The sequence below is a fragment of the Moschus berezovskii genome, chromosome 22 (assembly GCF_049115385.1).
Source record: "Moschus berezovskii isolate FMDL1 chromosome 22, NW_MosBer_1.0, whole genome shotgun sequence".
Lineage (NCBI taxonomy): Eukaryota > Metazoa > Chordata > Mammalia > Artiodactyla > Moschidae > Moschus > Moschus berezovskii.
The window spans coordinates 36,958,825-37,020,000 of NC_142481.1; the positions used below are offsets into that span (position 1 = coordinate 36,958,825).

The 61,176-nt window shown below is 46.3% G+C and overlaps 2 protein-coding genes across 4 annotated transcripts; both read left to right on the top strand.

Annotated features, from left to right (window-relative positions):
- Positions 1-10,665: 10,665 nt before the first annotated feature.
- Positions 10,666-35,168, top strand: GOT2 (glutamic-oxaloacetic transaminase 2). The gene is made up of 10 exons (XM_055412625.2): positions 10,666-10,870; positions 22,781-22,937; positions 25,066-25,194; positions 27,583-27,642; positions 28,171-28,332; positions 28,696-28,800; positions 29,862-30,012; positions 30,250-30,415; positions 33,994-34,144; positions 34,752-35,168. Exons 1-10 carry the CDS (start codon positions 10,782-10,784, stop codon positions 34,872-34,874), a joined length of 1,293 nt encoding a protein of 430 aa, XP_055268600.1. The 5' UTR covers positions 10,666-10,781; the 3' UTR covers positions 34,875-35,168.
- Positions 35,169-40,981: 5,813 nt separating this feature from the next.
- SLC38A7 (solute carrier family 38 member 7) lies at positions 40,982-60,715 on the top strand. Of its 3 annotated transcripts, none has more exons than XM_055412628.2 (11): positions 40,982-41,036; positions 42,776-43,200; positions 43,948-44,146; positions 44,363-44,507; positions 45,365-45,463; positions 46,901-46,958; positions 47,167-47,281; positions 48,600-48,747; positions 49,294-49,493; positions 50,335-50,389; positions 52,651-60,715. In XM_055412628.2, exons 2-11 carry the CDS (start codon positions 42,931-42,933, stop codon positions 52,835-52,837), a joined length of 1,476 nt encoding a protein of 491 aa, XP_055268603.1. In that variant the 5' UTR covers positions 40,982-41,036; positions 42,776-42,930; the 3' UTR covers positions 52,838-60,715. The 3 variants fall into 3 exon arrangements, with proteins under 3 accessions (XP_055268603.1, XP_088686179.1, XP_055268601.1); XM_088830053.1 differs by having other exon boundaries at positions 52,416-52,656; XM_055412626.2 differs by lacking the exon at positions 40,982-41,036 and adding an exon at positions 41,058-41,686.
- Positions 60,716-61,176: the final 461 nt, after the last annotated feature.

The window sequence follows — 61,176 nt, forward strand, 5'->3', positions numbered from 1 at the left end:
GGCCCACAAGGAAGTCCCAGTTCAACTTAGTTTTGATAAAGAGCTTTCTGCTATGATCACAAGGCACTCATATACCGCCCTGCGCTATGCTTAGTTACTCAGTTGTGTCTGACTCTGCGATGCCGTGAACCCCACCAGGCCCCTCTGTCCATGGGAATTCTCCAGGCAAGAATACTGGAGTGAGTAGCCTATCCCTTCTCCAGGGAATCTTCCCGACCCAGGAATCAAACCGGGGTCTCCTGCATTGCAGGCGGATTCTTTACCGAATGAGCTACCAAGGAAGCCCCAGTACCTATTTTCAGGAGAGTATACAAAGGTGGCCATTTGTATCTTGACCTTCGCCTAGGTCATTCATTCATTCAGTCATTTTCCTAGTGCTTTCACTAGCCCAAGTTCAAATACTTTGCAAGATATGAAGCTTCGATTTCCTTATCCTTGTTAGGAGACAAGTCTGACCAGATTTCTCACTTGATGCATGATCTGGGTCTTCTATGTAAGGTATGTTTGAATGGAAAACAGCCTTGGAAGCTAGAGACACATATTTCATGAGATGTTTGGAGATTATCTCTCTGGAGATAGGGCAAGGTAGTAAAGATAAACTTTTTCCTCCTCTCTCCCTCAGTGGAAACCTGCTTACATTCCAGGGGAATAACTGATCTCTCACCATTGGAAAGGATCACAGGTTTCCTAATCTGAGGGCTCCTGTCCTATGGGGCACCCCTCTGCATGAACAGGTAACCTCTAGCCTCATCACCTTTCCCCACAGAGCGTGAAGCAGGCAGAAAATGTGCCCTGGCAGGTGAGTACTAAATCCTCCTTGTCTCTGACCCAGAGGTCTCATGTCTGCTCTAAGTATATAAAAAGTCTAACAGGTTAACTCATAAGTTTACAAGAAAGGTAAAAATCTCAGAGTTTTCTCAATTTCTGACTTAAGATTTTATAAAATGAATAAGAGTCAACCCTTTAGGATTTTCATCAAGACCATATGAAATAATGCATACAAACATAAGCTATTATGTGTCAGTCACTTTGTCTTAATATGGCCTTCCCAGGTGGCTCAATGGTAAAGAATCCGCCTGGCAAGCAGGAGACGCGCGTTCGATCTGAGAGCAGCTTGACTTTGTCTGACTATCTGTGTCTTGTTCTCTGATGTCTTCCAGCCTTGACAAGTGCTGTTCTTTAATCCTGCTAACATCCTTCCTTTTCTGCTTAGTAAACTTGTACTCATTCTTCAAATTCAGGTCAGTGTTTCCTCCTCCAGATGTTTTATTTTTCCATATTTTTTATTGAAGTATAGTTGATTTACAACATTAATATTAGCTTCAGGATAAGGAAATGCAAACCACTCCAGTATTCTTGCCTGGAGAAGTCCATGGACAAACCTGGCAGGCTACAGTCTGTGGGGTTGCAAAGAACTGGACCTTATTGAGTAACTAATGCTCACTCACTGAGGTGTACAGCATAGTGATTCAGTATTTTTAAATGCTATAGTCCACATAAAGTTATTACAAAACAATAATAACATGGGGCTTATTCCCCATGCTGTACAATACAGCCTTTTCACTTATACATGATAGTTTGTATCTCTTTGTGGTGTTGGAGAAGACTCTTGAGAGTCCCTTATACTGCAAGGAGATCCAACCAGTCCATTCTAAAGGAGATCAATCCTGGATGTTCATTGGAACGACTGATGCTAAAGCTGAAACTGCAATACTTTGGCCACCTCATGCGACGAGTTGACTCACTGGAAAAGACTCTGATGCTGGGAAAGGTTGGGGGCGGGAGGAGAAGGGGACGACGAGATGGCTGGATGGCATCACCGACTCTGTGGACAGGAGTTTGAGTGTACTCCGGGAGTTGGTGATGGACAGGGAGGCCTGGCGTGCTGTGATTCATGGGGTCGCGGAGAGTCGGACACGACTGAGCGACTGAACTGAACTAGACTGAACCTACCTTTCACCCCTATTCCCCTCTCTCTTCACTCTCCTCACTGGTAAACACTAGCTTGTTCTCTATATCTCTGAATCTGTTTCTGTTTTGTTATATGCATTTGCTTGTTTCAGATTCCACATGTAAGTGATAACGTAGAGTATTTGCCTTTCTCTGATTTATTTAAGCATAATACCCTCTAGGCCCATCCACACTGCTGCAAATGGCAGAATTTCATCTTTTTATGACTAAGTAATATTCTATTATATACATATGTGTGTGTGCTCAGTCATGTCCAACTCTTTATATATATATATATATATATATATATATATGTCCATTATATTTTCTTTATTCACTCATCAGTTGGTGGGCACTTAGGATCCTTCCATATCTGAGCTATTGTCAATAATGTTGCTATGAACATTGCGGTGCATCTATCTTTTCAGATTAGTGCTTTTGTTTTCTTCAGATATATACCAACAGTAGAGTTGGTGGCTCATATGTTAAAGTTTTAGTTTTTTGAGGAACCTCTATTCTGTTTTCTATAATGGCTGCACCAATTTACAACCCCACCAATAGTGTACTAGGCTTTCCTTTTCTCCACATCTTGACCAACACTTGTTATTTTGCAGACTTTTTAATGATAGTCATTCCGACAGGTGTGAGGTGATATCTCACCGTTGTTTTGGTTTGCATTTCTCTGATGATTTGAAGCTCCAATACATTGGCCACTTGATGTGAAGAACTGACTCATTAGAAAAGACACTGATGCTGGGAAAGATTGAGGGCAGGAGAAGGGGACGAGAGAGAATGAGATGGCTGGATGGCATCACCAGCTCGATGGACATGAGTTTGGGCAAGCTCTGGGAGTTGGTGATGGACAGGGAAACCTGGCGTGCTGCAGTCCATGGGGTCACACAGAGTTGAATGTGACTGAGCGACTGAACTGAACTGATGATTAGTGATATTGGGCCCTTTCTCATGTGCCTGTTGGCCATCTGTAAGTCTTCTTTGGAAAATCCAGGTGGTTTTACTTGACATCACAGGTTGGATGTCTCTGTTCTGCACTTCTCTGGCCAGCAGCATCTGTATTTACATTTATCACCACACTTGCTGCTGCTGCTGCTGCTAAGTCGCTTCAGTCATGTCTGACTCTGCGCAACCCCATAGACGGAAGCCCACCAGGCTCCCCTGTCCCTGGGATTCTTCAGGCAAGAACACTGGAGTGGGTTCCCATTTCCTTCTCCAATGCATGAAAGTGAAAAGGGAAAGTGAAGTCACTCAGTCATGTCCGACTCTTACGACCCCAAGGACTGCAGCCCACCAGGCTCTTCCACCCATAGGATTTTCCAGGCAAGAGTACTGGAGTGGGTTGCCATTGCCTACTCCGATCACACTTAAGGAACCCCAAATCAGTTCTGCCCTTCAAAATGCTCAGTCTTATGGCAGATGCTGCATCTTCCTTTATAATTGCCCTTTTTTGCAATGTCCCCCTAGGGTGATGATATGTTTTAGAAGGATACTGCTGGCTGTCTTAAGGAGAATATCCTAAGGGGCAAGACTGGAGTCCAACAGTCTAGTGAGGGGCTTCTGGGGTGACCCAAGAGAGGGCTATGATGTGACCACGTGGATGAGAGGCAGGTGCCTTCTACTTCCTGTGATAATGAGAGCTGGGCCTGACCCCCAACTCAGCCCCTCCCATGCTATAGACTTTGGGCTCCAACTTCCTTCCAACTTATTGTGAGGAATAAATGAGGGAATAATTTAGTAGGTGTTTATTAGTATATTCTGGGGGTCAGCTGGGGAGTGTGGGAGGTAATAGAGAGCTGGATCAGGGATGACTTGGATTTCTGGAAATGGGTGAAGTCAGAAATGACTCAACATTGAGCATGTCAAGTCTTGATGGGAGGGCTTATTTGGGATGTGTAGATGGAATAGGTTCAGGCTTTCACATCTCAACCTGAATCCTGGTCCTCACCACCATGGGTAGGGCAGGGTGGATCCACCAGAGGCAGTCAGAGGAACAGGACTGTTTGGGAAAAACAACAGGCCAACTATGTGACAGGCTAGGCCCTATTAAAGGTGCTCTATGTGGCCCTGGGTGAGTCACCTTCTCCATGTCACCCCTCCTGGTTCCCCATTCAGAAGCAACCCCTCTAGACTCTGGGCTCCGAGAACCACCACGTGACAGGCAGTTACATACAGTTACCCCACAGCCCCAGCACAGACAGGCATACACAGGACACGCGAGGCCACGTGTGCTGCTCCCTCTCCGTGAAGGTGACCGGCATGAGCCCAGCGCCAGTCCAGAACCCAGAGCTAGTCATGATTCTAGCTGACAGGGGAGCTGGGGCCCTTCAGGTGAAGTGTCTCGAGTGTGAAGCAGAACAAAGGGAAACCAAGACACACCCAAGGCGCGTACACAGGAAGCCACAGTTGGACACCTTTAATAAAGGGTTTTCAAAAATCATTTATTGAAATCCTTATAGTTATCAGGTAAAAACGGGAGGTGTGCTTTTCCAAAGTGACTTCACATGAACAGGAAAGTGTTTGGAGACATTCTGCGAGCAAGGGGGAGAGGTTTCCAGATGGTCCACCAGCCAAAGACCCCCAATACGTTCTGTGGGGACTCTGGAAATGCCCTCCAACCCTGAGGAGGGGCAGAGCCACCAGAAACTCCTCCTCCAGCCTCCTTCTGGCAAGAGTGCCTGCACCCAGGCCTCCCCCCAAGCTTCTTCCAGGGCTGCACCTTTTCCTGGGGCAGGCTGGGCACGGAGGACAAGGCTTGAGCAGATACAGAAGGCCCCGGTCCATCCAGAGAAAGGGCTGCTTCTTCAGATGAGGTGGCCTTCAGCAGTACCACCCCCTCCCCACCCAAGGCCACAAAGACAGCCCAGCATCCCCTGCCCTGGCTCAGGGGTGAGGACCAGGAGGCCACAGGGCTTCTCGATGAATGGGTCTGGAAGCCAGTCCATGTCCACCTGCCACCTCTCCCATACCCACACACAAATGGGGCATACCCAGACGTCGGCACAGAGCACACACTGCTCACTGACTTCCACGTGTACACACAAATGAATGACACAACAAGGTCACACTCAGATGCAGTCATCCCAAGTGCACATGAACACTCTCCGAAGATGCCAAAGAGGCACATTCCTATACACACACACGTGCGTGAGTGCACACACACACACCCCCCACATACAAGTGGGCCCCTCATAAGTACTCTCTCCTTTAACAGTTTATATAATATCCATGTGGTAGCTGCTGGGGGTGGCTGCTCAGATCCCCTGCTCCCTTTCCACTGAAGCATTCCCTTGCCAGGCTAGGTCATGCAGCAGGACAAGGGACTGCGGGGAGGTCAGTGCACAGCTATAAAAGCCAGACCCCTCACCCCAGTGTAGGACCACTCTTCAGGGCCATTATAGCTTCAGAGCCTTTGTTCTTGCTGAACAGGCCTGCTTCTGTCATTCCCCCAAGTGGCGATGGTGAGAGTTCTCCCCTTAGAGTACAAGTCTGTGCAAAGGTCTCTCCTTCCTTAAGGGCCTTCAGTCCCCTGACGTGGAGGAGACTACACCGTTTCTTCCTGCTGCCTGAGGCTGACCCGCAGCACCAATCCACAGCCTGGGCCTGGAACAGAAGCCTGGAGATGGTTCCTGGACAGGCCACCAAGGAGCTGACTCCAGGTCAGGAAGAGATCAGGGGATCCTCACAGTCATCTGCAGCTGGTGCTGAAATTGGTAAAAGGATCGACCCTTCATCTGTGCTTTTGTTCCCAGTCTCAAGCCCCAGTTGGCCAGGTGACCCGAGGCAATACTTTGTTCCTTTGACCTCAGATTCTCCATATATACAGTGGGAAGTCTGGAGTCGGGACACAGGCTTCCACTGACATCTATAAAGCGCTGCATGGCATGGTCTAGATTTACGCTGCTCCAAATGTGGTCCCCTGGCCAGCAGCACTGGCCTAGCCAGGGAGCTTATAAGAAGAGCAGAATTACCCACCGCACTAAGGCCTGCTGAATCAGACCCTGCATTTTCACAAGACCCCTGGGTGGTTCCGATGCACATCACAGCGTGAGAAGCAGTGTCGTGAAGGAGCTCTGAAAGCCCTTTCAGTTCTAGATTCTATGATCTACAACTTCACCTGCATTGGGATGGAGAGTGTGGGCCTTTGGGTTGAGAGGGGTTATTGATTTGCCAGCGAAGTTTTGTCTTTGTTGCTCTCTCATGACTATAGGCAGCTGGAACTCCAACAGAATTCCTGGCTGTGTGGTAAGAGTAATTTTTAAAATAATGATACAATGATGAGGGTTGAGTACAGTGAAAAATTTCTTTGACTCAGGATCTCCTCACTATTAGACATTCCTGCCCCCTTTCACCCAGGAGAATCCAATAAATATTTGTATCTACCTGGAGCCCAGGGGGCTGACTTTTCTGAGCTCAGAAAAGTTTCTGGAAACACTTCCTCTGAGTCTGCCTGAGGGTGACCAGGAAATGGGAGAAAGGCTCCAGACGCCATGTAACAGAGCATGATATTATCAATAGTCATTTCCAACTGCTGGAATCCAGAGCCTGTGAATGCCTGAATCCAAACGTCACCCAGACTGCCTGGACCAAAGGCTTACATGTGGTCTGTTAAAACTGATTTAAAGGGAATGGGAACTCCCTGGAAGTCCAATGGTTAAGACACCATGTTTATACTGCCAAGGGCCCAGGTTCAATCCCTGGTCAGGGAACTAAGATCCCAAAGCCACACAGTATAGCCAGAGGGGGGAAAAAAAAAACTGATGAACTTGACATATATATATATGAGTGCTTACTTGGAAGTTTATACGTAAAATAAAGAGAATATAAGTAAAGTACAGATACACGGTTGACTTGAGGGCAGAGGAGGCTGCCAGAGGCTCTCTGATTGCAATGGCAGATGGATGGATTAAAGAATTCAGTCAGTTCAGTTCAGTCGCTCAGTCGTGTCCGACTCTCCGCGACCCATGAATCACAGCACGCCAGGCCTCCCTGTCCATCACCAACTCCCGGAGGTCACTCAGTCGTGTCCAGATCTTTGCTACCCCATGGACTGCAGCACACCAGGCTTTCCTGTACATCACCAACTTGAGCTTGCTCAAACTCATGTCCATCGAGTTAGTGATGCCATTCAACCAACTCATCCTCTGTCGTCCCCGTCTCCTCCTGCCTTCAATCTTTCCCAGAATTAGCAGATGAGGACCAAAATCTGAAATGCAGGATTCAGGAGTCCAGGTCATTAATAGTAGGGAGTTGGAGGTAAGAGGGTGAAAAAAACCCAAAAAACCAGGAAACGGCCAGAAGAGGTGATCAATCAGAAGAGGGAAGACAACTTGCCACTGTCTTCTGAAGATAAGAGTCAGAAGGTGGAGAGCCACCCTGATGATGGTTGAGAAGAAAGACAGGAACCGGTGGGGGCAGCAGGGACAAGTTAGACAGTAAGGTGGAACACTGGCCATGTTTTCTCCTTCCTTCCTCCCCAACATGCAAACCATCATACATCCTACAAAGTTCAGATCAAATGCTGTCTCCTCCATGAAGGTTTCCCTGATTTCCACAGCTGGCACTGAGTCCTCCCGCCTGGGCCCTCCCCGGCTCTCTCGCCTCCAACTCATCTTTGCCACATTCTGCCTCATTCTATTATAGCTCCCTTAAAAGGCAACTGGTTGAGAATTCCCTGGCATCCCGGTGGTTAGGACTCCATGCTTTCACTGCCAAGAGCTGGGGTCAGGGAACTAAGGTCCCAAAAACCACCTGTCAAAAAAAAAAGGTAATACTGTGTATCCTTTGTACTAGATTGTGTGTGTGTGTGTGTGTGTGCACCTCTTCCTTTAGACTCCTGCTTAGAATGGAGACGTGATGGCTGAAGCTGTGACTGCCTCCTTGGACCACTGGGTAAGGGCCACACCTTACGGAGGGTGGAGGCACGAGCTGGGTTGCTGAGGGCTGTGGGGGGCAGAAATGCCATACTATCCCTGGACTGCCTATCTCCAGATTTTTAAGTTAGAGAAATACATTTTATCTTGATTAAGCCTGTTATTTTGGGTCTCTGTTACGTGCAGATAACCCTAATTTTAACTGATAAACTGGGAATTATTTGAGACTCCTTTTCTACTTCTACCTGCATTTTAGTCACCAAACACTTTTGATTCTTCCTCCTTGATAAGTCCAGATCTGTAACCTTTGCTCCATCATTGCTACTTTTACTTGAACTCAGACAATTGAGAATTTCTTGCCTGGATTATTGTCAGCCTTCTTTTGACCTTGCCTCCCTGCTCCTTGAACTTCCCTGGTGGCTCAGCGGTAAAGAATCTACCTGCCAACGGAGAAGATGCAAGTTCATAGCTCAGGAAGATCCCCTGGAGAAGGAAATGGCAACCCACTCCAGTATTCTTGCCTGGAGAATCTCATGGATTCTTATAGACAGAGAGGAGCCTGGCAGGCTACACTCCATGGGATCGCAAAGAGTTGGACACGACTCAGTGACTAAGTAACAACAACAACCCTACCCCTAACAACTGTCCTTTCCAATTCACCTTTCATACCAGTAACTCAAATTTGCTTTCTTATGAGAAAGCAAAATGTATTTATTACAGAAATCCACACCCAGAATGGTGATAATTGGTAACATTTTCTGTAATTTTTTATGACGCAAATATGACAAAGTTGTCTTATTCTCTCCACAAGGGCAAACACCCTCTCGTGTTCTCCTGATCCTGAACTGAACTGCATCTTTGGTGCATTCTTTCAAACTTTTACATATGTATGAGTGAATGTATGCTATGGTTTTGTGTATTTTCAAATTTTTATCTAGGGACTTCCCTGGTAGTCCAGTGGTTAAGAAGACTGAGTCAGTGGTTAAGACTCAGTCTTCCAACACAGGAGCTGTAGATTTGATCCCTGGTTAGGGAACTAAGATCCTGCATGCTGCAGGGCGCAGCCAAAGCAATAAACAAGTAAATACGATCACTTCTTTAAAAAATAATAAATAAAATAAAATCTTATCTAAACGGCTCCATATTACACCAATAGTTCTGTAATTTGCTTTTTTATGTTCTTGAGGTCATACATGTTGATACCTGTAAACTGAGCTCATTCATGTCAGCAGTCTGTAATTCTTCACTGTGTGACTGTAACAGCACATGCGTCTAATTGATAGGCAACTAGGTTGTTGCCTGTGTCTTACTTTTACCAATAACGTTTCACTGACATCCTCAAATATACACAAGGTCTCTAGGATCTGTCCTGGGAAGAATAACTGCTGGGCTCCAGGGACAATGAATGTTATGTGCTGAAACGTATCCTGCAAAACAGGTAGCTTGAAGTTCCAACCCACGTACCTGGGAATGTGATTTACTAGCAAAGGAGGTCTTTGCAGATGTAATCAAGCCATTAACGTGAAGCCCTTATGGTGGTCCCTAACCCCATATGACTGGCATCTGCGTAAGAAGTGAAGAGACACACAGGGAGAGAATACCACATGCAGATGGAGGCAGGGGTTAGAGCAATCTGTCAGTAAGCCAAGGCACTAGCAAGGATTGCTAGCAACTGCCAGAAGCTAGGAGAAAGGCATGGAACAGATCCCATCTCAGAGACTCCAGAAGGAATGAACCCTGCCTTGATTTTGGAATTCTAGCCACTTAAAACTGTGAAGAATACGCTTCTGTTGCTTTAAACCATCCAGTTTGTAGTAATTTGTTACAGCAGTTGTTAGGATACAAATGCAGACGGGGAATGGAAATCATGGCCTGTGAGGGCAAAGGCTGAGGTCAGAGAGTGAGCAGATGAGTCTGAGGCAGTAAGTTGGGGCTGCACTAGGAAGAGCCTAGACTGTGACACTAGGTAGGCAACTAGACTTACTCATTTACACACTGTCATGCCATAGAAGATAAACTAAGTCGGCAAGAGACACAGTTCTACTTGGGTTTTAGAGAAGAGGGTCACAGAAACAGCCATTCGGAATTACCTGGCCGTCCAGTGGTTAGGATTCTGTGATTTCACTGCCAAGGGCCAGGGTTCAATCCCTGGTGGGGGAACCAAGATCCCATAAACTGTGCAGCATGTCCCCAAAAAAGAGAAACAGCCACTGTTTAGAATGGACTTGTTTGAATCTTTCCACGTCTGGAGTCTCAAATTTATCTGCTTTTTCCTTTAAGAATGATTAATTCCCTTCCACACAGAACTGCAAGGATTTGACAAACACAAGGTTATCATTAATAACCACCAGTCGTTTCTAGTTTACTAAACCAGACCCTGTTTTTAGACCTAATCGGCTAATCTCGCCTAATCCTCAGAAGTGTCCCAGGAGATAACGCATGTTATCTTCTCCATAACAGAGATTAGAAACCACTCAGGAACAAGATGAGGTGAACTGCATCTACGGAAATATCCGGCTGAAGATTTAGGAACGGCCACTTAGGTAACTGGCTCTATAGTCTTAGGCAAATTACTTCACCTACGTCAGCCTACCTTTTCCCATCTTTTAAAGTGGCATGATAGCAGCTACCCCTTCGGTCGGGTCCGTCGTCGTTAAATGAATGAAGTGTGTCGAGCTCTGTAAACTGCGATAAACTGCTGTCTTTTCCGGGACCAAGTGGCGCCGACCCTGGGCCCGCCACCCAAGGCTGCACAGAAAGCGAGCCGCTCCGCTCCGACCGCCAGGGTGCGCTGTGACGCGGCTCGGGGCCTGGCGGGAGGCCGCTCTAGCCTCTCCCGGGGAAGTCGCTGCCCTTACCTTCAGCAGGACCTCGCGCCTCTAGGTCCGCGCCCGCTGGCATCTCCGCTCAGTCCTCCAGCTACCCACTGCCTGCCTGCCGCCCACCATGGCCCTGCTGCACTCTGGCCGCGTCCTGTCCGGAGTCGCCGCGGCTTTCCACCCAGGCCTCGCTGCCGCGGCTTCTGCCAGAGCCAGGTAAGCAGGGGGAAAAGGAGCCGGGGCGACGGGCCTGCCCAGCCGAGCTGCCGGCGCCCCAGGACATCTAACCCGCCTTGCAGGCACACGCGGGCACCCTCACACACCAACTTTCTCCGCTCCCCTCTCGGATTCACAGGGGGCTGATGGTTGAGCGTCCACATCTCACAATGACCCTTTGGGTCCTGCATCCCACCGCTCCCGTGTTCCCAGGACTGTCGGAGAACATGCCAACGTGTGCTCCTGGGTTAGGAAGTATGTCCCTCTCCGGCTCCCGGACTCCATTCGCGCTTGGGGGCGGGGGTGGGATCCCGACTCGCCGTTTCTGCTCAGTGGGGGGTGGGAGCGAGGGCCGAGCACCCGGGCTGCGGAGCGGAGCAGGCCGCGTGCGGATTGGCTGCAGCGGCGGCACTGCCTCGCGCCTATTGGCTGCGGCGCCGGGGGCGCGTGTGCCCTTGACCCGGCCGCCCCGGGGGGCCGGCGGGGCTCACCCGTCGTGGTCTGCTTGGGCCGCGGCAGGCTCGGACAGACTGCCGCTGACTGCCGTTTGTGTGTTGGGGCAAGGAAGCTCAAGGGAGGAAGCTTCTTGGGCTCTGGCTTTCGGGCCCGGCTTTCCTCTCTGCATCCTGTGACCTTGGCTCGCGGCATCCTCCCGCCAGTCCTCCTGAGTCACCAGTGACCCCTCCCCCAGCCCTTTGGCCCTTGGATGGAAGAGTCCGGGTATAGTGACTACCCCCTCCCGCCTTTTATCCCTCAGGAGGTCTGGCTGTAGGAAAGTTCCCTTTCTTCCCCTCCCGCTCGCTCTGCTTTTTGATCTAGTGAATATTTCTTCATCCCAGTTTCACAGAGCCAGGCACTAGACCTGTGCTAGATAGATAGTGCAGTAAACAAACAAGCCCGAGGGAGGGGACGGTGCCACTCAAAAATTCCAAATATGTCATTTCAAACTGTGTGATGTGTTGCAGAGAAAAGGTTGCAGAGCGTGAAACGAGTCAGTAATCCCTTCCTAGTGGAGAGACCTAAGCCAGGCTGTTGAATTCACTCAAGAAGCCGATTTGGGACAGTGCCCTTAATAACTCCCTAATCAGGAACCGAGTCTCCAAAACCACCGCAATCGGATATTAACTCTAAAGAACGGAGCCTTGACCTCTCGGCCGCGTCTTGGCCTGTTCGTTTGAATGCATGCAAGAAGCCTCTAAGCCGGCGGGACACTTTGTCCTTTCCAAGCCCTGTACAGGTTTGCCCAGGCTTTCACTTTCTTCTCTCCCTGATTTGGTTCCTTCTTGGCCCACTGTCAAGCTGTGCTCTTTAAGGCAGCCTATCTTGTGGGCCAGAGTTGGGGGGGGCTTATCATTTATGCAGCGAATTTGGAGAACAGAAAGTAGTGCCTAAAATTATAGCCAAGTAACAGCCTGTTTCACCATTGTAAATCTTGTTCTCTGGATTTGACTGAGTGCCCTCAGCTCTACTTACAAAGTGCTTAGTGAAAATCCTGTGGCTCTGACCTTTTAGTCATTCTTTCACTTTGACAGCCTGATTCTTTTGTGTCTTTTACCCATTAGAATGTGAATTCCATGAGAGCAGAGACTGTACCTACTACATTTACTGTTGTCTCAGCATTTAGAACGTTGGCTGGCATGCCTTTCAAATGAAATATTTTAACTTTAAAGTTTGATTTTTAAATTAATGCAACAGAGACAAATACAACATTTTAGCATTGTATCTTAGTTCAAAGTCTAAACATAGGGGAACCAGAGTGGTGCAAAATGTATACCAAAAAAGTCTTAAAGTATGTGAGCACCTGCAGTTGAGGTTGTTCAGGTTTAACATTGATGCATGATTGACTGATAGAAACAGGTGCCAGGCCTGGCTATGACTGTTAACTGTTCAGACAACAAGAAAGTAAGAACCTCCTTTCCTGCCACTGTGGATGTGATCTTTACCTAAAGCCAAATGGTAAAGTTGGAAAACATTTATAAAAAATAAACTCAACTGGTTGAAGTTTCTTTTCTTTTTTTTTTTTTTAACAGCTCATTCTAATACAGTGAAACCTTGGCAGTTGGTATTCTGAAGAACTGGGTATTTATCCTATGAAATACTTAATTTTCACATTTGAGTCATTTAAATGAGCTAAGTCCAAGTGTTTCATGTAGTTGCATTTTTTATCCAGAAAGCACTAAACGTTTCCGTTCCGTTCCGTTCCGTCGCTCAGTCGTGTCCGACTCTATGCGACCCCGTGGACTGTAGCCTACCAGGCTTCTCCGTCCATGGGATTCTCCAGGGAAGAATACTGGAGTGGGTTACCGTTTCCTTCTCCAGGGGATCTTCCCGACCCAGGGATCGAACCCGGGTCTCCCGCATTGGAGGCAGAAGCTTTAACCTCTGAGCCACCACTAAACGTTTACCCTTTCCTTACTGTGCTGTAAAAACACAGTAACATGAAATGAGACAAAGTCACAGGACAGTGAAGAAAGGGAAATGCTAATGTATTTTATAGATAGCTGTCCTTATTTAATTCTGATTGTTTAATTTGTAGTGGAATAACTGAAAGATTATCAGGAGACCCTTTAAAAAGGCCATGCACAGTAGTGGTCAGTAGCCAGTAAGAAGATCATAGTTGTAGTATCGTCTTTGCTGTTTTTAGTTCTATGATCATAAGCAAGTTAATTAACTTCTCTTATTTTAAATTAAGAATGTGAGGGAAAGCATTTTAAAAACTATGAAGCACTAGGTAGGCCTGCAGAAAAATTGCAGGGTTTTTGAGTTGGAGATGCTTATCTGCATACTTTGCACCTAACATCTTTTGGTTGGCTGGTCAATATTGCTCAATGGCTGAAGCTTTGCACTTTTGTCCAAAGTGCATAGATAAGAGTGCTTTGTAGGTCACAAGTTATCAGCATCAATTTTGTCCCTGGAGCACTCTTGGTTCCCACTCAGTTCAGTTCAGTTCAGTCACTCAGTCGTGTCCGACTCTTTGTGACCCCATGAATCACAGCACGCCAGGCCTCCCTGTCCATCACCAAATCCCAGAGTTCACTCAAACTCATGTCCATCAAGTTGGTGATGCCATCCAGCCATCTCATTCTGTCGTCCCCGTCTCCTCCCACCCCCAATCCCTCCTAGCATCAGACTCTTTTCCATTGAGTCAACTCGTCGCATGAGGTGGCCAAAGTATTGGAGTTTCATCTTCAGCATCAGTCCTTCCAATGAACACCCAGGATTGATCTCCTCTAAAATGGACTTGTTGGATCTCCTTGCAGTCCAAGGGACTCTCAAGAGTCTTCTCCAACACCACAGTTCAAAAGCATCAATTCTTCGGTGATCAGCTTTCTTCACAGTCCAACTCTCACATCAATACATGACCACGGGAAAAACCATAGCCTTGACTAGATGGACCTTGGTTGGCAAAGTAATGTCTCTGCTTTTTAATATGCTATCTAGGTTGGTCATAACTTTCCTTCCAAGGAGTAAGCGTCTTTTAATTTCATGGCTGCAATTGTTTCCCACTAGTACTCTCTTAAAAACAGAGTTCTTTCAGTGTAGGTATAATCTTTACCCCTTTAAGCAATAGAATAACAAAGAGCATAAAGGACTCAAACATCCTTACTGATGTAGAACTAAATCAAATGAAATATCCCTGCTCCTTTATTTAGATTAAGATTTAATATTTTGAAATTCTTTTAGAATTCTTAAAAGATACCACTGTCAGTCACTTCTCTGCCAGAAGACCCAAGGTTGTGATTTCTGAAGAAATTTCTCTACCAGATAAACTTTTTAAAGAACTTGACAAATACGTGCATTTCATACCCTTTAGTAAAAAGGGTGCCTTCTCCTTGTGGTTTAGGAGCAGTGGCTCTGTCATTGTTGATGGAAGGCCTTGGAAATAGAACTGTGTTTTTAAAAAGTGAAAATTGCTTACTGAAAGTTCTATGTCCTTAGGCATTCAGGGCACTCCTTGCACTCATCATTTACTGATAGTGATACAGATGGGCAGAGGACTGCACGTTTTCAGTGTCTGCATCGTGGGTAGGATATAATGAAAGCTTTTGCCAGGCACAGTTCAGAAACTGCTTCGGGATATCTGTTTCTTACTATTGCTTAGGTACTGAAACAACCTAGTAGCCTAGAACAATGAAAAAGAATGAGAAGGAATTTGAGTCCTGGCAGGAGCACTAGAGGCAACCCACTCCAGTGTTCTTGCCTGGAGAATCCCAGGGACGGGGGAGCCTGGTGGGCTGCCGTCTATGGGGTCTCACAGAGTCGGACACGACTGAAGTGACTTAGCAGCAGCAGGAGCACTAGTAAGGAAGAAGATTGATGATATCTCCTAAGACTCCAGAAAAAAACTGAGTAGTAATCATTGAAAAGCAAGAAAGGCCTGCATTTGGTCATAAAGTTATAACTTACGCTCCTTGAATTTTTTGCATACTTGCCTCACCAGTCTCTATACTAGTGGCAAGATGATTAAAAAAAAAAATGTAGTAGTAATTACTTAGTAACAGTGATACCAGCTAACTTAAAGCACTCACTGTGTACCAGACCCTGTTTTAGAGTGTTTTACATTTAATAACTCCTTTCATCCTTATAACAACCCTCTGAGATAGGTACTGTTGTGCCCCCACTTTACAAGTAAGGAAAGTTGAGGCTTAGAGAAGTTAATTGATTTGCCAGTGCTCACACAGCTGGTAGGTGACTAAGCATTGGAAACCATGCTGTTTGCCCAGTCCTGACATTGCCTAGGGCAAGCTGTTAAAAGAAGTAAAAGCCTGGAAAATCTGAAAATGGAATAATCCACCCTTTGACAAGAGAGAATTAGCTGTACACACCAATTACCATTCCAGAGACCGAGACAGTTTTCAACTTGTCAGGAGAGCTTAAATTTACCTCTGCAGCCATGTCTGAACAGCCATCCCATGTGCCTTGTGGAGGAGAGAGGTATATTAGTGCTGACTGGCCACAAGTTCAACAAGAGAACAATTGTTGGGAAAGAAATTCTAATGAAATAATAATTCATCAGGCCTTCAGCGTGGATAGTGTGCTGTGTTGTGCTGTGCTGAAACATTTGATCAGTTAGGACTGGATAAATGATTACTAGAAAAAGGTGGGCTATTTCACCAAAGTCATTAGGAACCTTGCTTCCCTAGCGTCCAGTTTCTATTGCAACACCCTAGGCTCGCTCTTATCCTTAGCCTCTGCTTGCTGCTGCTGCTAAGTCACTTCAGTCATGTCCGACTCTCTGTGACCCCATAGACGGCAGCCCACCAGGCTCCCCCGTCCCTGGGATTCTCCAGGCAAGAACACTGGAGTGGGTTGCCATTTCCTCCTCCAATGTGTGCAAGTGAAAAGTGAAAGTGAAGTCGCTCAGTCATGTCTGACTCTTAGCGACCCCATGGACTGCAGCCTACCAGGCTCCTCCATCCATGGGATTTTCTAGGCAAGAGTACTGGAGTGGCTTGCCATTGCCTTCTCTGAGCCTCTGCTTAGAACGTCTTTTTCCTCCTTTCATCTGTAGCATTTAGCTCTCAGGTCACCTCCTCCTGGAAGCCTTCCTAAACCTGTACTTCACTCCCCTTCCCAGGCTATCAGGCCCTTTCCTCAGGGCCCCCATAAATAATAATCTATGCCCTCAGCCTGTCTTCATCACTGTTCATTATCCCCCTCACCTCCACCCCCCAGCCTACATTGTCTATAACTCCCTACTGGTCACTCGACTGGGCTAATCTGGTGGTGAGGGGTTGTGTTTTATTCTTTTATTTATACCCAGCTCTTAGCACACAATAGGTTCTCAACAACTGACTTAGAGGTCATAAAGACTTTGTTTTCTATAATATGAAACTATAAAAAAAAACCTTTTCATTCATTACCCCTGAAGGAAAAGGAAGAATAATCTTTTTCTCAGAACAGTAATTTACAATAAGGTAAAAACCTCAGTTTTATCCACTAATGCATCCATGCTGCCAGGTTTTTTTGGGGGTAAAAAAGATAGTGCTTTTCAGGGGTCGATCACAAAGATAGTTTTTGGTAAAAGAAAGCCTGAAAGTTTTATGTTTTCTGTAGCTAGGATTCAATTTTGGGAAGATCAAATGAAAGTGTTGTTAGATGTTATTAATATTTGGTCCCTTGATTAAGATTAACGAAGGATTGTGAGTGCCTGAGAAATAATCATTGCTTACCTATTTGATCAAAACAACAACAAAATAATATAAACATATAACATGATTGTAAAGAACCTGGCTCTTCAAATGTGCAGAACATCAAATTAAAAAAGAACAACTTTGAGTTGGAAAATGGAAAAAAAAAACTCATTGTACCTTAAATTATTTTGTTCACTGAATTGCTAGCCAAAATTAAGATTAATCTACTAAATTTGTTCTAATTTATCCTTAAATAATCAAAGACATGAGAGTCAACATAAAGCATAGAGAAGTATCCTGCTTTCTAAAACACAGAATCTCTAACATCTAGACAGATTACACGAAAGGTAAAAAGTAACCTTTCATATTATTGGTAAAATCACCAAGAATGATTGAGCAAAACCTTGTCAAAATGGCAACACATTTTGTAGCTTCTTTTCAGACTCAGTTATTATAAATCAAAATTCACTTTCTAAGATTTGTCAGGTAACACCACTTGCGGCGTCTCAGTTCACTGACAAGGGATTGAACCAGGCCACGGCGATGAAAGCCCAGAATCCTACCCATGAGGCTACCATAGAACTCAGCTCCCCTAAGGTGTGTCTTACATGTTCTTTCACAAACTGACACTTTAGTATAGTCTCTCAGTTTCATTTCTGATACAATAAATCTTGGTAGGTATATGCCATTTAAATAAAGGCTCAAAGGCTCTTTTGGATCCTCAGTAAATTTTAGGAGAATAAAGGGATACAAAGACCAAAATGTTTGAGAGCAACTGCTTTAGGACAACACTTTTTTCCCTTGAAAAACAAAAACTTGCACATTTATTTCTGTGTCACTGTTGATCAGAGTATAGTCTCAGCCACTCAATAATTATAATCTTAACCAAAGTAACTTACATTTCACAGATAAAACAGGGGAGGGAGTTGATGTCAGTCCTACACAAGCATTTAATTAGGCTTCGTAATCAGCATTTCAGTATTTTGTCATACTTAGAAATTATCTCCATATCAATGATTAATTACTCTGTTAACTCATTATAATATGAATCCAAGATTTTAAGTTATTCAAAGATCTGAGAAATTGTCTTCAAGTTGAGTATTCCAAAATTTACAATTCTCCCAAAAACTCTCCGAAACCCAGAACCCTAGTCTAATCATGAGAAGAACATCAAACAAGTTCCAAAAGAGGGGCATCCTACAGAGTATCCCAAACCAGTTCCCCCAAACAGTCAACGTCATCAAAACAAGGTATGTCTGATACTGTCGCAACTAAGAGGAGCCTAGGGAGACATGACACCTAAGTGTAATGTGGTGTCCTGGAACAGATACAGAACATTGAGTAAAAACTAAAAAGTCTGAATAAATTGTAGACTTAATGTAGCAATCATTGGTTCTTTCATTGTAATAAGTGTACCTTACTAATATAAAATGTTAAGAGGAAACTGTTGTGGGGTGTGTATACAGGAGTTCTGTACTATCTATTCAATTTTCTCTAAATATAAACTGTTCTAAAAAATAAAGTCTGTTAATAAAAAGTACAAGTATATTATTACTGGGAACTTTTCCTGGTGGTCCAGTGGTTAAGACTCCCTGCTCCCAAAGCAGGGTGCTGGGTTTGATCCCTGGTCAGGGAACTAGATAGAGCCCACATGCTGCAACTAAGATCCCCCATGCCATAATGAAGATAAAAGATCCCATGTGCCACAGCAGAGTGCCAGTGCAGCCAAATAAGTAAAATAAAATTTAAAAAATTAAAAAATATATTATTATTGTTAAAATTTTAAATTTATCAAAATAAAAATTGGTTGAACACAAATTTACATTTTCCATAATTTCGGACATTTAGGAGTGGTGTTGGGCTTCCTAGGTGACTCAGTGGTAAAGAATTCACCTGCTATTGCAGGAGACATGAGATTCAGCTTTTTTTTTTTTAATTGAAGGATAATTGCTTTACAGAATTTTTCGGTTTTCTGTCATATATCAACAAGAATCAGCCGTTTATTTTCAGGACAGCAGTGGAGAAATGGACACAGAGAACAGACCTATGGACAAAGTGGGAGGAGAGGAGGGAGAAGGGGAGATGTATGGAGAGAGTAACATAGAAATTTACGATACCATGTGTAAAACAGAGAGCCAATGGGAATTTGCTGTATGACTCAGGGTGCTCAAACAGGGGCTCTGCGACAGGCTGAAGGGTGGGGTGGGGAGGGAGATGCGGCTCTCTGATCCCTGGGTTTGGGAAGATCCCCTGGAGAAGAAAATGGCAACCTACTCCAGTATTCTTGCCTGGAGAATCCCATGGACAGAGGAGCCTGGTGGGCTACAGTCCATGCAGGATCACAAAAAGCTGGACACAACTGAGCATGCACGCATAGGAGTGCTGTTAGCTTCTTTTATCAAGTGAACTAGTGTAAATTTAGAAAAAAACAAACCCACATAGAATAAAATGTATGTATTATATTAACATGAATAAATAAAATATATAGCTGGGTTTTTTAATCAAATTTAGTCTTATTTATCAAGGATTTAATTTATATGAACTTGAATTTCTAAAATGTTTCTGAGCTGTTGAAGAAAAGAAAAATTGAGTCTAGCACATTTTGAGCAGAAAATGTTACAGAAAATTCAGTTTCTGTAACAATTAGAACAGAGCACCTTTACTTTGAGGTTTTTATAATCTATTTTATCAGAGATAGATTAATCTAATCAGTGTTTTCCATCTCTTGCCAGAGATGGAAAACATTTAACATTCAGACACTCAGAGATATAACAAACAAACAAAAAAAGACTTTCTGAATTATCCATGGAGACCTTATATCTCTTAAGATCTGTAACTTCAGACTTTCCTGGTGGTCTGGTGGGGACACGGGTTTGATCCTTGCTCTGGGAACTAAGAGCCTTCATGCCAAAAAGAAAAAACTATAACTTCAGTTACAAGTGAGGAGTAAAAACACCCAATTTCAAGTCTTATTTAAAAAAAAGAAAAGGTGCAGGGAACTTCCCTGGTGGGCCAGTGGATAAGAATCCACCTGCCAATGCAGGGGACACGGGCTTGATCCCTGGTCTGAGAGGATTCTGCATGCCACAAAGCAGCTGGGCCCGCATTCAAGAGCCCACACATTGCAACTACTGAGTCCAGGAGCTGCAGCTGTTAAAGCCCGAATGCCTAGAGCCTGTGCTCTGCAACTAGAGAAAGCCCACACATAGCAACAAAGACTCAGCACAAGCAAAAAAAAAAAAAATATGCAGGGACTTACCTGGTGGTTAGTGGCTAGGACTCCACACTCTCAATGCAGAGGGGCCAGATCCGATCCTGAGTCTGGGAACTAGATCCCGCATGCCACAAGTAAAGATCCTACATGCCACAACAAAGATGGAAGATCCCATGTGCCACAGCTACAACGTGGTGCAGCCACATAAGTAAACAAATAAAGATGCAAAACAACAAACCAAAGTGTCTGTCATCTCGCCCAGTGTAGAATAGAGCTCTACTATCCATTTCCAGAAATCACTAATGGTCAAAGCATAATACCACATCCACAGTCTGTGTTGCCGACAGGGACTAGCTTACTGACCATAAAGGAACCAGAACCCCCAAATCAGTAGGGAGTGGGGAACAAGCTAGAGAAACAGCTATTTAGGTGCATTTCCCTCTTGGGATTCACTCTGGGAGTGCACTCCCCCAGCAAGGCAGTTCACCAGACCTCACCAGGTAAATCCACTGGGCAGTAGTGATGGATGACCCCACATACTGAAGGGATAAGGTTTTTCTTTTAATTCTTATTTTTATACAACTTTTCAAAGGGTACTTTTCATTTGCAGTTATAACAAAATATTGACTATATTCCGTGTGTTGTACAATACATGCTTGAGCCTGTCTTAATACCCAATAGTTTGTACCCCCACTCCCCCTGCACCCCTATATTGCCCCTGCACACTCTCCACTGGTGACCACTAGTTTGCTTTCTGTATTTGTGGGTCTGCTTCTTTTTTGATAGGTTCACTAGCTTTGTTGTATTTTTTAGATTCCACATGTGATATACAGTATTTGTCTTTCTCTTAATATAATGTCCTCCCAAGTCAATCCACATTGCTGCAAGTGGCAAGATTTCATTTAAAGGATATTTTTTAAGGTAAAATCATGACTCATACAAATATAAAATACTGAACATTGTTAAACATTTTAACTCAATAAGTAATAAGGAAATCAGTGCAGTGTTCAGTTCAGTTCAGTTCAGTCGCTCAGTCGTGTCCGACTCTCTGCGACCCCATGAATCACAGCACACCACGCCTCCCTGTCCATCACCAACTCCCGGAGTACACTCAAACTCATGTCCACAGAGTCGGTGATGCCATCCAGCCATCTCATTCTCTGTCGTCCCCTTCTCCTCCCGCCCCCAACCTTTGCCAGCATCAGACTCTTTTCCAGTGAGTCAACTCGTCGCATGAGGTGGCCAAAGTACTGCAGTTTCAGCTTTAGCATCAGTCCTTCCAATGAACACCCAGGATTGATCTCCTTTAGAATGGACTGGTTGGATCTCCTTGCAGTACAAGCGACTCTCAAGAGTCTTCTCCAGCACCACAGTTCAAAAGCATCAATTCTTCGGCGATCAGCTTTCTTCACAGTCCAACTCTCACATCCATACATGACCACGGGAAAAACCATAGCCTTGACTAGACGGACCTTTGTTGGCAAAGTAATGTCTCTGCTTTTTAATATACTATCAAGGTTGGTCATAACTTTCCTTCCAAGGAGTAAGCGTCTTTTAATTTCATGGCTGCAATCAGCATCTGCAGTGATTTTGGAGCCCAAAAAAACAAAGTCTGACACTGTTTCCACTGTTTTTCCATCTATTTCCCATGAAGTGATGGGACCAGATGCCATGATCTTTGTTTTCTGAATGTTGAGCTTCAAGCCAACCTTTTCACTCTCCTCTTTCACTTTCATCAAGAGGCTTTTGAGTTCCTCTTCACTTTCTGCCATAAGGGTGGTGTCATCTGCATATATGCAGTGTTACAACCGGTTCTAAATACCTGGCAATTCTTCGTCATCTCCACCACTACTGCCCCAACCTGGTTCAAGCCTTCCTCTTTCTCTTGCTGGGCACAGATTTTTCAGTGATCCTGCTGCATTTCTTCTCCCTCTCTGCATTCAGTACCCCATCTTGTGACCAGACAAGCTATAAAAATCTGTTCACATCACTGTTCTTACCTGATCACCATCTGCCCTCCAAAAAAAATACTTAAATGATTTTGTGTATTTTCCCTGCATCCAAAGTAGAGCCCAGGAATCTGTATTTTAGCAGGCTTTCCAAATGATGCCCTTAACAAGCTGTGAAACAGGCTAAAAAGCAATCCCCTTGGTTGGGTGCATTACATAACAACTTTACATTGGCCTTGCTTCCTTCTCTTGTCTCATTTACCACTCAGCTTCTTACTGCCAAAGTACTTGCGATATCCTTTGCCTGGGAATTCAGGTCAGGTTTGGACTGCGTTGAAAGCGTGTACATCCACCCGGTCCTTCCCAGGATGATTCACGTGTCCCTGCCTTTTGCTTCTCACAGCATCTGTGTTGATATTATTGGCCTTCTCCACTCTTCAGCAACTGCTGTGACGTCTTAGGTATTATTGTATTATATTGGTGTCTATTGCTATAACTGTATGCATAGTAGACACGCAGACATTTCTTGAAATGGATTTTTGGCAGATCCAAGTTGTCTCTGGCCATGGAAAAGCTAGGTACTGTGACTGATGTCTTATTTTTCCCATTTCAGCTCCTGGTGGGCTCATGTGGAGATGGGGCCCCCAGATCCCATCCTGGGAGTAACAGAAGCCTTTAAAAGAGATACCAACAGCAAAAAGATGAACCTGGGAGTTGGTGCCTACCGGGATGATAATGGAAAGCCTTACGTGCTTCCAAGTGTCCGGAAAGTAAGCTTACTAGACATCTGTTTGATGGGGATAAATAACTGAAGGGCCCTCCTAAAGACAGACTCCTGGATTGTGAGTCAGGAGACCTGGGTTCTGGTTCTGATACTTACTACCTGAATCACATGTGTTATCTGGGGTAGTCTCCTTAGCTGTAAAAGTGAGAGGTTGGAACTATATGATCTTGTCCAAGACTGAACTTCTATGATTATCTGTAAAACAGGCAGAGTATAATGATGGTTGAATGGCATCACCGACCTGATGGACACGAATTTAAGCAAGCTCCAAGAGTTGATAGTGGACAGGGAAGACTGGCATGCTGTAGTCCACAGGGTCACAAAGAGTCAGACATGACTGAGTGACTGAACTGAACTGACTATAATGATTAATCCTAAGGATGCACAAAAGGACCAAGAATTTAAACATTGTCTCTTGGTGATAGGAATAGCCCGTTGTGGATGAGGGTTACCATTGTTATTTTCCATTTCTCCCATTTTGATTGCCTTAATAAGACGCAACTACCTAGGCATGCTCTGGCCTTTCATCCTATTGAACTATTAAATAATTTTATTTTGTTATATTTTTATTTAGTAGTCTTTTTGCTGGTTATCACAACTCTAAATAATGTAACTAATTTCCTTCTAACAGCTTTTTAAAAGAAAATATTTCCTTCCCATCTGCACCTCCTCTGATGAAATATCAGTGTGCTGCTGTGTCACTTCCAAACATGGGGTAGTGATGTGTTGTTCCTACAAACAGCAGAACTAGGCATCCTGAGTGGAAGTTACAGAAGCGTAATTTTGGGTGACAGTAAAGAACCGCATTTGAGCTTCAGTAGGCTGGCTCAGGTCCTTGTGAGCCGCAGAAGTAACAGAGCAGGGGCTGAATGAACCACCAAAAGAAGAAATTTCTGAGTGTGTAGGAGTACAGATTAGGTATCATCTCTCTAAGCAGGAAAAAAGGACTTAAGAAATAGCTGTGATGAGAAGACTCACAAAAACTGCCCGCTCCTGGGTCTCAAGGTCATGCAGGGGTTACTTTTGTTCTCAGTAAGTCAGTTTAAAGTATTTGGCGTGAGGCTTCCCTGGTGGTCCAGTGGATGAGAATCCACCTGCCAGTGCAGGGGTCATGGGTTCAATCCCTGGTCAAGAAGATCCCACATGCCTTGGCGCAACTAAGCTCATGTGCCACCACTACTGATCCCATGCTGTAGAGCCCATGCTCCAAAACAAGAGAAACCACTGCAGTAAGAAGCCTGTGTACCACAACTAGAAAAAGCCCATGCACAGCAATGAAGAGAAATAAAAAATTAATTAATTTTTTAAAGACCTGGATTAAAAGAAGAAAGATTATCTGCCCGAACAGGTTTTTTAAAAATAAAATTTAATTTAAAAAATTAAGTATTTAGCATGTGTTAGCTATTGAAAGAAGCTGAAACACTACTGCACACTTTTGTACATTGCCTCCTAACTCTTTACCTGAGTCATACGAGGTGTAGAAACAACTGTTGAGCAAACTGAGATTCAAGGAGGTTAATAAATCACCCAGAGTCACACAGCTAGTAAGGGTCAGCCAGGCCTCTGACTCCAAAGCATGAAGATATATGACTATAACTGTCAGCCTTGCGACCCCATGGGCTATAGCCCACCAGGCTCCTCTGTCCATGGGGATTCTCCAGGCAAGAATACTGGAATGGGTTGCCATGCCCTCCTCCAGGGGATCTTCCCAATCCAGGGGTCGAACCCAGGTCTCCCACATTGCAGGCAGATTCTTAACCATCTGAGCTACCAGGAGGCCCTCTTAGATTGGCATATACCTTGAAATACTCCTTTATGTATTCAATTTGATTTTATCATCTTATATCTGTTTTAAGTGTTGCTCTTAAACCTTGCTCTTGTGCATCCCGAGAATGCCATTTTTTGTTAAACCAAGAGATATCGTATACCTACCCATTCACATAAAACCTAACTTTAAAAAGTAATAAAATATGATTTAAAAATATAAAATTTCTGTGCTATTTATAAAATATGTTCTAATTACCCTTCTTCTTGGACAATATCTCCAAATTTTTTAAAAGAGGCTTTACTTTATTTCTAAAATTCAACTCAGAAAACATTTTTTCCTTATCTAGGCGGAGGCCCAGATTGCTGCAAAAAATTTGGATAAAGAATACCTGCCCATTGCGGGGCTGGCTGAATTTTGTAAGGCATCTGCAGAACTAGCCCTGGGTGAGAACAATGAAGTGCTGAAAAGTGGCCGGGTAAGTAGCACAGACTCTGGCATCATACAGGGTCTGTTTTTAAATTTAACAGATTAAAGAAATTTGAAATAATTTAAACAAGAAAAGCTGCATCACTTGTGTGTGATGATTGTTTGGAGGTGGCCACATGATGACTAATATCTCTTCCTTTAGATAGTAGATTAGCACTCATTCAGTAAAAGATTTCCTGTAATACTAATTCCCAAAATGGAGTAGGAATATGAAAATGTTGTGATCTAACTGAAGATTTGCCGCTGCTTTTGCTATTAGTCTGTGTGAGCTTATGTTCATTTTACGCTTAATGGCTTTTAAGAGTGCCAAACTATGCAGAGTTTTAAGGCCTGAAGTTAGCCCTCTCACCCTCATGCCCCCACGCTTCCAGCTTAGATACAGGAAACAGGCAGAAAACAAGCCACAGGAGGACTGCCGGGGCCAGGACAAGTCTGGCAGTCCTCTGCCGCCTCTTCACAGCCAGCTTGCACGTAGAAAGAGAGCAGACCATACTCACTTCTGAGTGTCTCCCTCCTCTCAGGGCAGAGAGCATCACTATAGCCATGAGAGGATGGATGCACAAGTCCAGACTCCTAGATGTCGCCTCCCTCCAGTTCCCTGGGGGGCCCTCTTTCTATGGAAGAAAAACAGATGACAAACATGTTTGTATACACCCACAGAGAAAGCACAAGCCACTTCATGCACATGGGATACAGCCAGCCAGCCTGACATGTGGGCTCAGGTGCATTACAGTTTACTTGCCTTTGAAGCAAATATATTTTTTAAATAGATACATTTGTGTGTTTAAATATTTACTTTTCTGGGTAAGTCTGGGGGAAAACACACAAAGTAGCAAAGAAAAATGTGTTAGCACACACAAAAAATGTGTTAGTAAACTAATACTTCTTCATTCCCCAGGCCAGAATAAATGGTTTATTCACAAGACTGGTCTAAGTCAGTACATCAGTTCATTAACTCCAAGAGAAGCATACACTCAACCCCAGGGTCATGTAGTATTGATTGTAAGTCATGGACAAAATATGGTCTGATGGCTTTCTGTCAACCAACCACCTGTTGAAGTAAAGTGAAGTCGCTTAGTCATGTCTGACTCTTGTGACCCCATGGACTGTAGCCTACCAGGCTCCTCCGTCCATGGGATCTTCCAGACAAGAGTACTGGAGTGGGTTGCCATTTCCTTCTCCAAGGGATCTTCCCGACCCAGAAATTGAACCTAGGTCTTCCACATTGCAGGCAGACACTTTACCGTCTGAGCCACCAGGGAAGATCCAACCACCTGTTTACCCATCATTAAAATGTCTATATTTTTCTGTAATTTTTGCTTAGTCTGTGTTCCTCGAGCGAATTACAGCTGAGTTTAAGACTGGCCTATCTTAAAATTAACAGTTTAAATAAAGTAACATCAGTTTCTCTTTTATAAATTGCCATGCCTTTGTCAGTCTCATTATCAGATCTACAGTTAGGTTTTTATTTCCATCATGCCGAAGTTTGCACAGGCAAACTTTGTTTACGAAAGAGTACGTTAGTAGGGGTTCCCACCATTTAATGCGCCGCCTCCCAGTCCAGAAGGTAGACTTATGTTTTGTAGAGCATAGTACTTTGTGGTGCCTTCAAGCAAACAAACAAAAAAACCCTACTGTAGTTTCTTCCTCATCCCCTAAATTTGACCAATTTGAAGATTTACTGAGACCATTTTCCTGTTACCCAAAAGATATTTTCAGATTATGAAAACTCATAGGCTATGATTCATGTAATAATGTTATTCTAACATACTTGTTGACTTTTTAAGATGACTTGTTTTTTCATGTTCAGGGAGTCATTCAATTTCATCTAAGTCTAGAATAATATTTTGATGTAGTGGCTGTTGGTCATGTCTTTTTTTCTCTATATAAATCACTCCTTTTTCATATCTGGTTGAGGCGGGAGTTGTGTCCTGAAAATTTCTACGACAACACAGTATGACACTGACAATTTTCAGGCCAGGCCATAAGGAATTAGCTTCCACATCAGCAAAGGTGCTGGAAGGTGAAGAGCCAGCTCTTTTGAGAACCTTTAAGGAGAGTCTTGCCTGGAGAATCCCAGGGGCAGGGGAGCCTGGTGGGCTGCCGTCTGTGGGGTCGCACAGAGTCGGACATGACTGAAGCGACTTAGCAGCAGCAGCAGCAAGGAGAGTCCATCTGTCTCTTAGAAAATGGAATGAAAACAATAGTACTGTTCTCCTGTTTCCAAATCTTCATTTGGAAGGGTGTCCTCGGCTTCTGAAGAAGGAGGGGTACTGACCGTACAGTGCCTCTCTGTGGGCTTGAGCTCGGGTTGGGTAGGTCGTGGGCCCGTGGAGAGAGTGCTGCGCCTCACTGACCACTCACCTCTCTCCTTCAGTATGTCACCGTGCAGACCATTTCTGGGACCGGGGCCTTAAGGATTGGAGCCAGTTTTCTGGTGAGTCTGGAAACTCCTTCAGGAAAGAGCTGTAAGACTGTCTGTAAGTTAGGGATGATGGGGTTCCCAACTGCTTATGTGTTTGACTTCTGACCTGGAAGTAGATTCCTCTTTCCACAAGGCTGGAAGATTTCCTGTTCCCTGATAAATGAAGTTTGAGGAGGGGAGGAATGGAAGTACTTAGAAGAAACAATAATGAAGAGATTATTATAAAGTACAACTTACTGAGCACATACTGTAACTAGGAGCTTTTCTATTTTAATGTGTTTTATCTTTCTGAGGGAGACTTAGTAAATGGCATTTTACAGAGGAAGAAAGTGGGCCCAGACAGATCCTTGGCTACAGAGCCCAGTATAATTGTCAGAGCCTGAACCAACCCAGGAGGTCTCACTGCTGAGTCACCACTGTCTCTCAGTCGTAGAGAAGCTGACTTTCAGTAGAGAAAAACATCCTCTCAGTAAAATATACTAACTTTGTTTTTGCCTCTCCTTTCTTCATGTTTCCATTCACTTTCATTCGATCTTTTAGCAAAGATTTTTTAAGTTCAGCCGGGATGTCTTCCTGCCCAAACCAACCTGGGGGAATCATACACCCGTCTTCAGGGACGCTGGCATGCAGCTCCAGAGTTATCGGTACTATGACCCCAAGACGTGCGGCTTTGACTTCACAGGCGCTATTGAGGACATTTCAGTAAGTGTGGCTCTCAGGGCAGGAGGGGGAGGGAACAAGGAATAAACCTCCTCGTGGAGGTGTGAAGTCTCCCACTTGAGTCTCAATATCCAGCTTAAAATACTGGGATGAGGGACTTCCTGGTGGCCCAGTGGTTAAGACTCTCCATCCACTGCAAGATGTTATGGATTTGATCCCGAGTCAGGGAACTAACTAAGATCTTGCATGCCACGTGGAGTGGCCAAAAAAACAAAACCAAGATGAGCTAACTCCCAGACCTCATGTTATCTTTGTTACTTATCAAATAATGGTGACCCTGTGCATTTCAGGTAAATGATCTCCTGTACAGCTGCAGAGTAATCTCTTGGTCCGTGTTCTTTTTAGAAAATACCAGCGCAGAGCGTCATTCTGCTGCACGCCTGTGCCCACAACCCCACGGGAGTGGACCCTCGTCCTGAGCAGTGGAAGGAGATGGCGACAGTGGTGAAGGTGAGGGGGGTGAGCTGACCAGTGACAGTTCTGCATTTAGAAACCAGCCTTGGACGCTTCACTTGGCAGAGTCTTAGCAGTGAGAATTAACCTCAAGGCTGCATGAAATTTCCACTCATTGTGTAGTCACCAGAAAAGAATTCCTCATTTGCATAATTAGCAGTTCTGTAATTCATGATACACCAGAAGTTTGAAAATAACCTTTTGTTCCTCAGCCAAGATGTATGGATTCTGATAAAACTTACCCCTGGCTAGTCTGCACAGTTGGCATCCTCAGCCCCATGATATCTGTTGGAGGTGCCTCCACTTGCCCTGGTCAGCGGTTACCTGGTCATCCTTTCATCCACTGTTTCACATCCCCTCCTGTCTTTGCCACTCTCCTCACTGCCATTAATTATTCAGTGATTCTCATTCTTCTATGAGAGAAGGCACTCGTCAAAGTTCCCAAGTAGGGAGATACTCCTATTGCCTCATGTCCCCAGTCTCATTCCTTTTGGTTTCCCCTTTCTTTCGATTCTGTCAAACCTAAGCTGCGAACAGAATGAGCTGGAATAAGATGGCCTGCCAGAGTCACATTAGCCCCAGGAAAGGCTGAAGCTAGTCCTTTGTTGACTGGACCAAAATAATTACCCAGACCACTGTCGGCCTTAGAAGAGCTTCCTGTTTGGACTTCCCTGGCAGTCCAGTGGTTAAGACTCTGCTCTTTCAATGCAGGGGGCACGGGTTTGATTTCTGGTCAGGGAACTAAGATCCTACATGCTGCACAGCTGGGCCAAAAAACAAGGAAGGAAGCAGTTTTCCTATTTGACCTCACAGCATTCTATCCAGATTGGATTATCTTTTCTTAATGTCTTCTTGAAGGCCCATATCCACCAACATAAAAAATACATATATGTTAATATCTTAACTCTAGGAAAGTTAAACATCTCCAAACTGACACCTGGGGACAAAACTATTGACTCTGAGCAAAGCAGGCATAGTCCCGATAAACACAGGTAATCATCTGGGGCGTTTTGAGAAGGACTGCCTAAAGCTTTGGTCATCTTTTCTTTCCTTCCCAGAAAAACAATCTCTTTGCATTCTTTGACATGGCCTACCAAGGCTTTGCCAGTGGCGATGGTAACAAGGATGCCTGGGCTGTGCGCCACTTCATTGAACAGGGCATTAATGTTTGTCTCTGCCAGTCCTATGCCAAGAACATGGGCTTATATGGTAAGCTAAAGGGCTGAGGGTGATGTGTGCTCTGTTGAGACTGAAGAAGTGCTGGGAGAGAGGGCCACAAAAGTGTAGAGTTGAGGGGGAGGGATTGCACCTGAGGATGTGTTTATAACAGAGTTATTTTTGCCATGCTTCTAATGGAAACATATAAGACATAGCAAATTTAATCATGATTGCCTTTATCATTTTCAATCAGAGAACCAGAAGACAAGATCCATTTTGTCTTTTCAGGTGAGCGTGTGGGAGCCTTCACTGTGGTCTGCAAAGATGCTGAGGAAGCCAAAAGAGTTGAGTCCCAGTTGAAGATACTGATCCGTCCCATGTATTCCAACCCCCCTATCAATGGGGCCCGGATTGCCTCCACTATTCTCACCAGCCCGGATTTGCGGAAACAATGGTAAAGGCGATTTGCACCTCCCCAGCCATCTGCCTTTCCCACCACTGATCCTTCAAAGCTCCCTTATACTTGGCTTATAGGGGCATGCAGTTATCACTCAGCTTCCATAGGTGGAAGGGGAAGGAGAGAGGAGTATGCATTTTGTCAGCACTTTCGAACAAATAAACTGGCTTTCCCCTGTAAGAGACAGGCCTAATTCAGAAACAGCAGTTTCCTGTAGTCCATTATCTCCATGTTAAGTAAAACCTGCCTTCTCCTAAACTGAAGTGTCTTATGTAGGAAAACTTACTTACGGATGCTATATCTTTTGTTTTTATCCTAATAATAGCAAGCATTGAATTGGTATTTCTGCATATTTTATATTATCTATTCTATCTGAATCTCTTGGCACCTGTGCTCTAAATTAGTGTTACTCAGAAAAAAAGATTTTTTTAATCACAATCCACATAAAGCTTATGCCTTACATCATCACCTATGTATGTATGAATATATAACTGAAACTATATACATATACACACACACCGCTTTCAAAACTCGGTCTTCCTGAGCTATACTCCAATTTTTTTTTAAATGCCAATTGCCCCAACTATATTGAGTTTATGACCTACTAATAGGTCATGGCCACAGTTTAGAAAACATTGCTCTAGATCAGGGTTGGCAAACTATGTTCTGCAGATGAAATCTATGCTGCCCCAATTCTAATAAATAGCATTTATTGGCACACAGCCCTACCCTCTTCTTGATGAATTTGTGTGGATGCTCTCATGTCACAACAGCGGAGTTCAATAGTCGTGACAGAGGGTTATACAGTGCACAGAACCTAATAAATTTACGATCTGGCCCTTTAGAGAAAGCTTACCAACCCTTGCTCTATATAATTCAGAGTCTGGGAAGATGTGATTTGTTATGTAAGAGTTTATCCTGTATAGCTGATTAGCTGAGGGGCAGATCCCTAAGCAGCTAATGGGATAGAAAAGCTAAGTCTGTAAGAAACTTCATCCTCAGCTCACCTGGACATCATGTGAGAACTATTTTTTCTACCTTAAATTAATCCTATGAACATTGAGGGTAAATAGAGTCTGGTTCAGGATATCTCCCATATAAGCTAGGCTTACTAAAAAATCAACTACTTTTTAAATTAGAATTTTATTTTTTTCCTTTACAAAATTATTGTGTGATTACATTTCAGAAAATTTGGGCAAATCACTATAACCCAGATTTCTTTTCCCTTTGCCTGTTATTATTCCTATTGTAACATGAATAATATGTCTATGTATTTATTATATGTATGTGTATATATTAGATATATAAGTGTAGGGTTGGTTTGTTTTTGTCACAAAGAATTATAATAACCTTTTTTCTTAATTTTTAAGTGGCTTTTAAAAAAGATTTCCATGGTCCTTAATGGTTATCAAGACGCTTATTTTTTTTTTAATGTATGCGTTTCAATATTCATTTGAAGTCTGTAGTGTACAGAGATGACAGAGATACTGTGCTGGGTGACTAAGGTGTCTGTCCCTTTGGGGAGTTTATAATCTAGTGAGAGAGAGAACATGTATAGCATTGATACAAGACAGACAGGATAAATGCTGAGTAAAGGAAGAGCTATTGATTAGTGGGAAATGAGGGAGGGTGTGACGCCGACAGCATCATTTGGCTGTGCCTTGAAGAGAGAGGGACCGCTTTTCCAAAGAAAGGGAGGCTAAAGGAAACTTGGAGGGAGAGATGTGCGTGAGGATCGGCACAGGCGCGTGATGTGCATCGTGCAGGGTGTGCGTTGAACGTCGGCAGTGAGTTTTGTGGCAGAAGCACTGAGTGTCAGGAGGATGGAGAGGGCAGCGAAGCTGGGAAGGTGGGAGCAGGTCATGAAGTACTTTGATAGCGAAAGGAATCAGATCTTCACTCTGTGGACAGCAAGGATCATGGATGTGATCCTTGGGGGCAGTGGTTGCTGAGGTGGCCCTGCGTCTAGCCATTTCATGTTCTCAGTGCCTTCAGGGCCCAGGCTCAAAGAACTGGATGAATAGGACTACAGGATTAAAATCAAATGCCATCCTTAGTGAGGCCACGGGTTCCAGCTCCAGCCAGTAATCGCACTGCTGATGCAATGTTGCCAGCTTCTTGTTTTTCAAGAGAGGCTGCAAATCTACACCTTCATGTGCAAGTGCCAAATTTAGGCATGTTTAACTGGGTCAAATAAGTCACGACTAAGACTTATTTGACCTTTAGTTAGTAACCTGTAACCTCCGTTCTAACTCCGTTCTAACATGGCATCATCATAGAGAGATGGTTTGGAAAAGTGAACACGTAAGAACAAGGAGGTAGATTCTTCACAGTCACCTAGCTGGTTAGAGCCCACAAGAATCGCCCAGAGCTCCACAGGAGTGGAATGAAAGGGTAGATCCTGAGGAAGGGGGAGACTGTGTCTTGAATCCAGAGGACTGCTTTCTTTGCTCCCCCAGATGGAATTAACCCTCTCTTCCCAGGGCTCTCTTAGTTACTTAAGTCGCTTAGTCGTGCCTGACTCTTTGCGACCCCGTGGACTATAGCCTGCCAGGTTCCTCAGTCCATGGGATTTTCCAGGCAAGGATACTGGAGTGGGCTCTCTTCCTCCAAGGGCTCTCTTAGCACAGCACAAATCTGTTGGCTCATAGCTCGTCCTGCTTTGTTCCACAGTCGGTTGTTTGCAGGTAGGCTCGTGGCCACTGGTGGGGAGCTTTTAAAGGCAACGGCCAGGTCTCAGTCCTTTCTTTATCCTCAGCACTTAGATATGGCCAGTCACATGGTCATTTCACAGCACACTGTCTTAACTGGGAAGGTGGGAATGTTTCTGCCATCCATGTCAAAGAATAAGGTACTATTTTACGGTTTAATTTGAAAGTTTTGCCCCCTGCATAAAAGATGGAGCGCCTTAGCCCTCCTAAGTTTTAGAATGATTTATTCATTCTTCTTTTTTTTTTTAATTTGAAAATCTAATTGGCTTTATTAAATAATTCGTAAATTGGGCAGTATCCATCTGGTAAGTAGAAAGGCACTCTGTTCATTTTCCTTAATAACTCAATTATGTCAACTGTTTTAGTGTTCTGATATAAAGAACATAGTGTTCTGATATAAAGCAGAAAGCTATCAAATAGCTTTCTTCCCAGACCAGGACTTGATCAAGAACAGAATTGAGGCACCCTGGGGGAGTACTCACGGAGAAGGCAATGGCAAGCCACTCCAGTACTATTGCCTAGAAAATCCCATGGATGGAGGAGCCTGGTAGGCTGCAGTCCGTGGGGTCGCTAAGGGTCGGACACGACTGAGCGACTTCACTTTCACTTTTCACTTTCACACATTGGAGAAGGAAATGGCAACCCACTCCAGTGTTCTTGCCTGGAGAATCCCAGGGGCGGGGGAGCCTGGTGGGCTTCCGTCTATGGGGTCACACAGAGTCGGACACGACTGAAGTGACTCAGCAGCAGCAGCAGCAGCAGCAGGGGGAGTACTCAAGGGAGGTATTAATAAAAGTGCTGAGAGCTGGCTTGTCAGTGCTTGGCCAGAACTGAGCTGTATCTTGGGGGAATTTTTTTTTACAGGTTGCAAGAAGTAAAGGGCATGGCCGACCGCATCATCAGCATGCGGACTCAGCTGGTGTCCAACCTCAAGAAGGAGGGCTCCTCCCACAATTGGCAGCACATCACTGACCAGATTGGCATGTTTTGTTACACAGGCCTAAAGCCTGAACAGGTGAGTAGACTCCCATTTCTCTCCCACTGACTAATTGATCAGTCTTTGCAAACCAGAATTCCTCAGGTCACCTGTGTATTCAGGATTACTCTAAGAAGAATCATTTCAAAGCCCTTTTAGGTAAAAGAAGTATGAAGCATTCATTTTGTTTTATTCTTCGTTAGTCGTTTACCTTTTGTTAGTACTTTACCTATCTGTTTACTCTGTGAGGTTACAAACTTCTGAAGAACAGAGCTTGCCTTGGTCATTTTTATGACCAGCACTGTTTCTCAAAAAAAGATTCCAGAACAGACAAGAGCCTGAATATTGATAGGAGAAGTAGCTATTGTGTAGCTAGATTCTGGATCAATTTTTCTAGAAATGCTGAATCTAAGATTTTTTTTCACCTGTCCCCACCTCAGAATTCAACATCCTACTTTAAGATAGCTATTTATTCTTCTTTTGTTCTAAGTTAACACACCAAACTCTAGGAATGGGTTTAAGTGAGAAAACGGAGCTTCTGTTATTTTGTTTTTTCTGTTCTAACCATTGTCTAGTTGTGCTGTGCCAGGGCTGGGGAGACCACCTCCCTCAACCAGGAATTACCCACACACTCTTCTCTCTGCAGGTGGAGCGGCTGACCAAGGAGTTCTCCATCTACATGACGAAGGATGGCCGCATCTCTGTGGCGGGGGTCACCTCAGGCAACGTGGGCTACCTTGCTCACGCCATTCACCAGGTCACCAAGTAATTTCCCTGGTCAGCGGAAACAGAGACAACCTTCCTGTCTTCAGCCTCTGCTGTTATGAGATTCACATGGAGGAAGAGGGAGGGTGGATGGTGGTGAGCGGATCATTTTTTTCCAACCACAGTACTTTAAAACTCAGCGATTGAATGTGTTTCTCAGAAAAGAAAGTGCAGTGAAATAGGGCGGAGGCACCTGTGACTGCTGTCAGGAACTTTGTGGCTGTAAACCAAACTCCCCATCATCCTTTATTTCCAGTTTTTCCACTAGAGTTTACATGTACGAGAAAGCGCCCCCCCCCCCAAAAAAAAACCCTGTCAGTCACACCATTGCAACATTTCAGAAGCTTTAAGTGAAACACCTTTTGGTGTCATGGGTTTCTCTGTAGAAGCAGCCTGAAAACAGCACCTGTTAGTGGCTTTATGAAAAGATGAAGTTCTAACATTAGCAGTCAGCCTCATGTTTGTCCTCCCGTGACTGAGCAACGTGTCAACAAACTGTATGATGTAAATCATGTTTTACAACGAGTCTGCCACCACTGTAGTGGGAGAAAATAAAAGATGCTCTTTCCCATCTTATTTAAGAAAAAGAGAAAGAAGGCTCTTCTTTCTAGTACCTGCAGGATTTTAATGTTCCTCTTTTCTCCCTAATCACTGCTGTTCCTTTCCTCGGGCACAGAGATCTGTAACTAGCCCAGATGTTCATCCTGTCCTACTCCCTGAGTGACCATCAATCCCATCCCATAGGATTTACTTATTTGAAGAACAAAGAACATTATTTACTGCTCATCCCAATACCCTTGCTCTTCTCGGCAAAGAATAGCAGAGAGTAGGTAACGGCACTTTATCGTGGCATCCCCTTCAATGTGGGGACGTTGCCTCTGCCCAGCTGGCCCTCATACCTTTGTGCAGTGTGGCTGTGTGGTTAGTCGTCTCATCAGGAGTCGGGCAGTGCAGGGTGGAGCCAGGAGAGGATATTCTGGGCCTCAGTTTCAACCTTTGTGTGCTGCCAGCTGGGCTCAGGCTTCACCCTCTGGAAAGAAAACCACCATTTGCTCTAATCATGTAGACTTACTGCAGCCTGGTTTCTCTGTTACAATAAAGTTGCTGTAGACCCAACCTGTCTACCATGTTATCTTTTTTCTTTAATGGGATGAAAAGGTATGAGTGGGTATATATCCCTGAAATCTGGAATTGTGTCCAGGTGACCATAAGCCAAGAGATGTTTTAGCTGTTTCGAATATAAACTGAAGCCACATCCTAGGTGTCATTCCTTATATCCAGTCCAATAATGTTGAAAATGTGAGTATAATCGTTGGGACCTTGGGGGAACAAGTAAGTGGAGTACCTCAAAATCGTGTGGATACAGGCAGTGATGAGGGGATGATGGGGAGGTGGCAACTTCAGATGTCTACAGGATTCAAGTAGGTACTGTAAATAAATAGTGCATGTAAAGTAAAAAAGTGATGTGAACTTGACGTGAGATGCTTACCGGTGACCAGCGAACATCCTCAGAGTAAGACATAGAAGAGAAGTAATTGACAGGTACTGTGAAAACGAAAACCCAGGGTTGCAGGTCTTCAGTTTTTCAAATAAAATGGAAATCCTGATTTTTTTTTTTTTTAGGAGGTCTATTGATGCTTAAAAGCTGGCAACCAATTCTTTTTTTTTTTTAATGACTTATAAGCAAGATGCAAACTAGATCACCAGTGTGCAGCCTCTACCATAAAGTCGCGTACTCCGTCAGCAAACATCCCAAGGTTTTTCTGTCACCTCATACTTCATGCCTGGAGCCATTCAAGACAGGACAGCTCTGGGCAGACAGACAGGCAGTGGAGCAGGGTTCAGGCCCAGAGCCCATCCACAGTGTTTTGATTATAGTTAGGGGGGGAAACGGGCTCACCTTGGTCCTTCCCCCTTGCATCTCCTCACTCTCTGAGAGAGAGACACAGTGCATGATGAGCTCATTCCCACCTCTTGGCTCTGCGTGTTCCTGTTGCTAATGGATATCCCAAGGCATGAAAGGTCAAGTGAATGGACTGATTTACTGGATGTCTTTGGGAAGGTATCTTAAATGGGGAAACAGGCAACAGATTAGTCAGCGGCTATGTAAAGGAGCTGACTGCCTATCATAGAAGAAACTGCTTAAAGTCGCCCTGTCTGGAGCCAAAGTAGTTGAAAGTTGGCCATCAAGACCTCAGCTGGAAAAGGAACTTGACCACGTGGCCGACCTTGTTATTTTTAAACACATGCATTTCCAGCTCATCCTGGGCTATCCTGTTCCTCACTGAAAAGTCATGCAGGGTGTGAACCTGATGTTTTTCTGACAGTTCAGTCTACTTGCCATCAACCTTTTCCTAGTTTCCTACTAGAGTCTAAGATGTTAATATTCTTCCACTTGATAGAGGAGGTGGTTTGCCTGCTCAGAAAGAGAAGTCATGCCTTTGTTTCACTATAATTTAAGGCAGCAGCTGCTGCTGCTGCTAAGTCACTTCAGTCGTGTCCAACTCTGTGTGACCCCATAGACGGAAGCCCACCAGGCTCCCCGGTCCCTGGGATTCTCCAGGCAAGAACACTGGAGTGGGTTGCCATTTCCTTCTCCAATGTGTGAAAGTGAAGTCGCTCAGTCGTGTCCGACCCTTAGCGACCCCACGGACTGCAGCCTACCAGGCTCCTCCATCCATGGGATTTTCTAGGCAAGAGTACTGGAGTGGCTTGCCATTGCCTTCTCCAAATTTAAGGCAGAATAGTTCTCAAATCTGGATTTTTAAAATATTGATTCCCTGGTCTTACCTCTGGGCATTCTGACTCAGTATGTCTGAGGTAAGGCTTGGAATTTTTTTTAAATAAAAATAATAAACTTTCTAGGTGATACGGATACAGCTGACCCATGGGCCAGCTGTGGGGTGCTATTAGACCAAACTGCCTCATGCTTACCTCTAAACAACCAAAGTCCAGCTCATTCAACCAACTTGAGAATTTTGTTTGAAACCTTTTTGCTTACTCCTAGGCTGTGGAAATTTTTTTAATTAATTTTCATTGGAGTATGTTGATTGCAAAGATTTTAATAGAAATTAATGGTTTATTTCTATCTAATAACTGAAAGACCAACTTTTTTTAAAAGTCTTATAAACATGTTGGGAATAGTGTTGCAAATCACATAATTGACAAGGGATTCGTATCCAGAATATATAAAGGAATCTTACAACTCAATAAAAAAACAATAACTGGAAAATGGGTCTGAATAGACACTTCTTTGGAAAAGACATACTAATAGCTAATAACCACATGAAAAGATGCTAATATGAGTCATCAGGGAAATGCAAGCCAAAACCACAATGAGAATCACTTCACACCCACTAGGATGGTTATAATCAGACAATAGCGAGGGTTTTCATGGATATAGAGAAACTCGAACCCTTGTGGGCTTCCCAGGCAGCACAGTGGTAAAGCATCCACTGCCAGTGCAGGAGACACAAGAGACTCTGGTTCAATCCCTGGTTGGGGAAGATCCCCTGGAGTAGGAAATAGCAGCCCACTCCATTATTCTTGCCTGGAAAATCCCATGGACAGAGGAGCCTGGCTGACTGTAGTTCACAGAGTTGCCAAGAATTGGACACAACAGAGCACAAATGCAGTTATAGTTACAGAACATTTATACATCTGCTGGTCAGAATGTAAAATGGGACAATTGCTTTGGAAAACAGTCTGGCAATTCCTTAAAAGGTTAGACGTTGTTACCATTTGACCCAGCAATTCTTCTTCTACATGTACACCTAAAATAAATAAAACAGGTGCATACAAAAACACGTACCTGAACGTTCACTGTGGCATTATTCATAAGAGCCAAAAAAAGGAAACCGTAAATGCCCAATCAACTAATGAATAAGCAAAATCTGATATAGCCATACACATACATACATGTCACAATACTCGGCAGTAAAAAGGAATAAAGTACTAAAATATACTTCAACATGAATGAATCTCGAACACAGTTCATGCAGGGCACAAAGTAGATTAGTGATTGCCAGGGGCTTGGGAGAGGGAGGAATGGAGAATGACGGCTAATGGTTGCAGGGTTTTGGGGGATCGATGGACATGAGTTTGAGTGAACTCCGGGAGTTGGTGATGGGAGGCCTGGCGTGCTGCGATTCATGGGGTCCCAAAGAGTCAGACACGACTGAGCGACTGAACTGAACTGATAACAATGTTCTGATATTAGATAATGGTAATGATCACAAAACTCTGAATATACTAAAAACCACTATTCTGGACACTGAAAGTATGAATTCTGTGGTAAAATTCATAAATCCCAACAAAGTCATTCATGTTTTAAAAAACCTGAAAGCTCAGATGTCCTTCAAAAGTGATTAGCTGCACAAACTGTGCACAGACCATGGAATATTATTACTCAGTAACAAAACATACTCCTTGCATGAGTCTTCTGGCAATTATTCTGGATAAAAATAGTCAATCCTAAAAATTTACAGACTTCATGATTCTATTTATAGAACATTTTTTGAAATGAGAACCTTTTAGAAATGGAATTGACTGCAATAGATGAGTGATTGAGGAGTTACAGAAGTGGGTGGCATTGCTGGATAGAGGTGTGTGTGGTTATGTTAATAAAAGGGCAACAGGAGGGATCCCTGTGGTGATGGAAATATTCAGAATCTTGAATGTGGTGTATGTAGATTTGTAAACTCCACACATGATTAAGTTGTATCGAACTAAATATACACCAAAAATGACTATAAATGTGACTAAGGAAATGGAACATGATCAGTGGATCAAGTCAATGTTGGTATCCTGGTTGTGATGTGGTACTGTAATTGGGCAAAATGTCACCATCGAGGGAAACCAGGTAAACAGTACACAGAATCTCACCAGCAAGGACCTTTGGTGCCTGGAGAGGAGGTAATATAGATGAGACCATTGGAAAGCCAAAGGTTATGTGACAACTTTCAAGTGCCACACAGCCAGAAACAGAAGCCAGGGATCTGGACACTGATTCCTTCATTCAACAAATATTTATTTATTTGAGTGACACCAATGCCTCTGTGGTGTTGGAGAAGACTCTTGAGAGTCCCTTGTACTGCAAGGAGATCCAACCAGTCCATTCTAAAGGAGATCAATCCTGGTGTTCATTGGAAGGACTGATGATAAAGCTGAAACTGCAATACTTTGGCCACCTCATGCGACGAGCTGACTCACTGGAAAGGACTCTGATGCTGGGAAAGGTTGGGGGCGGGAGGAGAAGGGGACGATGGAGAATGAGATGGCTGGATGGCATCACCCACTCTGTCGACATGAGTTTGGGTGAACTCCGGGAGTTGGTGATGGACAGGGAGGCCTGGCATGCTGTGATTCATGGGGTCGCGGAGAGTCGGACACGACTGAGCGACTGAACTGAACTGAACTGAACTGAATGCCTCTGATTCTCAGTTGTAGAATCCAGGCCCTGGGGTTACAGCTATTAATATGAACAACCCTCAGGCCAGCCACAGCTCAAGGCAGTACAGATGACCCCACGCTATCCTGAGTTAAAAAGTCCAGAGTCCCTGTCTGTGGGTGTGAAACAAAGGTGTGTGGTGTGAAAAGGTGGGTGTGGGTGTGAAAAAGAGGGAAACAAAGAAGGACAATGAAGCCAAACAGCCAGGGCCCACAGGGCACCAGGACTGGCAAAGATACCAAACCTCCCAAAGCTCTTCCTAAAAGGAAACAAAAGTGTGTGGTTTGGCCAAGGGACCCAGGACTAAAAGTAACGGGATAAATACCGGCGGGCAGGGTGCAGGGACTAGTTTGGGGCAGTGCTTTCAGGATGAGGATTAGAGAGCTGGCAGACTCATTGGAAAAGTCCCTGATGCTGGGAAAGATCGAGGGCAGAAGGAAAAGAGGGCGTCAGAGGATGAGATGGCTGGACGGCCTCACCGATGCAATGAACATGCACTTGGGCAAACTCCGGGAGTTGGTGAGGGACAGGGAGGCCTGGCGTGCTGAAGTTCACGGGAATCGGAAAGAGTCGGACACGACAGGGCGACTGAATAACAGGCTAACACTGACGCCCGCAGAAAACTACAACTCCCAGCGTGCCCCGCGGTACGCCCCGGAGGTCATGTGATCGCTGCTCACGTGTCTCCACTGCCGGCCGGGGCTAGAAAGACCGCAGGTAGGTGGAAGGAGGTACCGGTTGGTGGAGGGTGGAATCTGGGTCCGCAAGGGCCCCACCGCGGCAGAACCCTACTCACTCGCTGCAGGGCTCTGCAGCCTGGCATCCTGTCCCACGCCCGCTCGGGGTCGGCCGGCCCTTGCCGCGCCTTATCCCGGCCTGTCCCTACCTGGTCTCCACCTGTCGAGCCCCGGAACCCCCTCCCCAGTTTACCACACAGCAGCCCACTCTCCGTCCCGGGTGGGCCGTGGCCCATTTTCCAATGCAGCCCACTCCTCGTATTTCTGGATTCGGCCCCAGGCTGGCCTGGGTACTCTCGTTGGGCTCTCAGGGGCCTAGTGCAATGGTTACAGCTCTGGCCTGAGCGCGTGGGCATTAAGCTGCTAGTTCTGACTCTCCAACGAGCCCCTGGGACATTAGCCTCTTTCCCTCCGTCGGTCTGTTTCCCTAACTGAGCTGGTGCTTCATTCTGTGAGTTAAGAGTCAGAGAGTCTCAGTTCCCTTCACTCTGTTGACCAGCACTGGTGAAGTTTAAGAAAAAATTGAAAGCAGAGAGAGAAGTGAGGAGAATCAGATCTCAGATTTTGGGGGAGAAGGCACCATAAGGAATAGCTCTCTGTCCACCAAAGCCAGAAGGATGGAAAGAGCAGGTAAGCTGGGGACCATGGAGCAGAGTAATTTGAGGGGAAGGGAGGCTTAAGAGATTCGGGACCAGTGCAGAGACCTCTTGTGTCTGAGAGGTGAGCAGGATGGAGGACGAGGTCTCACAGCATGGGGAGCACTTGCTTTACATGGTTCTCTCTGGAGCTACACTGGAAGCCTGAGACCAAAAGTGCCTCCAGTACTCATTCACTGCTTTGATTTTTTTGCTGAGTTGCTGGCTGGGTGGCAAGTTGCATAAGAGGAAGCCCTATGGCATCTGACTGATCTTTCTGGATTTGGAGCCAGCAGGGAGACATTTTCCCTGGAGCTGTGTCCCTTGGTTGCATGCTTGGTGACATGTCTGAGAGTACCCAAATGCCCCTCTCTGATAAGTTTACAGCTCCCATCTTTGTTCAGCCATCACAGGAGGAGTCATGGCAAGAATCAGACCACCCAAGAGGCCTCACTAGACATTTTAAACCCCCCAGTGTGCTGGGGTCATGAGACGGAATGCCTCTGTGATGGGCAGTGGTGAGGTCAGTCGTGTAGGAGAAGAGAATTTAAATCCCCACTGAAATTTTGAAGGGCTTTGAAAGCTCCACAGAATTTACTCTGGGCCGGAGGGAGGTATGACCGGCTGTAAGAAACTGAAATACCCACAGTTCTAGGTGAGGATTGTTCTTCAGACCCTGAGGTGTAGAAACCAGTTGGGAAGCCAGACAGATTTGGATCTAAATCTTGCTCTGCAGCTTGCTACTGTGTGATCCTGGATGAGTGATTTGATCTCTCAGAACCTTATGACCGCTGTCATCTAAGGAATGAATGAGATAAGATATGTGCATGACACTCCTGGTTGATGCACGGCCTCTAGTGCTGACATGTCAGTACCCCTCTCTTCTGGGTTTGCGTCTTACCTGATCAGTCCGTAAGCCTGAAGCAGGCAGGAGTTGCATCTGACATCTTTCTTTCTCTGCCATTATCCTGTGGCACCCAGTGCAGTGTTCCACACACCGGCACACCGGGGTTTGGATCTCAGCCATCTGATCTCGGGAAAGTTGTTATCTTCAGATAACAGTATACCTGCCTTTCCCATCTAGGTTTAGGAGAGCCAGAACCCACAGGCCTCCTAGGATAACAGCCCCACACAGGCTGGGGCCACCCTTCCAGCTGAAGGTGTGTTCCCTCAGTTCCCCAGCGGATGAGGCCGTGAGACAGAACCCACAGACCCTGCGGGAACAGGACTCCAGGGGCCATGGCCCAGGTCAGCATCAACAGAGACCTTGGCGAATGGGGCTTAAGCACAGACTCTGGGGAGCGTGCCCGTCTGCTGCAGAGTCCCTCTGTGGACATAGCCCCCAAGAGTGATGGGGAGGCTTCTCCTGGGGGTCCGGGCAGAGGCACCACTTCCACACTTGGAGCCATCTTCATCGTTGTCAATGCCTGCCTGGGCGCGGGGCTACTCAACTTCCCGGCAGCCTTCAGCACTGCCGGGGGCGTGGCAGCCGGCATCACGTTGCAGATGGTAAGTGAGGGGGGCCTGGCAGGCAGAAATGCAGGGTGGTGGGTCTGGGCTCCTTGCCTCAAAAAGGAGGCTCTGGATCAAGAGTGGTCAGTGACACATGCTAATTACTCTCCCCTCTGCCACACATGGCTGACATTATTAAACTACTGTAGCATTCTTTCCTTTGAGGCCAGATGAGGTTTCAAAAGCCTTCCTAGCAATTAGGGAATTTCAGACATCAATTGCATATTTAATAGTTATGTGGTTATGTTTAAAAGGCAGGCCCACACCTTTTAGAACTGCATATTGAAATATTTACTGATGAAATGATATGATAGCTTGTATTTTCTTCAACATAATCCAGAGTGGCAGAGGGAAAAGATGAAACAAGACTGGTCTTGAATTGATGATTTTTTTGTTCTTAATCTTTTGGCCATCCCACACAGCATGTGGGATATTAGTTGCCCACCAGGGATTGAACCTGCCCCCCCTACACTGGCAACATGGAGTCCTAACCACTGCCCCACCAGGGAAGTCCCTGAATTGATGATTTTTGAATTTGAGATTTGAGCGATGTTTGAAATTTTCCTCAAAATTTTTTGTCTTTAAGGAAAATCTCAATTCCAGTAATCTATTAAAATTGCCCGGCAGGATAAGACTCATTTGCCAAATGGGCTTTGGGCACCAGGCCAGTAAACGCTGAGCAAAACCAGGCTGCCCTTTGCTGCCAGGCCTTTCCCACACACTCTTGCTCCACCCTGCCCGCAGGCCATGCTGGTTTTCATCATCAGTGGCCTCGTCATCCTGGCCTACTGCTCCCAGGCCAGCAATGAGAGGACCTACCAGGAGGTGGTGTGGGCTGTGTGTGGCAAGCTGACAGGCGTGCTGTGTGAGGTCGCCATTGCCACCTACACCTTCGGGACCTGCATCGCCTTCCTCATCATCATCGGGGACCAGCAGGACAAGAGTGAGGTCCCCCCTCAGTGTCTATTTCATCCCTTCCCCTTGGCCCTGGGGATCCTGCGGTGGGCGGGGAAGAGCATGGCATACCCACCCAAGGCCCGTGCCCGGCATTCACTTGGGAATCCTCCCTGCTGGCTGCCGGGCCCATGAGACAGTTGGAGATGCCGGCAGATACCCTGCAGTAGCCTGGCATCACCTTCCCTCCTTCCTCCCTCTGCAGTTATAGCTGTGATGGCAAAGGAGCCTGAGGGGCCCGGCGGCAGCCCCTGGTACACAGACCGCAAGTTCACCATCAGCCTCACTGCCTTCCTCTTCATCCTGCCCCTTTCCATCCCCAGGGAGATCGGCTTCCAGAAATATGCCAGGTTTGGAGGCCCCACCCCAGCCTGCACGGGACAGCAGTTCTGATCACAGGCAGTCAGAGACCCAAGGGCAGCTCCTCCATGCCACCTTGCCTCCAGGGGCAGAAAGAGGGGACGAGGCAGGGGCAGACCAGGGCTTGCAGAGGTTCTAGCAGAAGACCTTCCTTTTGTGTCAGCAGCTAGGGAGACAGTGGCTCTTTGCATCAGTTCCAAATGCCCTTGTCCAAGAAGGGACGAATAGTAATCCTGAGTGTGAACGCCTCTCCTTGCCTGGGCCTTGTCTTTCTCACAAAGCATGGGATTTTTTGATCATTTGGGATTGTTAGCTTCGCAGTGTGAAGGGAAGGGACTAGCTTCTTGACTCAAGAGTCTGAGAAACAGGGATTCTAACCTGTTTCCTGTGATCCTTAATTGAAGGGGTCACGCTCAGTGTCTCCACGGTTCCCTTTAACGTTGACTTTCTGGTATTAGTGCCTTAGAGCCTTCTACCGCCAGCCTTTCCTCCTTCTCAAAGGCCCTGCTTGCAGCTCTGGCCATACCTGGGCTGCTCTGATTGAAGTAGTAGATGTGCTTTGAAGCCCAGTGCCCCCGCCGCAGTCTCTGAGCTATGGAGCTGAACCACCTCATTTCCCAGTGGCCACACGTGTCAGTCTGGCCCCCTCTTGGTTTCCTAACTGTGGCTTGTTTCTCTGAAATTTATTTCTCATGCATTTCTTAAGTCTTTGTTTGAAACGATCTCCCAGTTGGTTCCTTAGACACTTTTGGTCACTAAGGTGAATGATGGATGTCCCTGGGGATAGAATCGAAGAAGAGGCAGCTGGGACTAGGGAGGAGGAGGCTTAATTCATCCTTCCTGGCAGCTTCCTGAGCGTTGTGGGCACCTGGTATGTCACTGCCATCGTTATCATCAAATACATCTGGCCTGATAAAGAGATGACCCCAGCAGACATCCTGAACAGGTGAGTGAGGGCCCCCAGGAGGAACACAGGATAGAAGCTGCACTCGGGCCCCAGGAGGTATTGGGTCAGGCATCAAAAAGCCACACAGGAGACTTCCCTGTGGTCCAGTGGCTGAGACTCCATGCCCCCAGTGCAGGGGGCCCTGGACAGGGAACTAAATACCACGTGCAATGACTAAGACCTGACATGGCCAAATAAATACATTTTTAAAAAAAAATCCCAAAGCTCATTAGGGGTTTGACTCATTGGTCATTGTAGGAAGGAGAGAAGAGGTCCTGATCTCTTTTTACTGGAGAGAAGAATAAGAACCAGAGATGAGGGCCACTTTGCCATTAACGTCTAACAGATGAGCCAGTTTTGAGAATAGGCCTTAGGTTATAGATGTTGCCAAGGTGGAACTGCACATTTTTTCAACATGTGCTTATCTTCAACATGTGCTTACCTGTATCTTCTTTGTGAAAATGAATTGATTTTCTCTCTTTTTTTTTTTTTTTAGGAAAGGTTTCTTTTTTTTAAAGCTTTAAAACTTTTTTAAATTAATTAATTTGTTTTTGGTTGTGCTGGGTTTTCGTTGCTTCTAGAGCTTTCCCCTAGTTGTGGCAAGTGGGGGCTACTCACTTATTGCGGCACACAGGCTTCGATAACAGTGGCTTCTCTTGTTCTCTTGTCGCGGAGCACAGGCTCTTGGGCTTCAGTAGTTGCAGCATGTGGGCTCAGTAGTTGTGGCTCCCAGGCTCTAGAGTGTGGGCTCAGCAGCTGTGGCTCCTAGGCTTAGTTGCTCCTCGAAATGTGGGCTCTTCCTGGACCAGGGGTCAAACGCATGTCTCCTGCATTGGCAGGCAAGGTGTATTTTTTACCACTGAGAGGAAGTTTGCTTTCCTTTTTCTTGAAAAGAACAAGCCAAAGAAGCAGAAGCCCAAGTGCAAGAACCAAAACTTCTGGATTTGAGTCCCAGGAGGGCCTTCCAGGGAGAAGGCAATGGCAACCTACTCCAGTATTCTTGCTTGAAAAGTCCCATGGACGGAGGAGCCTGGTAGGCTGCAGTCCATGGGGTCCCTAAGAGTCGGACACGACTGAGCGACTTCACTCTCACTTTTCACTTTCATGCATTGGAGAAGGAAATGGCACCCCACTCCAGTGTTCTTGCCTGGAGAATCCCAGGGATGGGGAAGCCTGGTGGGCTGCCGTCTGTGGGGTTGCACAGAGTCGGACACGACTGAAGCTACTTAGCAGCAGCAGCAGCAGCAGCAGGGCCTTCCAGAGCCTCAGTTTACTGACCTGTGAAGTGTGTCCTCTCCCAGCTCCACACTTTGTGGGAGGAATGTGTGTAGCTGGCTGGCGGGGGCTGTGAGGGGGCTGCCTGAAGAGTAAAGGCGTGGGGCCGCTGGGGACTCCGAGGGCTTCACGGGCAGCAGCATCTTGTGTGTCTGTCCGCAGGCCAGCTTCCTGGATAGCCGTGTTCAACGCCATGCCCACCATCTGCTTCGGATTTCAGGTGCCAGTTGCAAGGTCCCTTTTGTTCCCTTAGCTCACTCCCCATCCTGGGATGGAGTCCACGTTATTGGTGGGACAGGGGAGTGGTGGTGGTAGGGGTGGTCCTGGAAGGCGGAACTGAGTGGGAATCCCAGGACTTTGCCCTTTGTCCTTGGGATGAGGTCACTTCCCCACCCTGACCCTGCCCTTCACCCTCTTCACCCTGACAGTGTCACGTGAGCAGCGTACCCGTCTTCAACAGCATGCAGCGGCCCGAGGTGAAGACCTGGGGTGGCGTGGTGACAGCTGCCATGGTCATCGCCCTTGCTGTCTACATGGGCACAGGTGAGTACTCCCCTCTGAGGGCCAGACTTAGAGGGCTCCCACTGTCCGTCTTTGTCTCCAAGTCCTCTGGCCCAGGATTTCCTGGGTTTAACCCTGCATTCCCAGCACATCAAATACTTCTGTTGGCATTGGCTTGAACTTGGGGTGCCTTGGGCCTCCTCCTGCCCAAATGAGAGATGTGTGCATGCATTCATTCAACAGTTCTCAGTGGGTGCCTAGTCAGTCAGTTCCAGGAACTTTCTCAGCATGGAGAGGATGCCATAGGCAGAGAGAGGTCTGGTCCTGCTTGCATGAAATTGACAGTCTGTTCGGAGAGGCAGTCTTATAGCAGTAAACCGGCGATCAGTATGGAAATCCAGATGCGTGCCACAGTAACAGCGAGCCAGGGAAGATGTGAGTAGGGCTGGCTTTAGGGGGTGGATCACAGACGGCTCCCCTCAGAGGAGGTGGCATCTGGGGAAGCCCAAACCATGAGAAGGAGCTAGAATCTGAAGAGCCCGGGGGAAAAGCATTCTAGACAGAGAAACGAGAAAATGCCGAGTCCCTGAGGCCAGGACAGAAGAAGATCTGTGGAGCAAGCTGTAGGGGTGGGTGGTGGGCAGCACAGCCAAACCGGGAGCACAGCCAGATCCTTGAGGACTGGTGGGAGCCAGAGAGGAAGCGTTTTCAGCAGGGGTGTGGCTCGGAGAAGGGTTGGCTCTGCGTCTTGTGTGGAGAATGATGTGGATGAGGGAGCAGGACTGGGAGACCAAGAAGAATGGCCCAGTGATTGCTCCCGCAGATGGGTCTCAGGACCAGCTCTGTACTAGCCTCTGCAGACACCGCCAGGAATACGGAGCCAAGAACAAGGGAGGCAAATAGGCAGAGCCCCTGTTCTCCTGGAGTTCATGTTTTTACTAGTTGAGGGAGACAGATGATAAACAAGTGGGAAAAAAAAACCTCAGAGGAACACTGTGAAGAAACGAGAACAAGGTGATGCTGAGAGAGTGCCCGGGGTCAGGGGTCACTGTGGATGAGGAGGGACCTCTGAGCTGAGACCTGAATGAGGAGATGGGCAGACAGAAATTGATGCAGAAGCTCTGAGACAGGAACTGCTGGGGGAGTTCGAGATCAAAGAGGTAACAGTGTGGGGATGGGGAATCTGAGAAGTCAGGGAGGGGGCTTCTGAGCCCAGCGCCGACACCCTTCTAAGCCTCAGCCTTAGCCTCCAGGGCTGCTCTGTCACCTCCCCATCTGCTGGTGGACTGAGCAAGGGACAGTCCATCTCCCTAACCCTCCCAGGGTCGCTCTGACCCAGCCCTCTCATCCCTGCCCTCAGGTGTCTGCGGTTTCCTGACCTTTGGAGCCGCTGTGGACCCTGACGTGCTCCTGTCTTACCCGTCGGAGGACATGGCTGTGGCCGTGGCCCGTGCCTTCATCATCCTGAGTGTGCTCACCTCCTACCCCATCCTGCACTTCTGCGGACGGTGAGCCCCCCGCCCCATCCCTTGAAGGTTCTTCTCACCCGGGCCCCTGGATGCCCTTTGAACATGGCCTTGGACCTTGTGTAACATCCATTTTATAGAGAGAGACATTGAAGCCCATAGGAAACAGTCAGTGCCTAGGATGGCCCTGTAAGCACCCCCAGCCGGGTCTTGGGGGGCCACCTTTGTCCCAGAGTCCCCAGGACAATCTGTGAGTGCTCTGAGAACCTCTAGTCCAGGTCCCTTCCTGAACACCCTGTCTTCTGGATACCCCAGACCCTCCCTTTCCAGGAGTCCAGTGGAAGCAGTTTCCATGGTGTGTGCAAACTCTGGACCAGGCAAGGCACTCACTCTTTCACATTCATCATCCCATCTGGTCCCCATGGCAACCCTGAGAAGACTGCCACTAGACCCATTTCACAGAAGAGGAGACTGAGGCCCAGGGATTGTCTCACCTACAATCCATCCAGTTGGGGGGTCTGGCTCCATGGCTGGAGTCGGGGGGCGCTATCAGCAGGTACGCCTCTGAGCCCCTCTCTGTGTGGGCAGGGCGGTGATCGAAGGCCTGTGGCTGCGCTACCAGGGCATGCCGGTGGAGGAGGACGTGGGGCGGGAGCGGCGGCGGCGAGTGCTGCAGACGCTGGTCTGGTTCCTGCTCACCTTGCTGCTGGCGCTCTTCATCCCTGACATCGGCAAGGTCATCTCAGTCATCGGAGGCCTGGCCGCCTGCTTCATCTTTGTCTTCCCAGGTGCGGACCCCCGCTGTCCGCACAGCACTCACTCCCAGACCCTCCTGGCCTCAGCTCCTCTCTTGCTCTCCAGCTCCTCTGGGGGAGGATAATCACCAGCATTTATCAAACACCTTCAGGCTCTGTGGGAACCCCTGTTTAAGCATCACCTCCTGCAGAGAAGGTGTAATTGTCATCTCCATTTTACCCATGAGGAGGTATGAGGTTCAGAGAGGGTAACAGACCTCCCTAGAGGTTAACAAACTCAACTAAAGAATAACAGGATCTTTTCAAACTGAAGTCTGTCCAGATCCAGTTTATATAGTCTTAGCTCTTATTTCAGGAACCTGTTCCTCCGTGACTGTCAGGGATCTGGCTGGGTCAGCCCACAACAGGGTAATTAGGGTCTGGCAGTGGCACCATGACACAGAGGTTGGGACGCTTGAGTTTCAGACAGTCTGCCACCAGATCCTGGGAAACTGTCCTGTCTGCCCAGTCATGAGTTCTGCCTATACCCAGCTTATTTCTACCCAAGAGGCCAGCTGGAAAGCCGTTGCCCCTTTGCTTGGAGCAAGGGGGCCACACCTGCTCAGAAGTGAATTGGGAAGGGCCCTGCAGTGAGGGCACCATAGAGTCACCTCCCAATGCTGCCCCTTTAGCTCTAGGTCTTGTGTGCCATCCAAGGACCTCTCCTGGGAGCCAGGCTTCCAGCTGGGTGCAGAGTGGAGGCAGAGAGGGAAAACGTGGAGGAAGAAACACAGGCCTTTCTCCATCCTCCTCCCCTGTCTCCTGGCAAAGGTGGAGGCTGGCCTGTGACGGGGGGAACCCAGCCAAGCTCTCAGGGCCACCTCTTCTCTTCCAGGGCTATGCCTCATTCAAGCCAAACTCTCTGAGATGGAGGAAGTCAAGCCAGCCAGGTAAAGCAGGGCCCAGCCTATGGGCCTCTCGGGGAGGTGCTGGATGGGGAGGTACCCTTTAAACTGGTCAGAATCAGGTGACCTGTGTACTTTGAAAACAGGAGTTTTTAAAATACTGTTTAAAAAAATACATATTCATTTATTGATTTCGCTGTGCTGGGTCTTAGTTGCGGCATATGAGATCTAGTTCCCTGACCAGGGATTGAACCCAGGCCCCCTGCTTTGGGAGCATGGAGTCTTAGCCACTGGACCACCAGGGAAATTCCTTAAAATCCTTCTTTTAAAATGAGTAACGTGTTAGTTGTGACAGTTCAAACACTTCTGAAGGACTTTACGGAAAAACGTGGAAGTCCATCCTTCCCTACCACCCTGTCCCTTCTCCTGAGAGAGCTCATGTGGTGAGCATGGCCCTTGTAGACTGTTGCTGTGTGTGCGCAGATGCCTGTGTACGCAGAGTGAAGCGTGTGTGTACACAGACACATGGGGTTTTGTGTCTGGTTAGGTTTTTTCCAAAAATTATTTCAAGCCAGACACACTCTTCTACCCCTTGCTTTTTTTCACTTAACCATGTATCTTGGAGATCACACTCTGTCCACGCAAGATCTGCTTCCTTTTTCAGCGGCTGTAGAATCTGTTGTTTGAATGTGTCCTCAATGTGAACACACTTCTGCACATACAACTTGGCACACCTGTTCAAGGATCTTAGTGTCATCAATTCTTAGAAGGAAGTTGCTTTATCATAAGGCATGCTCATTTTCACTTTGGCACGTGGGTTCACATTACCCTCTCAAGAGGCAGTGCCAGTCGGAGTCCCAGTAGCAGTGAGTGAAAGTGCCCTGTTCCCCTTATCCCTGCCACCACAGTACGTAGTGGCCTTGTCAGTATTTCTTAGTCTATTGAAAACAAAACACTGCATTTTTAAAAATTTTACCTTTTTAAAGTGTTCAGTAGTATTAATGCCATTCATATTTTTGTGTAACAGTCACCACCAGCCATCTCCAGAACTGCATCATCCTAAACTGAAACTCTGTACCCATTGAACAGTCATTCCCTGTTCCCCCTCGCCCCAGCCCCTGGCAGCCAGCATTCTGTTTTCTGTGTGAATCTGACTCTTCTAGGCACTTTCTGTAACTGGAATTGTATTTGTCTTTTTTGTACCTGCCTTCTTTCACTTAGCATAATGTCCTCAAGGTCTGTCTATTGTAACAGGAGTCAGAATGTCCTTTGTTTTTAAGGCTGAATAATATTCATTGTATGTACAGGCCACATTTTGCAAAACACTGCATTGTTTTTAATAGGTACATGTTCCTGAATGGTAGAGAGGTTATGACCAGGTTGCATGCTTTTAAAAAAAAACAAACAGAAAATTATTGTGGGGACTCCCCTGGCAGTCCAGTGGTTAAGACTCTGTTCTTCCAATGCAGGGGGCATGGGTTTGATATCTGATCGGGGAACTAAGATCCCATATGCCATGTTAGGTAAGGCCCAAAAAAAAAAAAAAAAAAAACAGTTATAACCCTGCAGCTATTTTTGATACATATGTTTGCAGATGTCTTTTGACTTATTTTTTTAATAAAATGGATCACTGCATGTGCCTTGCTTTTTCCTGACCATCTTTTCCATCAGGAGACATACATTCTAATTCTGGTCCTGCCTTTGGTGTCCTGTGACCAGTCAGCTAATCGCATTAGGTGTTGGTCTCCTTACCCGTGGTCTAGGAGTCATACACCCCGCCCCATAAAACTTCGTGTGAAAGCTGTTGAGAAGTAGGAAGTGCTCTAGCCATAGGAGAAGTGGTATAAATAATTACAGTAATTAACTGATATATGGCAACCCACTCCAATATTCTTGCCTGGAGAATCCCATGGACAGAGGAGCATGGTTGGCTAAAGTCCATAGGGTCACAAAGAGTCATGACTTCAGACATGACTGAAGTGACTTAGTACATACATTTACGTGTATATGAAAGTCGGCAAAGTCATGAGTGGTTGACTGACCAGGCCCTCTCTCACCCTCTGCTCTACAGCTGGTGGGCGATGGTCAGTTACGGAGTCCTCTTGGTCACCCTGGGAGCCTTCATCTTTGGCCAGACCACAGCCAACGCCATTTTTGTGGATCTTTTGGCATAACCACTGCCTCCCAGAGAATTCTTGGCCTTTGTTGTTGGACCCAGGAACCCATCTCATAGAGCTTCAGGACCACCTTGGGCCCGGCATCATTCCCCTCCACTGGTGGGATGACATCCGCACTTCCTTTTCCAGGAACAGTGCTGGGGTGAAATCAGGCCCCACCCACGTGGACAATTTAAACTCAGCTCCCTTCCTGCTGCCCCATCCTGGCAGTGCCGTGGATGGTAGGAGGAAGTCTCATGCCACCGGGAAACCTCCTCGCCTCCTCCACCTCTCTACTTTTCCATGCCTGGACGCCATGGGTAAAGAGTGTCGGTAGGTCTCTAAAGAAAGAACTCAGCCTGACTTGTCTCTGGAGAAAGAGTGGGCACCGAGGGGTGCCATCCTCCACAGAGAAGCCTGTCCTGAGTAGAGGCTCTGCTCATCACCCTGGGACTCAGCACCTGCTCCGGTCTGTCGGCAGCCCGGCCACCAGGGGCTTCCTCTCGCAAGTCCCAGAGGTAGCCTGAAGGCATATGAGTGCACGAACACAGGTAGATGGATACCTGTCCACTGCCTCCTGGGCCAGCAGAGAGCCCGAGAGCCCCTTTGCCCATGGCTGATTGACATTTCCCAAGGCTTTTGGGGTCTTGCCCTGCCCCTTTACCCAGACCTGATGATCCAGGCATCCCTCTGCTCCTCCATCCCAGAAATCACCAAGTCTAATGTTTACAAACGGTGCCAGCCCAGCTCTGAGCCAGGGGCCAGGAGCCACCCCGTGCCACGGTGCTGTGAGTACTCCCTGAACTCTCCCCACTGTGGGGAGTCTGCTTTCTCTCTTAGATTCCAGATGGGCCCCTCTTTTCAAAGCAACAAGAGTGGGGACGTCCCTGGTGGTCCAGTAGTTAAGACTCTGCTTGCAATGTAGGGGGCACGGGTTCAATCCCCGTCAGGGAACTAAGATCCCACATGCCACGAGGTGCGACCAGAAAAGGGACAAAGGCCCAAGAGTGGGTGATGGAGCAGGCTGGGAATGCCACACGGGCTGGGCTCGTGAGGATCAAGGTGACTGTGTCTGATATCTTCACTTTGAATGGCTGCTTCTCTTCTCCCTGCCCTCCGTGCCAACCCCAGCCTGGTACCCAGAGACGAGACAAGAAAGGCAGCTGACATATCATTGACTGAACAACATTTGAATGCAGTCATGCTGGCCTAGAGGTTTCCCTTCCAGCCTGGATCTTGTCTGCTCCTTTCCCCCATCACCTCTTCACCCCCACCCTATCTTCCTGTGGAGCTCAGTCTCTCCTCACCTCCGTAGGGGAGCGGGGTGGACCAAACCATCTCCTGTCCACTTCCTCAGCTCCGCGTGTCCACCACGCCTGGCTTCGGAGGCCTGCCAGTCACATTAGGACATAGCTAGGTTGTGCCCCATGCAAGGTGAGGAGGGATATTCTCCACCTTCATGTTTTGAACATTTTGGCCACTCAGGCCAACCCAAGGAACCAAATCAGGCTTTCTCTGCCTGGAACACTCAGCATTTTCCCTGGCTCTTCCTGCCCAAAACCTCTGAATGGAGAAGTGGGGGTGAGAGGGACCCACGTTCTCAGTGAGATGCAAGAAGCAGAAGCTGGCTGCAGCCACATAGACTTCTGCTCAGCCCCAGACTGAGTGACTTGCCCTTCTTCACACCCCTTCTAGGCTCCCCCAGGGCCAGGCCCACGTGGCCATCCTCTCTCAGCCTGCTGCACAGCACCAGGCCCCGCCAGCGCCCATCTGGACAAGGTTGGGAGGATAGACATCAGCAGGGCTGCACCACCGCCTCATGTTGCATTTCAGTCACGGGTGGGGGTCTGTAAGGGGGAGATGAGCTGGAATCTGGCCTAATAACCTCAGGAGCCCCTTCCCCTGCCCTCCCTGCCTGGGCATTTTACTGTTTCTTTTTTACTTGTGCACATTCAGACCAGGAAGGATGGTTAATAAAAAGGGACTTGTGCTGCTGAGCTGCGTGGCTGTGTCTGACGCCGGGGACAGTCCAGCCCACTGGCAGAAGGAAGACGGACTGGGGTGGGCAGTAGGGGCTGGGATGTGGCAAGCCCCTTTTGGCTTCACCATCTATGACCCTTGAGTTGAGAATGGGCCCACTGCACTCCCTTTACCAAGCAGGAAACCTCAAGTGGTTCTGGACACCTCTGCCTTCTTCCACATCCCATCAGCCTTTCCCTGCTGACTTGGGACTCTGCCTTGGCTCACACCCCTCCTGTGCAGGCACACATTGGCCTCTGTGTTGTATGCCCCCCCCAACCTCAAGTTTTGGAGCTTCAAACTCGTGAGGATCCCCACTTTGTCCTTTCAGAGGCTGGTGTTGAGAGCAGGCCCCGTTGTCCCAGTTGAGGAGCCAGTCACCGTGCTCAAGTGCTGGGGAGAAGCTACTTGGCAAAGCACACCAGCTCTGCTCTCCCTTTGCTGGGCAAGACTGATGCTTAGCAAGTCATCACAAATACAAACACAGGAGTTGTGATACGTGCCAAGAAGGGAAAACACAGGATGTTACATTTGGGGGTCTGGTGCTTCTCCGGAGAGTCAAGGAAGGTTTCCTGGGGGAAGTGACATATGAACTGGCCCCTGAAGGATGTGTAGGAATGAACTAAGTGAAGAGGTGGGGAGACCTTTGCAGGCCATGGGAAATGCATTTGCAAAGGCGGGAGGAACAGGGTGCTTTGAGGAACTGGAAAGTGGCCATTGTGGTGGAGCATGGCCAGCGTGTGGGGGAGTAGCAGAGGAGAGCAGAGCATTCTGGGATGGCTTCAGTCGTCAGTGGCTGCCCCTGGTTAGACTTAAAAGTCTAACCAGCCCACCTTCTCCCACACTCTCTATCCCTAGCACACTCTTTATCCCTGCTCAGGTATTTTGCAAAGATCCTTCCCTCCTGGTGGAGATGGGGACTCTCTCCAAGGAGGAACATGATGCAAGACTAGACAGGTGGGGAACTCCCCTGTGGTCCAGTGTTTAAGACTCCAAGCTTCCACTGCAGGAGGCATGGGTTCAATCCCTGATCGGGGAACTAAGATTTCACGTGCTTTGCAGCCAGATAAAAAGACTACACAGGTGGGACAGCTTTGGGCCACGCTTCACACTCGCTTAGTGGGCCGAGAGCTTGAGGGTGGTTTCACTTTTTTTGAGTGAACAGAGGGAAGAAAAGCTTACATCTAAGCTATAGGCAAACAAATAGCCATTTTAGCCAAGACTTGTAAGTACTTAATCAGTGTCAGTCTTCCCCCTTAGACTGTAAATTCCACGGGGGCAGGCACATCTCCGTTATCCATCAGTTATCTTAGTCAGTGCCTGGAACACACTTAGCAAGTGTTCAATAGTTGTTGCGTGAATGGAAGAATATCAGCTGACACTTGCCGATTTCCTACTTTGTGCTAGCACTTGCATCGTTCACATTTGGTCTTCATGACAACTCTATGCAGAAGTGAAAGCTAAGAGAGGTTACATAGTTTACCCAGGGACACACAGGAAGTAATATTGGAGCCAGACAGCCCTCTTGCCGTGCATGAACAAACAAGTGCGCAAAGGGCTCTTAGCCTGGTGACTTCTGACTCCAGAACGGAAGCTTCTTCCAACCCTCATGCCGGCACCAACATCAGATCCTGGAACCCTTGGCTTACCCTCCCAGCCAAACCACATCAAGTGGTGGGATGTCAGCTGGCCAGTGGCTCTGGGCAAGTCACTTCCCATCTCTGAGCTTCTGTTTCCCAATCTCTAGACTGATCATCACTGACCTTATTTACCTCCCAGGATAAAGGAGAGCCAGTGTCAATAAAGTACATGAAAAAATAACAAGTGCTTTATAACCAGAAATCCACATTTACAGAAGAAATGTGAAAACTCAGTTTCTCCTCAGGAGGCCACATGCCAAGTTTCCCCTAACGCTTCCTATGAGTCAGGGTATTTCTCAAACTTCAATGTACATACAAAATTTTTATCTCCTTAGGATACAAATTCTGATTCAATAGATCTGGTGTGGGGCTTCAGTCTGAATTGTAAATGCTCCCAGTTTTGCCCATGCAGGTCCTTGGACCGCACTTTGAGTATCAGGGGACTGGTAGAAAAAGCAAAGGCTTTGACTTCAGACAGAGCTGGCTTAGATCTGAGCAATACCTCTTTACACTGGGAACTCAGGAAATCAGTTCACTTCTATGAACCCCACTTTCCTCGACTGTGAAGTAGGAGTTATGGTGCCCATCTTGTAGATGAAAATATTAAAAATCCAAGGACACATGGTAAAATATATGTGAAGTGCCTGGTAGATAGCAGGGATTATGTTGGTCATTTCCTCATTGGAAAGGAAAGCAGAGCAGGGGGCACATGGTGTGTAACTACAGTTCCATCCTTTGGTCAGTAGAGGTCACCTTTGTATAATTTCAGCTTGTAAGAGAGACACCTGTGGCTTCAGAGGACACTCCATTCCCTTGAGTCCCTGAGGTTCCTAGTGATCTGCTGCCTAGCATTTCTGAATGATGTCCCTCTAACTGGGGCAGGGCCACTTCTAGATCATGGCCTCCAACCTAGTGGGGAAATCAGACCAGTCAAATAATCTAATTATGTCGGTACATGTGCTAGTTGTAGATTCAATATTACAAATCCAGATTTGGTAATTCACTGATGTGATACAATGAAAAATTTTTCAGTAGATATGGAGGTACATTTCAGAGATAATGTAGCCAGAAAGAAGGCAGATACCCTGTCCTCCAAATACTTTATGTTTCCTGAGAGGTGGGGTGGGAGGGGAGAGGAATAGGCACATGATTCATCTATTTGGATATTCTTCCATTAAAAGTGAAATTGAAAAAAAGAAGAGATTTAATTGATGTGTTTCCTAGAGTCCAGCATGTAAGAATCTTGGAAGTGGCCACTCCATCCTAACAAGTAAAAAGTTGAACAAACCAAAAAGTCAACTCTTCTAAACTGTGTAAGATAAGTCAGACTATAAGGCACACCCCTACCCCTCAAATTGGAGAGAGACACAAATACAGAGCAGAAACCCACAAGCAGAAACCTCTGCGGGAGTCAGTGCCAGAGTAAGGGAACCTAAACTGTAATTGATGAGTTTCTGGAGGTTCAGTGCAGAGAAATCTGAAGGAGAAAAACACCAAGGAGCCCAGTCCTTTTGGGGGAAGGAGGCAAACTTTGAGACTTTGTGGGTTTTACCTGAAGTTCCACCAAGTTCTCATAGTAAACATCAGAAAAAAATCCATCATGCTTCCATCAGAGAAGGGTAAAAAGAACCATTCTGAAATTGCTAGAGCATTCTGTTCTTGTTAAAGATATGCCCTGGGGAGACACTTAAAATTTAACCAGAGCCTAACCTACCGGGGTTTTATCAGAGCCTAAGGCAATGGCAACCCACTCCAGTACTCTTGCCTGGAAAATCCCATGGGCAGAGGAGCCTGGTAGGCTGCAATCCATGGGGTCGCTAAGAGTCGGATGCGACTGAGCGACTTCACTTTCACTTTTCACTTTCACACATTGGAGAAGGAAATGGCAACCCACTCCAGTGTTCTTGCCTGGAGAATCCCAGGGATGGGGGAGCCTGGTGGGCTGCCGTCTATGGGGTCACACAGAGTCGGACACGACTGAAGCGACTGAGCAGCAGCAGCAACAGACCTAAGGGAAGGGAAACGCACAACTTCCCACTCTAGCCACTGTGTCCCACCTAAGGGGGACTGGAGAGAGCCAAGAAGCATAAGGCGTCCACGCTCAGAAGCACACAGGCTAACTAAGAGTATGTGATCCAGTCATAGGGTTACAGAACACTTCCCCTCCCCTTATACCCTGCAACCTCATTACTAAAGGCCTACTTATAGCAATTCCTTTTACCTAGCACGTTATGTCTGGCTATCAAAAAAAAAATTATAAGAGGGCTTCCCTGGTGGTCCAGTGATTAAGAATCTGCCTGCCAGTGCAGGGGACACAGGCTTGATCCCTGATCCAGGAGGATCCCACACACCATGGGGCAACTAAGCCCGAGCGCTACAACTACTGAGCCCACATGCTGCAACCACTGAAGCCTGTGTACTCTAGAGCCCAGGCTGCATGAGAGAAGTCACCACAGCTAGAGAGTAGCCTCCGCTTGCCCCAACGAAAGAAAGCCCTCACACAACAATGAAGACCCAGTACAACCACAAATTCTTTTTAAAATACAACATATACTAAAAGGCAAAAAATACAGTTTGGAGAGACAGAGCATCAGAGCTAGACTCAGATATGGCAGGGGTGTTAGAATTATCAGAGCAGGAATTTTAAACAACTACGATTAAAATGCTAAGGGCCCTCACGGATAAAGCAGACAACCTGCAGGAAGAGATAGATGGGCAATGTAAGCAGAGAGATGGAAATTCTAAGAAAGAACCAAAAAGAAATGCTAGAGATTAAAGAAGGAAAAAAAAAAAAAAAACACTTTAAGGGAGATGCAGAATGCTTTTGATAGGTTCCCAGGTGGCTGAGTGGTAAGGAATTCACTGCAATCCAGAAGACTTGGGTTTGGTCCCTGGGTTGGGAAGATCCCCTGGAGAAGGAAATGGCAACCCACTCCAGTATTCTTGCCTGGGAAACCCCATGGACACAGGAGCCTGGTGGGGTACAGTCCATGGGGTTGCAAGACTTGGACACAACTTGGCAACGGAAACAAACACACAGTATAGATTAGATACAATTTAGGAAAGAATCTCTGAGCTTTGGGATATCTCAATAGAAACCTCCAAAACTGAAAAGAAAAAAAAAAACTTGAAAAGGAAAATCGAAGAACTGTAGAAAACCAAAAGTAATAATGTACACAGAATAGGAATATCAGAACAAGAAGAGAGAAAGGAACAGAAAAATATTTGAAACAATAATGACAGAATTTCCCCAAAACTAATCAAGGCACCTAATTAACTAATCCTTTGAGGAGAAGTGGATGACAGAGGATGAGATGATTGGATGGCATCACCACTCGGTGGACATGAGTTTGAGCAAGCCCTGGGAGTTGGTGATGGACAGGGAAGCCTGGCGTTGCTGCAGTCCATGGGGTCGCAAAGAGTCAGACATGAACTGAACTGAATTAACTAATGATTGATTCAGGAAGTTCAGAGAACACCAAGCAGGATAAATGACAAAAAGTTTGATGCCAAGTCATATCATTTTCAAAAATACAAAAAAAAAAATAAAGTCCTGAAAGAAGCCAGAGGGAGAAAACACTGTACGTACAGAGAAGCAAAGATTAAGAATTACAGGATTTCGCCAGTGGTACAGTGGATAGAAGTCTGCTTGCCAGTGCAGGGGACACAGATTCCTTCTCTGGTCTGGGAGGATTCCACATGCTGTGGAACAACTAAGCCCGGGCGCCAAAACTACTGAGCCCGAGCCCTAGAGACCTCGAGCCACAACTATAGAGCACATGTGCCCCAAGTACTGAAGACCGCGCATCTAGAGCCTGTGCTCTGAAACTAGAGAAGCCACCATGATGAGAAGGTGCCCCTGTTCATCACAGCTGGAGAAAGCCCACGTGCAGCAACGGAGACCCAGTGCAACCAAAAATAAATAAATATTTAAAAATAACAAAAAAATTAAAAACCTGCCTTCCTCCTCCAACCCCCCCCCCAACAAAAAAAAGGATTACAGAGAATTCCCAGGACTTCCCTGCAGTCCAGTGGTTAGGACTCTGGACTTTCACTGCCTGGCCCTGGATTCAATTCCTGGTTGGGAAACCAAGATCCTGCAAGCCAACAGGTGTGGCAAAAAAAAACCAAGATTTACAGTTGGCCCTTGAACAATATGGGAGTTAGAGGTTCTGACCCTCAACATACTTGAAAATTTCTATATAATGTATATTTGGCCCTCTATACCCACAGGTCTCATCTACAGATTCAACCAGCTGCAGATCATGTAGTGTTGTAGTATTTACTACTGAAAAAAAATCGACTAAATACAGACCTTCGCAGTTCAAAGCCATGTTGTTCAAGAGAGTACTACACATCTGACTGCTCTGAAACTATGCAAGCATAAAGAGAGTTGAGTGACATATTTTAAATGTTAAGAGAAACCTAGAATTCAATATTCTGTAAAATGGTCCTTCAAAAGTGGAGGAGAAATACTTTCTCAGACAAACAAAAATTGAGGGAATCTGTTGCCAGTACACTTGCCTTCAAAGAACTGTTAAAAGGAGTTATTTAGAGAGAAGGGAATTTTTTTGGGGGGGTGGGGGGGTGGGGGACATGCCACCTGGCTTGGCTTGTGGGATCCCCAGGGGTAGAACCCAGGCCCCATGCAGTGGAAGTTCAGAGTCCTAACCACTGGCCCACCAGGGGATTCCCAAGAGAAGGAAAATTAAATAAAGCAAATATCACAATTATAAAGCCAGAAGAGAATACTTTGAAAAATGGACAAAAAGAAAGCTAGCACCTAAAAATTAAAAGTATGACTGCCAAATTTAAAAATAAACCAAAAGAAGAGTTAAAGATAGTTAAGAGAATCTCCTGGAAAGCCGAACAAAAAGACAAAGAGATGGAGGGAATTCCCTGGCTTCCCAGTGGTTAGGGCTCAGCAGCTTCATTGACAAAGAGATGGAAAAGAAGAGATAAGAAAATTGAAATTTCAACTTAGCTACAACATCTGACTAACAGGAATTCCAGAAAT

Excerpts from the sequence above, each read along its gene's own strand:
- GOT2 (XM_055412625.2), top strand. The coding sequence starts at position 10,782 with ATGGCCCTGCTGCACTCTGGCCGCGTCCTGTCCGGAGTCGCCGCGGCT. Across the intron at positions 10,871-22,780 it reads GCGGCTTCTGCCAGAGCCAG|CTCCTGGTGGGCTCATGTGG; the intron begins GTAAGCAGGGGG and ends TTCCCATTTCAG. Across the intron at positions 30,013-30,249 it reads CAAGAACATGGGCTTATATG|GTGAGCGTGTGGGAGCCTTC; the intron begins GTAAGCTAAAGG and ends TTGTCTTTTCAG.
- SLC38A7 (XM_055412628.2), top strand. The coding sequence starts at position 42,931 with ATGGCCCAGGTCAGCATCAACAGAGACCTTGGCGAATGGGGCTTAAGC. Across the intron at positions 46,959-47,166 it reads CCATCTGCTTCGGATTTCAG|TGTCACGTGAGCAGCGTACC; the intron begins GTGCCAGTTGCA and ends TCACCCTGACAG. Across the intron at positions 48,748-49,293 it reads ATCCTGCACTTCTGCGGACG|GGCGGTGATCGAAGGCCTGT; the intron begins GTGAGCCCCCCG and ends CTGTGTGGGCAG.